This window comes from Corvus moneduloides, chromosome 5, assembly GCF_009650955.1.
Source record: "Corvus moneduloides isolate bCorMon1 chromosome 5, bCorMon1.pri, whole genome shotgun sequence".
In the NCBI taxonomy this organism is placed as follows: Eukaryota; Metazoa; Chordata; class Aves; order Passeriformes; family Corvidae; genus Corvus; species Corvus moneduloides.
The window spans coordinates 57,276,467-57,335,649 of NC_045480.1; the positions used below are offsets into that span (position 1 = coordinate 57,276,467).

The 59,183-nt window shown below is 42.2% G+C and overlaps 1 protein-coding gene across 4 annotated transcripts; it reads left to right on the forward strand.

The window, feature by feature from the left end:
* The first annotated feature begins 25,493 nt into the window (after positions 1-25,493).
* RASGEF1B (RasGEF domain family member 1B) lies at positions 25,494-52,457 on the forward strand. Of its 4 annotated transcripts, XM_032109504.1 has the most exons (15): positions 25,494-25,650; positions 32,101-32,259; positions 37,405-37,587; positions 39,069-39,191; positions 39,974-40,111; positions 42,733-42,951; positions 43,049-43,123; positions 44,423-44,518; positions 45,085-45,187; positions 45,883-45,962; positions 46,509-46,604; positions 48,061-48,156; positions 49,372-49,495; positions 50,135-50,207; positions 51,007-52,457. In XM_032109504.1, the coding sequence occupies exons 3-15, from the start codon at positions 37,411-37,413 to the stop codon at positions 51,029-51,031; spliced, it is 1,425 nt and encodes a 474-aa protein (XP_031965395.1). In that variant the 5' UTR covers positions 25,494-25,650; positions 32,101-32,259; positions 37,405-37,410; the 3' UTR covers positions 51,032-52,457. The 4 variants fall into 4 exon arrangements, with proteins under 4 accessions (XP_031965395.1, XP_031965394.1, XP_031965397.1 ...); XM_032109503.1 differs by lacking the exon at positions 32,101-32,259; XM_032109506.1 differs by lacking the exon at positions 32,101-32,259 and having other exon boundaries at positions 25,495-25,650; positions 42,736-42,951.
* Positions 52,458-59,183: the final 6,726 nt, after the last annotated feature.

A 59,183-nucleotide genomic window follows, 5' to 3' on the forward strand; every position in this document is an offset into this window, starting at 1 on the left:
GTTGGATTCAGGATTTTAGAGCCCCTTCACTCAGCACACTGAAATGACACGAGAAGATGCACAGAGTGGAGTGGTGGTGCTTGAGAAGGAGGAGATGAGGATTTGAGTGTGTTTGTTCTGCTACAGAAACAGGTCCCAGGGGACCTCTGGGTCTCAACCTGGATCGCTGTAAGAACTTGTAAGTGTCCCAATGAGTGCATGGCATCTAAATTTTAAGATGATCCCTGCTATAGACAGGGACATCACATGATGTTGAGGAAATATGTGAAATGCTGCAAACAGGCAGGGGCAGCCCAGCTTGTGCTGGAATAGCAACCAAGGGGATGTTAAGCTCCTAAGGCAAACTCCATATAGCAGATTGCATATTGTCAAAAATTCCTTTGGGCCTCAGGATTTCAGCATATCTCTGAAGACTTGGTTGCATGGCCCCTATGGAAGCATTTTTCTCAGCACTACTAGCTACCCACCAGGGCTGTGCTGTTGCCATGATGCCATGTCCAGTTTTTCCTTAACTGTCTGAAATACAGCATTTCAGGAGCTTTCAGACAGCCTAACACACAGATTTAATTCAGAGCCTTACCCTCCAGTGCTGTGTTGATGTCAGCAGTAACCTTGTAATGATCTCAATTCAAACTGGAACAAATACAACTCAAAAACACTCAGAAGTGTTTTCTGCCTTTACTTATGATCAGGAATATTGATTATGATAAGATTGGCTTGTTGAGTCCCTGTTTTCCATTTTAAACAAAAACAAACACTCAATTGCAAAACAGACATTTGTGGGTTTTTTCTTTCACATTAAAATACCCAAACAAGTACACAACCAAAAATACACAAACCCGAAGCTATGCTCCTTCAACATAATCCCTCAGCAGAAGGGTAGATGTTTGAGGCAGATCTGAGTTTTCACATACAAACTTGGAAAAAGAAGCATGAACACCAGAATAACAATAATTGCCACTTAGGAACACTTGAAGGGAAGTAGGAGCACAGTGTCAAATACTCCTGCTTCATTTCTCAGGGACTTAGTGGAGGTTTTATTTCTGGGTTTGCATCATGTGAATTCCCAGTAGCTGGGCTTCATTTTGCAAAACCTTTCAAAACAAAGCTCAGCTTAAACTGCTTATTTTCATCCATTTTGTGGTTTGATCATATGAAGTTAACATATTTCCCACGGTTTCTGGCCAAAGACATTAATCTAAGGTTCATCTGAAAATCAGTAAAAGTTCACATGTAATTGGGCTTGGATTTTGAGGTGATTTCATTGAATCTGTACTGAATTTCGAGGTTACAACAGAACTACAGCATGTAGTGGAAAACACCTGGGTTTTTGTTAAGTTCCCTGTCTACATCCTGCACATTTAACTCGACAATTTAACTGGAATTTTCTGCTTGTAAATAATAGTGAAATGCCATTGTGGTACCATCTCCTATCACCCCTTGAGTAAAAAGAAGCAAAGGGAAAACCAAAATCTTATTCCGCAAGTATATTATCCTTCTCTCTGAGTAGTGACAAAGACCATCTCAGTTTAACCACTCAACTCCCTCTGTGCTCCTTCTCTGCCTGATCCCATGGCTTTGGCTCTGGTGCTCATCCAATCCTTTAATGAGCTGATTCACCCTGCTTGGGCTCTCTGCCTTTCCTTAAAAAAAAAAAACAAAATAGAGGAGTTCCAGACAGAGAGTGAAAACAAGGCAGAAATTTCTAGGTAAGTAAACATTGTCAGCTTGCACTTGAACAGACTCAGTATAAATGTCTTAATTGAATAAATGCTTTTAGCTGAAGGCTGGCTTTTGACTGAAAACAAATGAAATTGGAACAGATTGCTTTAAGATGACAAAGGGTTTAAGAAGACTGACCCAACTCTAGTGATCTTCTCAGGATCTTGATTATCTCTAATTCAGGAATGCTTGCGGTGGTCATTTTACTTTTCACTTTTAATCAGACCCCTAAGACCAAAATGTGCCTTTAGTTCATTGTCAGTTGCATGCTTCTGGTAAGGAACTACTTCTGAAAAAAGAAAGTGAAAAAGTTTCTGGGATGATACATACTGCTGAAATTTTCCTCTGTGTGCAAATAAGCAGAATATATCTGTGATCTTCCTCTTCATAACACCTTTGCATCCTCCAAAATTACAGCTCTTCAATCCTGAGTCAGCATGTGCAGTGGAGTTGCCTGTAGAGACTTTTTGTGTATATTACACTCTCAGAATAAATTGATGATATGAAAGGTTTCTCAAATCACAGTTGTTTCTCAGTGGGAATGAACTTAGCAGTTCCTCATGACACAGCTTATGGTTTTGAGAGGAAAATCCTGGTCCTGTTGGAACTGTGTGCCATGCATGCAGTAGGAATTTAACAAAAGTGCTTTGATAAGCCTGGTACATTCAAGGAAAGCAAATCTGTGCTTTGAACAAATTCTGTTCACTTCATCCTGGGCCAGTGCATTTGTGCTGCCAAAACTCATCTTCTGCCAGTGTAACTGTGCCTAAATAAAGGTTTCTCCCTGGCTGAGTGGGGATGTCAGCAACACACAGCCTTGGCAATTTGGCTGTCCTGGCAGAGACATGTACAACAGCCATCTGTACCAGGGTGCTGGCCAGACATTAGGGAGATGGAAACAGCAGTTTGCAGCTTATGGGCTATCAAAGAGAACACACTCAGAACAGTTTGTCCCCACATCCATGACATTATTTGAAGTAGAACCCAATGCTTTTATTTTAAACCCACACTTTGGTGGCTACCTTAAATAAGTGTGGCTGTGCACCCTGCTGCTGGAAGGAATATAGCTCTGGAGCTGCCAGAGGCTCTGCCAGCTGAAGTGGCTTCAGGGTTGAGGAATACATGTAGTGCCAGTAGCTCAGGGAGAAGCTGCAGTGGGAGCTGCAGGTTGATCCTGGGTGGGGGGAATGGCTGGAGCCCCAGGCGAGGGTCCATGAGGTGGCACCAGCCCTTTCCACCACAAAGGGCACAGGGACCTGCAGCTCCAGCCAGCTGTTTGGACACTCAGGCCCAACAGGAGGTGATGGCTCTGCAGGAAGACCCCAGACTATGGTCACATTTAGACTGTGAGGGTACAAAAGCCCAGGGATTCCTTTTTTTCTGGGTCCCTCCTCAGAGGTACCAGCTGCAGCTGCTTCTGTTCAGCTGTTACTGCAGCACAATTAAATTGGGTGAAGGATGCAGACATCTGGGAGTCTGCTATGGGAAACCCGGGGTCCAGCCGGGACCAGAGTGAGGAAAACCTGTCTGACTGTGTGAGTGTGGGGTGTGTGGGGACTCAAACAGGGCACCCATCAGGTCACTGGAACCCCCCGCTGCCAAGGGGCTTCGGTCCCAGCAGCGACAGCCTGGGGCGGGGGGAGTGTGACTGACAGAGCGGTCAGACAGGAAACTTTCCTTAAAGCAGGCTAGATTTTCATCTTCAGTTGTGGCAGTAGTTAGTGAGATAAAAGCGTGACATGGATTGGGAGACTGACACAGAAGTTTTTCTGTCAGTTCTTTCCCATGTCCAAGCTCTACTGGTACAACTGCAGGCCAAGGATGAACTGTTAGGGGCAAAATCTCTTTAAGCCAGTGCTTGCACTGAGAAAATTGACCACAGCAGCAAGGCTCTTAGATATTTAATGAATTTCAAGTCAGCTTCTTTCTTTCTGTTCCATGTGGACAAATGCAAGGCTGCTTGTTACACTGTTTACAGCATTTCTGTGCTGACCTTGTCTGAATGAGTGTAGATTTGTTGTCATGTGTGCGAGTGCATGATCAAACATCGCAAATGTAATACCAAATGTCAAGAAGATTTAATCATATGAGCTGAAACATCTCCCACTAATGATACAACCTAATCACAGGATGCTGTTTTGCATGCATCACTGTCAAATGCTTTAAGAGTTTTAGTCAGAAGGTATTTCGGTGATTACAAGCTGCTTGTGATTAAAATTAGCACAATTATACTAATGGAATAGGATTTGTGTAGTTGCCCAAAGGCACATTTTGAAAAAGAGAACTAAATTTCTTGTGTAAATGATAAAACAAACCTAAAAGTTTATTTGAAGGATTATGTCAGCATTGGTCGTAGTGACCCAGGTGTTTTCTCTGCCGGTTTGTTTGCTTCTCTTTTACGTTGTCAAAGAAAATCTTTCCCTTTGAAATATAGACAAACTTCCAAACATAAAAATAGCATGTCTGCCAAAAGGGAAAAAATAAATTGTATTGGTGAAAATAACCAAAGAATGATACAGAGCAGAGATGTGCATTTTTTCCCACTCCATTAATAAGCATGTGTGTTTATGTTATTTTTTTCTGGGAAAAGCAGAAAAACTTCAATACTTTTCCCCAGCATCCACGCATGCTTCCTGAAAATTGGCAGATTAACCGGGTCTGAACTGATTCAGACTAAGGTCACAGAGTTTAAGGGACAGTGTGATTCTGTGTTAACTCCTACCTAGCTGACACTCTTCTGCCCAAATTCTGTTGGCTTTATTAGGTAGGAACCCCTGTCAGCAGCAATGGATTAATTTTTGTAAGCCTTGCCCACCTGAGGTGAGGCAAGAATCTTTATAAGAGCCTTGTCTGGTGTTTTTATTAGTGCCAGCTTCTCCTGTGTGTTCATCTGAGCACCAGAACAGTAGGACTGGGCAGGAGGACAGAGGGAATGTCTGTCCTCTGTGTCTGCTGAAGAGGTGGTTGGGGCAGATGCCAAGGGATGAGTCTCCTAAAGAGCCTGGCAGAACAGAGGAGAAGAGCTGCTGCTGCTGCTGCAGGAATGGGGACAGGGCAACTTGGGGCTGTCGGATGGAGCTGTTTGCAGAGCAGAGCTCTCAGAGCTCAGCTTTGCCCGAGTGCCTCTGTCTGGAGAAGGTTTGTCTGTAGGGCCTGCAAGATAAGCAAAATGAGCAGCCTGTATATTTTCACTCAGGGCAGCTGAAGGTGAGAGCTTCTTTGTCAAATAACTGGGGACATAAGAGAGAGAAACAGACTCTGACTCCCTGAGATTTCACTTGAAAAGGCAAAGCACACAGTTCCTGGCCGCAGTTCTTTGCCTTGATGTCAAGGCAATGCAGGTTCCCTTGACCTCAATTTGAATTTACTTTCCATGTTGGTTTTGTTTTTCTAAAGCAGGAAAGACATTTAAAGTCTCCAAACCATTAGCTAGAAAGACTCAAAACCACAAAGATGACTAGATACATCTTTTAAAAACTGATTAGTGAGTAAAAGAAATAAGACTTTTTTTTTTTCTCCAATCAGGTTCCAGCTTCTGCATCTTGGGAATCTTCATTACTATTTTTGACTTGTTAAAGGTATAAATGTTGTTTTAGTTCTAGCTTTCTTGTATTGAGGACCATTTAGTCTGTTTTTAGCTCTCTTTCTCTAAGGCACTTGGCATTGCTGTTTCACAGTTTATCAGAGGTTTCAACCCGTGATGCTTTTTCACTTACCAGAATCTGCTTTTCTTTTCAGTTTTGTTTTAATTCACTGGGGCTTCATCAGAACAGAGTCATACTTGCTTGCAAAATAGTTAGGAAATCAGCTGAAAGACCTCTGTCCCAAAAACATTTGGAGGCATGTAGGATTATGAGTTCTTTGATAGGAGAATCGGGGGTCCAAGCATGTTTTAGAGGCCAGGAGAAGGTGACTGGGAAGTTGAGATGCACAGCAGGGGTGTAGGCAATCATGTTTTGATTTATAAATAATCTTCTAAAACCTTTGCATTTTTGGTAAATCATACACATGGAATAGTAACTTAGAACTTTTCCATTGAATTCCACAAATTTCTGTGAATTTAAACTAGCTGAAGAAATGGTTCAATGACTGGAAAGTAAAATTGAGCTCATTTAGCTGCTGCAAATAGCTCTTGTATACTCACTTGTTGCATTAGCTACTTGGGGGTTTTGTGTTATTGTCTATTGTTTGGAGGGCTTGTTTGTTTGTTTGTTTGTTTTGACTATGAGTTCTCAAAAATATTTCATTCAAGTTATACCAGACATAAAGTTCAGTGCTCAGCTTATGCTAGTTGAGTGGGATATGTTTAGGGATAAACAGCATCCTCCTGAAAACCTTTCTGGTCCAATTGTGTATGAAATTTATGGCATCCTATTTGGTTAAAAGTCCTGACAGTGCAAGTGCTACCATGACATTCTGCAATTGCACTTTTCTTAGGGTAGCAGATGTCCTCAGCGTCCTGGGGCTTGGATGCTTGCATGTGCTGTCCCCACACGGGAAAAGGGATAATGCATTCTAATCCTCAAGCTGTGGATTTAGAGCAGAAGGTAAAGCAACCTGGAGATTGCTCTTACTTAAGGCAGTGACTCTGTTACAAGTAAATATTCACAACAAACACAGCGTATCTCACACTTTATCCAGGGCAGTTGTTTAGCAGGGAAAAGGCCTCTAGAGCATTCTGCTGCTAACACGGGAAGCATCTGCAGAAATTCAAGATTATGAGCAACCTATTGCAAAGGTTGTTATCAGCGTGGCCTAACCAGAGGGATTTCTTTAATACTTGATGACAGAATCAATAAGACAAGCAATGGTTTTCTTCCCCTAGGAAGATACACAATTACTCCATGGCATGGCAGCAGCTCTTCAGTGGAATGAGCACAGCATTCAAGATCCATCAACTATTTCAGCGGTTGTTCAAGAACCTTTTATTAGTATTTTGCCTAATATAGGGCAAAATCATAACTTTACTGCCTTATAATATGAAAAAATAGTGCTGCTTGGGTGTTTAGAAAGTTGCTGTAGTAAAAATACAGAACAAATCAGCAAATAGAAGTTTGATGGTTGAAGCAGTATGTCAGAAACCATTTAAATTTTGTCTTTGCTACATGACAGAATTGTCTATGACATGAGGCACATCCAGTTTTAGAAATTTTTAGCTGCTGGGCAGCCCATGGAACTCTTCATTTCCAGCCACACAGAAGCCTTCATTTCTTGTAATTTCTTGTATTGCTTTGGATTTCTCCAGGTAGAGCTGTTGTTATTGTTATTGTTATTAATCAGAACCTTATTTTTTGTTTTCTATGTATCACAGTTTGTGACATGATGGTGCTTAGCACCACATGAGCATAAAACAACAAAATTCTTGTATCATAAGGGAACTTATGATCTGAATCAATGAAGGATAAGCTGATGTTCCCAGAAAAGGAAGTATCAGGATTTGGAGCAACCAATACCAGTCAGTGCCAGCTGCGAGAGTCTGGGCACGTCAGTGGCTTGTTCACTTCAGAATTTCCTTTACTCATCACTACAAAGAAGAGTTTTGAGGTGGGTTTAAAGAAGGATCATATATTAGTTCCAAAGGAGCTTTTCCCATGCCTGAATTAAAGTTCAGGAAAGAACGTGTCTCTGTGTTAATAAAGGCAGAAGGAAAGAGATGGAAGTGGGCTGGGCACTGACTTGGAGAAACAGAATGGCACCAAGTAAGATTTCTTCAATGAAAATGGTTTTTGCCTATTTAGGAGTAAATAATTATAATGGTTTATCATTATTCCTTTTCATATTCTAAGTGATTATATTTTCAGTGCCTAACACAGAAATATTACTTCCTCTGCCTTACCTACATGAGGGAAAAAAAGATCCTGGGAATTTGTGGGAGTGTGACAGAGTCAATCTGCCAGTCTTCCCCATATTTATATTTCAGGCATCCCGCCATCAGAACACCTCCATGAGCTTGGTTGGGGAAAATGCATTAGCAATATCAGTCATGGCAATAAAAAAGGAGTGTCTCTCAGATTCAGGATTCAAGCAGCAGGACCTGCTCATGATCAGTATTATTGAGCTAATTTTAGCTTTTGATCCTCCAAGGATTTTCCAGACCTGGGGGTTTTTTTTGTAAACACTCTTATTCCTAAATTCTGGTCTCCAAAATCTCCCAAGCATGTCGGCTGTTGTAAAGCTGCTTACTTTTTGTCCACAAGCAATATTGTGAAACAACTGGAGAACTCTGCAGGCTGTTTAACTCAGTGCTACCTTTCCCTCATGCGTGCATGGGTGTGTGTATTCCAAGGACGTTGCTCTGAGCAGTCTGAGGATTGCTTGATAGAGGTCCTTTATCTCTTGCAGTACAGTTCTAGATGTTATCACATTCAAAACATATTTGAACTTTTTGGTAAACATTCAGCATCTCTTTGAAGCATGAAAACATATCATGGTCCTGTTTCATAAGAGCTGGCAACAGTGGTTTTAGCTGCCTGGGGGCAAATTCATGTGGGAACACTGATGCCTTTGGAATACTCTCCTTCATTTCAGCCATGGAAAAGGGCCTGCTAAATTCTATCCTTGGAGAATATAATTAATAAAATCCTATAAAGAAATTCAGTAACAGATATCCCAATAGTCATGTGGAGAGTTGTAACTATGGTGGTGCACTGAAAGGTAAAGGCTATACTATTAAACCAGGTGGGTGACTTCTTTTTCCATTTAAAAGTGTCAGAAATGTGAACAACTGACAAAACATTTCCAGTGCCTTGATTCTTAAATGTTCAGGTCTGAGGTTTCCCACCATCAGCATCAGGTTCAGTGGTTATGAAGTGAGGTGACTTACAAGACCTCAGCAAAATCTGAACACCAGACTTGACTGGAAGCAGAGAACATCACCCTTTTCCACGTGGCGGTCTTTTTCAGGGACACCCTTAAAACAGAACTTGTGAGTCTCATCTACCCCCAGACTGACTGGTTGACTGATTGATTGATCAACTCCATGTTTATGAAAAAGGATCAAAATGGCAAAAAATGGCTTTCAATTAATACCATTCTAAATGTTATCTTTGTTGATTTTCAGTGGCAGGACTGAAAGCAGAGTTTGAGTGATAGGAGTTCTTTATCCTGTCTGCAGCTACTTGCAGCAAAAGAGCAACATTTTTTCCTCTCCTGTGTTCAAGTTGTGACTCACAGTTCAGCAGCTAAGTGGGGCATACACTGCTAGAACTAGGCTATGAAATTACTTGCAAGTCTGACATTTACAAAGCAATGTCACTGAATGATCTTGTGCCAACTTGTGTCTTGGGGTGCATCAAGCACAACACATCACCAGCTGGTTGGAGGAGGTGACTGTCCTGCTCTACTTTGCACTGGTGCAGGCTCACCTCAAGCAGTGTGTGCAGTTTGGGCACCACAATACAAGAAAGATATAAAGGTGTTAGAGTGTCCAAAGGAGAGCTAGAAATAGGGTGAAGCCTTATGAGGAGTGGCTGAGGTCACTTGGTCTGTTCAGGCTGGAGGAGACTGAGGGCAGAACTCTGTGGTGGAGCCACATATTGGTAGACTGGGTCTGTCTCTTTCTTCCAATGTCCAGAAAGAAGAAAAAGAAAAAATTATCTCTGCTCCAGATTCACTTACCAACCATCCCAGGGCCATAAAGTATTATTGTGATTGTCCTTGGACTACTCTTCATAGCTTTATTACCACCTATATGGAAGAGAAATAATGGGTTATACTCCAAGGGCCCTTGGACTAAGAAGTTTCCTAGCAATGTCCTTAAACCCCAGGCCCCAAGGAGACAGCAGGCACTAAGAGGAGTGTCTGTCTGGCGTGTAGGACCCTCTGTTCCCCTCAGAAGGGAGTCACCTACAACTATAACTCATCTTTACTTCCTTGTGGAGGTGGTCTTGATACAAAGGGCAGGCCTCTCTGGCCTTCACAACACCTCTGGTGTAGATGGACCATCATCCACATCATCCGCTCAGTGGCCTTCCACCTCCAGAGCCTCATTCCTGTTGTACAGAGGCATCGAGGAAGCAAGGAAAGGCGAGGGGCTTCTCCTGCCACCTGTGACCTGTGAACACCAGCCCACAGTGACTCTATTTGCCAGCAGTTCTTTTCTTGGGAGGTTCTTCTTGACTTGCAGTTCCTTTACCCTTATGACTAAGGTGTTTTCATTCCAAGCTGTAATTGGGGATTTGAGCCACAGAGTTAAAGTTCTTTCAGTGCTGTTTTTTATGTGGTTGGTCAATGTACAGCAGATGACATAAAATGAAGAATGATTTCCTGGTGAGGACACTCAGACAGGACTTTTACCCCTGAAATTATCGTAGTGAACTCACTCTGATGAACTTGCTGATCATTGGACTGACCTGGATCTCAAGAAGGAAAATATGGGCAGCAAGGGACTGAATACATAGAAAAACTCTCTGATGACAGTGGTAATGGAAAGAATGTCAGCATATAAGGCACGAGAAAAAGACAAAAATACCCCTGTGGTTAAGGATGCAGGATGTAATTTTTTAAAGTTACATAACTTAGTTTATTTTGGAGTTTAGGCGTCTCAATTTAAGTTTAATCTTCTGACAAACTTTGCATTATTTACAACCTATTTTGCAAACAGATTTGCAAATCTAGGTCTCTGATTGGAGGCAAGAAAAAAAACCTCTCATCTCTTTTCTGAGGTACCTGCCTTTGGAATAACATACAGATGAAGAAACCTACCTGCCCAGCAGGTGAGCTAGGAAGGAGAGTCTGGGAACCACTAGCAGGTGTATAGCAGGAATGAGAACTAAAGTATAATCTTTCTAGGCTCAGTATTCTTAATTTTATCCCTGGATTTGCATGCCTGCAAGCTAGATGGATCTGCCAGGATCAGACAGTCTGCAGGCCTGAGTTTCATTCATCAGGTGGCTCTCTCCCAGTCCGAAATTCTTCCTTGGAAGGCAAGAATCCATACTCCAAGCGCCATCAGTTCACACCAGATTTAGATGCTTATGCACGCTTTTGCTAAATCCTGTTAGCTGTCGGAGTTGGACTCTGAAAAACCAGGTGAGGAGTAAAGGGTGTGGGAACTTGCTGTTGTACTTCAGTCCCAAACAGCATAGGAAAGTTTTGGATGTATGCAAAGCAGTTAACTTCTGAATTTAACCTTTGTGTAATAAACTCAAGAGTCTCAGGCATAGATGAGCCTACATCAACATCAAAATAGGAGCTCTAATCTGCACTGTGGTAGTTACTGTCACAACGGGAGGGGCAGCACAGAACAAAGGGAATTTGAGAGCTGGCACAGATGGGTTTCCCTACAGTGTCTGCCCAGACAGAGCCAGGAGAGTGAGATCTGAAAACCCTGCTGGATTTTCTCTGAAGTCCATATGTTACTTGAAAGGGCATTAGAAAGACACACCTGTTCCTAGCTGGAGAACTTGCTAAAACGCCTTAAGACTACGCATGGCAATCTGTGCCTGGCCCATATGTTGGCAGATGCAGCTTTAAGTTCACGGGGGGAAATGAGGTTGTTGGGATGGGAGAGTTTGTTCGTCCAGCAAAATGTTGAAAGTTGCATTTGTTCTATCCAGCACATTTTTCCATTGCTTTCTATGGACTAAATGCAATTTGTAATCAGTGTACCATTTCACTGCTTCCTCTTTTTGCTGTGCACAGCAGCAGCAGTTACTTGTGGTATGGGACTTACAGGGGTTACTGGGAGGCAATCACCGATGGAAGACTGAAGAGAAACTGAGTCAACACCTCAGGGGAAAGTACAGTTCAGCTGGGTGCTGACATATGTGCACTGTCACTAACAAAGCAGCTTGCCATGTCCAGCCCCAAGCAGGCCTGGAAGGTGTAAAGACTGAGCAAAACACAACCCCTCTGAGCTCACAGCTCTGGCCATGGCTACAAAAGCAGGTTCTTCTCCCAGATGTCTTCTCCTTTTCCTGCTTGTCCAGATTGGCCCTTTGGCACTACAGAAGAAATCAGCCTTAGCTACAGTATTAAGGCTGAGTGTAAAGTCTGGAAAGCATTAATTGACTTAGAGCCATTAAGCCTCGCCCTGTCTCACATCCTCAGAGCCAATCAAAGTTGCAGCATTGCTGTGGCAAAGAGAGGGTGCTGTTCAATCCAGACCTGGGTGGCAAGAGTAACCTTTGTGCCCAGAACACAGACAAAGTTTGGGAGTTAGTACACTGAAGGAAGTGAGCGATGGAAAGGGAGGCAGGCTTTCAAAGGAAGTGAGTGGTGGGGTGGTAAAACTCAAGCAGAGCAAGTATGTGATATCCAGAAGGGAAGAGGACACTTATTGGATCCACATGTCACAACAAAGAGCAATAGAAAGAAATCTCCTTAAATGTGGGCATTAGGGAGATCCAGCATGTCTTTCACACAGATCCTCAGCCCCCTGAAGCAGGAATTGAGCTCCATCTCTCCAGGAGCTCCCTCTGAGTGCTCTGAAGCCTTCATATAATTCCCTAACCAGAAGCCTCTGCCAGTGTGTTCTGAAGACTACAGGCCACTTTAGCTGGGGAAAGATAACTGATAACAGAATGTGACCTCACTTCTAGTCAGGATTTAGCTACTTCCTATGGTTGCTTCTCCTTGTTTTTTCCCTCTGGTTACTTTTACAGGGCTACACGTGGTCTTAGGAAATGGCTGGAGAGCATGATCCTGTTAGAAGCAGAGAAATCACCTTTTCTGTTCCATGGTTCAATTGCAAGCAGGAATTCCAGAGATCCCTCCTCTCACATTAGGTACAGTTGTATGTGAAGGATTCAGTGTCCTGTGGCAGAGTAACTTGCAGTTTTATAAGGTGATCTGACTTTCTGAGGAAGCTTCAGAACACTCATCCCCAATTTTCTGTGCTTAAGGAATGGTTTGTTTGTCAGCTTTGCAAAAGCAGTAACGGCCTTGCAAGGCATGAGGCAGAAAAGAGCTGAGACTCTGTTCTCCCTGTGGAGCTTTCTTAGAAAATGTTACCTGACTCACTTTGCTGATACTTCGTGGATCAGTGGCCAAATTATTAGGTTATGTTAATAAAAAATACATCCCAAAGAATACTTTGTTTTACAAGGCCCTGCACATCTCTCCGCCTCATTGCAGATGCCACAGGAAACCAGTTAGCTCTATTTGAAGCTACTGAAAAGTACCACAAAGGAAAAGACTGCAGTTTTGGAAGTTGCTTCTATTATTCTGGAGCAATCAGAATAGCACAATTTCTTCAAGTGCTGCTCAATTTTGAACTCAGAAGCATCTATGTAACTTGAAATGTCATTGTTCTTAATATCATTTTCACCAAGAAAAATTACTGCAAATGAAAGTGTTCATAGGTACAGCTAGTTAAAAAACCTTTGAGAAATCTGAGTGGGCAGGTAATTTTTAAAAAGCAATTTTTTAAAAAGTTAGTTTTGAATAAGCTATTGTGTTTCAATTAATAACTCCATAGGAACTACACAACGTTAGAGTTCTGTATATTTTCTGCAGAATAATGAGATTTTTCCTGTTTCTGAAACAGTAGCTGAGCAATAGCTATTCCACAGTTCTGCAGTACTAACACATAGTAGTGAAGGAAGGAGGGACAGGGAAGTGTATGCAGAGAATCCTATGATCCCAGGCAGTGTGGTAAACTCTCACACTGGACACAAGCCAGAAGGATGTGGAAGCCATGAGCTTCTTTCCTCCATGGATTATTAGTTTCTGACAGTGTTAATAGTGAGTTGTAATCTCTAAAGAGTGTTTGCAGAAGAGGTGGTCTGATCAATGTGCTGGATTAAATTTTAAATAAATTTTATCACCTCTCTTTCATTGTTTGAGTAGGGCAATTTGGGAAATTATGTCCCTCTGCTTCACACAGGTATTTTCACCTCTTCTTTAAAACAGATCAATTTGACAGCTTCAGAGGGGTATAAAAAGAAATGTTTGTAAGGCCTTGACCAGAAGGAAACTATTTGCATACCACTACAGGACATGATTTTTATATTTCCTGGTAAAGATTTGTGCTTTGTTAAGACATGAACATGAGCAGCAGTGCCCCTTTGGATGAATACAGCAAAACCCCTAACTCTTTCTGGGTTATTTCTGCTGGGTCTGATCATTGTGTTCAAAGCTCATTGTTGCCTGATCCTATGGAGAGTAGAGCAGACTGGAAAGATGCTCTTGAGCTGTAGGTGATGGAAAAGCCATCTCTGTAATGGGTGGTGATGGGAGCCTCTCCTTGTTCAATTTAGTTAAAATCAGGCACAGATCTTTCCTGAGATGTGGGGTACGGTTTTGGTTTCTCTGCCTTCCAAGGAAGAACACACAAGAAGTCTCATGGCAACTAGGACCAGCTGCTGGAGTCATGAATTTTTATGAAGGGATTTCTGGCAACCACATTAAACAGTGCCTTTAGCCGACTTGTTGGCTCTCTGAACTAATTTTTATATCATCAGCACTGCAGATGGGTGGTTTGTTGCAGCACTGGCTGACAGTTAAAGTTAGGAGTTCCTACAACAAAAGACTCTTCTACTTGTCAATGTTTTCAAGTTTGCAGTTTCTCTTCCACTCAGAGTGACAGTAGTACGTAGAACTATTGAAGGGAGACGAGGAGATAATATTCTTTCACCCCCCCAGGACCCAGTTGTTAAATCAGTTTTAACACCAGTTTAACTTCTTTACATCTTACTACTGGTTCTAGCTTATAAGAGATTGGAATTCTTCACACCTGTGGCTGCTTTGAAATGGCCTCTGGAAATAACAAGAGTTCACCCTTCAGTGACTGGTATCTCAGTCCTAATTAGCCCAAATTATGTCATTCAGCAATACTAGAAGAACAAGCTCTGTTTCCCTTTATATGCATCACCTGCAAGATTTCAAGACTGAGGATGGGAAAACTGTCAGTGTTATAGCAGAGGACATGTGCAGGTAGATGAAAACAGAATCTCTTCTGTAGAGTGCAGGAGAGACCTGCTGGTAAACACTTCCGAAAAGAAATGCCATAGAAATCAAGCCAGTAGGTTTGTTTTATTATAGTCAGTCTTCTCCATGATGTTCACTAAAATAGGAATTCTGTAATTTTCACCTCAAACTCCACGGCATTGAAGAATGTAAGTTCCTTCTTCAGCTTAACTAAAACTATCATGGTGCTTATTCACTGATGATAAAACCACCACCCCACTTTGCCAGCATTGTTTTTATTTCAAGAGCTTGTGTCCTACTGGTGCTTTGCAGCTCATTTGATGCTGTGAAGTGTGGTGGTTGCATTTGTAAAGGATGCTCATGAACGTTCTGCTAACTTAAAAACTGGCTCAGGAGGTGGTTTTCATTTCTTGTTCTGTATTTGAAAGCACACCAAACTCTGCGCGCATATGACGGCCCTTACTTTGGAATTGTAGTCTGACAGCTACATAGAAATAACCTGGTTTTGCACTGAAAGGCTTATCCTGCAGAAAACTGAAAAAGGGAAACATGCACAGAAGGGAAATGATGCACACAGAGCTACAGAAAGCATCGTGACCAGGGAGAGAACTTCCCGCCTTGCTCTGGTTCATCGGCAGGCGTTGGCAACACTGTTTCCACGGTTTCATGAAACATCCTTTCCTGTGACCATGTTTCCTCACACACACACACACCCACCATGTGGTTGTGGTTTTCTGCAGTTCTGTTTCAATACCTTCTGCAGGGTGGACAAAGCTTGTGAGGTTTATAAAACTGAAATCTGTTACATGCTCTTGGAAAACAGCATGTAATCATCTACCTGCCTGTGCTCTTGACGCTGCTCAGCATAGGCTTGGGCTTTTTCTGTGTGGGTGACCCAAAGAGTTTTAGCAGATTTTCACGCACATGGATTTCACACTGTTCCTTGCTGGTATTCCTCCTGTTGGATTACAGCACGGCTATACGGAGCCTAAACTGCAGTAAAACGGTTTAGTGAAAACTGTACATAGTGATCTCTGATTTCCTCTTAGGAACTACAATCCTCCTTAATTCTTTCCTGCATCCTGGAGTTTGGTTGTTACTTTTGTGGTTGGACTTCTCTTTCAGCCAGTCCCCCCTGTTTATCCAAATGCCCTCTCTCCTTCACTTTTTGGAAGCATAATATTTGAGGGCATTTCTTATGCAGTGGAAATCTCCTTAGAGCCTTGTGCTGCCTTAGTCAGAACACTTTTAAGGATAACCTCTAATCTGTGTGAGTAATTGAAGGCCCACATGTCCCAAGGGAAGGAAACCTTGGAAATGGGAGCCAGAGTCGAGTGTTCAGCAAATAACAAAACGCTTTTGGCTTTGTTCACATCAAACATTTGTGTTTGCCAAGAGAGGCAGAAACTTCTGCGTGACTATTTAGAATGCCACCTGCTCATTTAGCATTATGAATTGCATCTAAGCCTACTCTTAAATTAATCCTGTCCTCAAAGAATGGTTAGTAATTTTGCAGGAGGAAATACTCTCTTACAGAGATTATCCTCGGCAATCTGTACATATTTCTCAACTTCTTATTTCTCCCCTGTGCTGGAAAAGGGAAAGTATAGACCAGGCTCTAGATCAATGCAGTAAGTAATGCTTATTCTTCATAAATAGAAAGCTGTGCTGACATATAATTGATTATTTGACTGATGGGTAAAAAAATCAATGTTGTATTAAACCTCTCCAGCTGGAATCAAATGAAAATTGGTTGGCGAAAATATTTTGTTTACTTTAAAATATGAAACAGAAATTGCTTTAAAAAATAAAAAAAAATCTTTTTCCTACATGATCCAAAAATACCAGAGCAGATGTGTTTTGCCAACTGCACGTTCCTATGCCTGAAACACGGCCTAGTACATAGGTTGTGAGGAGGGTGAAGTGAATAATACCTCGAACCTCTGCCTCCCAATTCTCATGAACAATTGATAAATGAGCTGGAATACCTTGATGTAAAAATAGGGTTATTTTTATGTGCTTTTTTGAGCCTTAAATATATATTTTGGTCTTTTACACAGGCTTCTTCCAATAACCATGAAACTTAGGTAAAACCAAATGAAGGAAATGTTAGATTTTCTGCTTTATAAAACTTCTTTCAATGCAAGGAAGCAAAAATTTTCAAGCTGGAACTTTTCTGATAAAATCCTTGGGGCTGGGAAATTGAACTGAATTGCTGAAATATGGAAGGACAATTCTAGCTTTTGTTGCATTATTAAAGGTGAGTACAATGTTATCCCAGAACCCCAGTAAACTGGAAAATGTGGCACTGATTTCTGGAGGCTTGTTTTCATATGCTTTCATAAATGTTTTATGCATTTAACTATGGTTGTGTTTCTAAATTCTGACACTGTGGCTGTGTTATTGTATTGTATTGTATTGTACAAGAAAGAGGTAGGAATTGATTTAAAAAAACAACGTAATTAGATTCAGAGCCTCTCTTGTTTTAAAATTAGTCTTCTGATGAATTTGCCTTTTGTGCAGTGATGTTCATCCCAACACTGAAGTCAGAGGTGATGAGACACATCTTACTTGGCTGAGGTTCTGCTCTGATAAAGTAGCACAGCTCTGCTAAGTAGAGATGACAACAAAGCAATAATATTTAAACACTACTGTAAATCTGAGGAAGAAATGGCAGTCTTTAGTGTAAATGTCCTTCCTTTCAGCCTGTGTCCTACATACCTGTATTGATGGTCTCCATTTGAAGTACTGTGTAAATGTTTAGTGAGACTCTCTCTCAGGTCAGCTCTTATTAAAGTTGAGTGTGTGCAGAACAGCTTGCAGAATCTGAATCTTGGTTTCTGGCACAGTGCCCTTCCTTTCTATTATGCCAGAAGAGGGGGGGAAAGCAAACAGGGAAAACTAGTGAACTGACAGCAGAGAGCTGCAGCCTATCATGGGTGTAAAAGCATTCTAAACCATATTGAGACAAGAGCTGAAGCAGTCACTATTTATTCTGTTTCAAGAATGGCTGTTTTGGAGCCATTTCTGTTACATGAAATAACACGTGAACAGCTTTCAAATGACTGTTGCTTGCTTAATAGAATGAAACACTGAAGAGTCAAAGGGTGTCAGTGAAGATGCTCAGCCTGTGTTGTTTCCTTCCACACTTTTGCTGCCCATCAGAAGTATTGACTCAATGCAAGTCTTTGCAGTCACTGAGAATAACAGCCGAAAAAGCATCACTAATAACAGTTTCTGACTTCTCCCCCACCACTGCTGGGGTTTTTTTAGCAAAGGAAAGTCTGAGCAGATTTGTGCGGGACGAGATGCTTACCCAGACAGATCCACAGCCAGTGTTTCTTCCTGTAGCTGCAGAAGGTTCAGTTTTGCTTAGCTTTTGTTTTCTGCCTTGGATGTCCTGCCTGCTGGACAGTGACCCTTGCAGTCTATGAGCTCAGGAACTGCAGTTCCCAGCTTTCTGGGAGACAGACACAATGCTAAAAAAAGGGGATGGAAGGCTGAGTGCCAGCCATTTTTCTTGCTTTGGAGGTAGTAGCTGCTCTGTTGGGGGCAGGGGGGTGGCTCCAGGAAGGTTTTATTCTTCAGAGCTTTGTAATCCCCCTCTTCACTGCAAGCTGGAAGGGACAGCTGGGGACACAGCAGGCAACCTTTCAATTAAGTGGAAAGAGTAGGAAATTTTCCACTGACAGATTTTTCCCCTCTTGACCAGACAAATTCACAAAACTGAACACTGTTATTTAAAAAAAGAAAAAAAAAAGGTAGTTCTTGCAAAAACAAGCTGATAACCTTCTTCTGGGGAGAGAATTGAAAAAGATTTGAGCTTCTTCTAGTTAGTTATTTCTGAATATTAAAAAGTGGGGATTTTTTTCCAAGCCAACCTTTTTTTTTCACATGTTTAAGTAAGATCATAGATTAACACTAAATTTCAAATTTGAAATTTACACATTTAAAAACTATATAAATAAAAATTTCAGCCTGAAATACGTTCATGATTGTTAGCTCACGAACATGAGGGTTTTGGGGTGATTTCAAACTTATGGTCTGATTTGGGAGGGATTTTCAACATCTTACAAATACTTGGGGAATACAAAAGCCATTCCCCACACAGCTGCTGGATGCTGTGATGAGAGTTTGGAAAATATGGATTCATTCCCTGAACTTGACAGAGGTTACCCACCAAATTCCTTTCACTTAGACTGTCAAATTGCTTTCATTAGGAACATATCTTCCTTTTTCTGCACTGACCAGCAACTGAACTAACACCTTAAATGTAATAAAGTCTTAATTTTCTTTGTTTTTCTTCAACATCTTTTTTGTCGAAGTGTAAGAACCTATTTTGCAGCACATAAGGGTGAAAAACATCCCAGCTTCCTTCACCAAATAGCATGCCCAGGGAAATGTGTGAGCATACTTTATCCATACTTCAAAACAAAACTGTGGTTTACGAAGTCTTTAATCCTTTGTGCACTGGTTGTGGGTAGAGATGATTGAACTGTAGCCAAAGATTTTGAGAGGGCACTGCTAAGTTTATTAAACATCTGGGAGGCAGACCAGGTTTCCTGCAAGTCATTTGGTACAGAAGCTTCTTAATCTAACCAGGGCTTTGAAATTTGCAATTACAGTTCCTAAGAGACGTGGCTGTTGCAAGTTGAAAGGATTCATTTCCTCCATGACTTACTGTGACATGGCTGGGATGGCTGGAAGTGACAGAAGAGAATGTCTTTCAAACTAATAGATCATCCATAATAGCAGAGTCCCAGACTGGCTACATGCCAGGCAGCCACACAAGAGAAACAAACCCAGTGCTAGCAAAAACTTAGAGCAAACATAGTGGGATCCGTTTGATAATCCATTGAAATGGACACTATTTCGTCCTCATGACACTTGCAGCACCAGACTCTGCATGCCAAAGGCAGTTCAGAACCCTACAGTTCCAGAGCAGTTCAGGGAGGGTTTATGAACATTCCAAAATTCACAGAAAGGATTGGTTTTGGCTATGGGAGAAGGCGGTTTATTTGTTTTAATTTGGGGTTTGGATTTTGAGGGATGGGGGATGGGTTTTTTGAGAGGTTTTTTCTGCAGACATCCTTTTTTTCCTCTTTGCTCTTTCCTGTTATTTTCCTAAACCAGTGAGTCTGTTTCTTATAGCCCAGACCCCAATACTGCAGTGAGGGAAAGATGTTCGAAGCTTCACCGGCCAGAGATCAGGCCTGGAATAGCAAAGTGTGGCTGCTCATCCATGCAGGTAATCTGCTGCACTCCTCCAGCAAGCCTTTCCCAGTCCCCAGGATGGCAAAGTTTAGTGCAAAGGGGTTTTTCTTTTGACTGCCTGTGTGAGTGTAGTGAGCCTGCAGGACATTATTATTCACACCCTTGAACCTGTGTCAGATTGTTAATGTCTTAATGTTTATTCAAGGATCAGAGACTGCTGGCAGGTGTCACAGTAAATGGGAGGCTGTCAATAAGCAAATGACTTGCCATTCACAGTGTGATTGCTGTCAGCATGTGACAGGATGTCAGACGGAAAGAGGAGAGGATGGGGAGGCAGGAGAAACTGTAAATGTTTCCTCTTCTTGAGGAAGTGAGGGAGAAGCCTCCAGCAACAGCCATCGTAAATCAATATTCAAACAGAAGTAAAAATCCCAACATCCCGCTTTGGGATAATGCTACTAGAGGAGGGGTTTAGGTCTTTTAAAGCTTCGGGCAGATGGCATTGACACATATGGAAATTTGCACTTCTCCATCAGGAAAGAAAACAGATTATATTTACTGGTACTCCTGTTTCTCCTGTATTTGTACTCTGTGTGTATAAAAAGAGACAAGGTCCTAAATGAGTGATTTTACCCATAATTAAAGACAGTGAATGTGCAAAGTATGTTATTTCTTCTAGATAATCTGCTTTTAGGCATGATTCCCAGTCCATGAGGTTCTGACCTCCCAAGACACAGAGGACTTGGGCATCAGGATTCTGTTCTCAGTGTTAGGTGTTCACGTGCTGCATCATCTGCCTTTGAAAATGTCTCCATTTCTTCATCTGTAAGACAAGGTGGCATATTTTTCAAATTTGCAAAGACTTATTAATTAAAATACTTCGGGGAAGTCTTATATAAATAAAAGGGAGACTTACTTATTTCACCCTAGACAGTTTATTCCTTTGGGACAATTAAATAGAGGCCATTGGTAATGCAAGTGATTGCAATGAAAAAGCAGCACCTTTTAGCAATAAAAACTGGGATTAAGCCATACTGAGTCCGGATCAACTTTCCCCCTCCTTTTCACACTGTCTTGTTGCTAACATGGAGGGCACAGAGAACATAACACAGTCTCTCCATCTTCTCAGCTCTGGTGCCCACTGTTCTGAAGGGGATCACTGAAGTGGAAGTCCAACTCATCCCCTAAGGCTTGGGACAGATTTTGAAAATTGTGAGAAGATCTGTGACAATGATGCTGACAAATTCTCACATGTGCTCACAGGGCAGGCACAGAGTTTGTCTGAATTTGGGCAGTTCTTGCATTAAAGGCAAAACATTCAAGGCAAATTAGAGGGAGCATATCCTTTCAATTTTCAAGACCCTCTCCAAGGCTTTGCACAGAAGGTTTTCCTCCAGTAGGTAACAGGAAGAAATAAGAAAGCTACAGTCAACACAGGAATATGAGCAATAACAGTAGGTTTTTGTCCACCACCTTTTCAGAAGAGCATAAATAATGTTTTCTGAATTTTGTTCTAGCCTGAAGCAGGCACCTGCCACCAACACTTTGAGCTCCAATTGCTTAAATTCTGACAAAGCTGTAAACAGAGTCAGCTGTAAACAGCTGTAATCAAAGTCTCATTACAACAGATCTGCTACAGGAACTACTGTATGCCTACTATTCAAGTCCCCTGAGTGCTTTTATGTCTCTTAATGTCCACACACAACCCCTGCAGTGCCACACTACTGCACCCAAACACTGAAGGCTGTGCTTGAATCCCCCTGTCAAATCACTGAAGTATGCACTTCATCTCAAACTTGAAGCCAAGGCAGAGTTTCGGTGATCTGCTGGACTGAATCCTCTAACCTACAGGTTTACAGTATGAATTGAATTTGAAGCAGTTTTTTTGAAAATTCAGAGTGGTCAAGAGCTTTGGTATCTGGTTCTGCAATTAATTCAACAGATGTGTCAAATTCTGCAGGTGTCCCAGCGATTTCAGCAGGAGTGCTGTGAACAGGTTTAAAATGTATTGCCAGACTCTTGAATTTCAAACAATTGACTTCAGGTTCTAAATCCTTCCCTTCCATCCATTTGCACAAGAGTATTCTCTGTGTATGGAGCTCTTCCGCTGAGTGCTTTTTGAAATGCCAAATATGTTGTGCACATTTTAGGAACCATGACTTCTCTACAGTGACTTAAATACTACTTTTCATTTACTTTGCCTTGCATCTCATTTAAAACCACAGGCTAGTTTTGGCAACCATTAAGAGCTCTTAAATGGTTTGTAATCTGTTTTTAATATCATTCTAGTTCAAGTTCAAGCTGAATAAATATAGAGCTAAAATGAAACCTGATGTCTTTCTGCTTTATGCAGGGAATTGCTACAAACCACAGGGTAAGGGCTGATTTATTTGCACAGCAACAAGTACTAAAATGAAAAAAAAAAAAAAAAGGGTACTGACTGTTTTCTCTTAATTATTATTCTTTGGTGACCTTTTGGAGTTACAGGAGGCAGAAAGCAGCTAGTTTAGCCAATTGTTTCACACTGCTCTGATGGAGAACTGTCCAGACAGCTGGTTGCTGAAACAAGAGAGAATGTTCTCTCTTTATGTTTAAAATTCACCGTCATTTAACTGTTTTATCATGCTTGCATGACTAGCAAACGATTGCTGGATAAACTGAGGGAAATGGTTTCTGATTTATCACTTGGAAATGATAAGTATTAGGCTGGGGCATGTAGCACAAGCCATGCTGCACAGGATCAGGATAAACCTGGAGATGGGGAGGGTGTAGGTTGTTCTATCAGTACGCATATTTTCAACCAACGTAACAGAAGTTAGGCCACAACACAAGCTGCACAGAGTTAACAACTCTATTTTCACTATGCCCAAGCTTGGTGAGTTTTCTAAAGCTTCATTTCCTCAAGTTATCTGATACCATTAAATTTGCTTTCCCCCTACCCTCCATTCTTTATAACTTCTAATTCTTGTGTCTTAGAGAGATATGGAATAGTATGAATATGCTGATTTGAAGCATATTAGCTCACTTATTGGTCACCAGAAAAGTAAACCGAAACATCTTGAAAAAATGCATTTTCATTCCATGAAAGTATTGAAATTTCAAAGCTCTCACCTCTTCAGCAGTTGATATTGGCATTGCTGTTAAACTTGTCTTTTCTGGAGTGGGTCTGAAAACCCAGGAGCCTGGTTACAATTAGCAAGAATTGTAGTTTGTTTGCCATGGGATTTTCCATGTCTACTACACAGAAAAATACTCTTCTCGCCTAAAATACACTTTGTTTTGAAGTAACACATTCTGTTCTCACATGCTGATGTTTTAATGGAAATAATGGAGATAAGATGGGGCTGTGGATGAAATTTTCCACAACTCAAATACCAAGGCAAAGCAGAGGCAGACTGTTTTGCAGTCCAAGCCTGTAGCCTGTATTTCTGCCACAGTGGAGGGTCTCATGTTAAAGCCCAGCCTGGATGCTGGGTTTCATGCCAGCAGAGCCAGCCATGAGAACCAGCCCTGGATTTTAGGAGAACATTGCCTTCACAGAACTTGTTTAGCAAGAATTGGTTTAATCATACCCCACGTAGTTTTCTAGACTTTGTTTGTGCTTAATTCCCTTAATCTGCATTGCTGTTGTGAAGACTACCGTATCAAAATGGGAAGAATAAACAAGCAAAACATCTGAGCAAGGCAGACCAGGCATGTTCTGCGCTTGAAACGTTGACTCACAACTGTAATTCTTTACCTCCTTCCAAATCTTGATCTCCTCTCAACTCTCGCCAAGTGATTCATAACCACCTGCACTACTGCAAGGAGGCCTGAGCAGCAGCCCACAGAGTCGCTCAGCACATCACTCGTCACTTCCCTGGGATAGTCCTCCCTGCCAGGGAGCCCACAGGCTGCCTTCACTCTTGTCAGCCTGCACAAAAACAAACCAGGACAAATGTGCCTGTACTTGCAATTGCTTTAGTAAAATATTTCCCCTTTAATCAAAGATGTTGCCTGAGAACACAGGGGACAAGGGGAGGGAAAAGCAATGTTTGCCCTTGATTCTGAGAGGGGCAAAAAAAAAAAAAGAAAGGGAAACCCCTTTATTGGATGAAGTCTAAATCTTTTTTCCAGTAGATTTCTTGTATGTACAGTAACAAGGGTTGTCTGATGAAGGGAATTGTAGGCGTAAACAGGAATCAAGAAAGCCAGGTAGTTTACTGCATTGAGGAACCTGTCCCAGAGAGGAATTGGAGGAAGAACCACCACAGAGCAGAGCCTGAGGAAAAACGTAGCACCATCCTCTGACATATTCACCAAAATGGGAAAAGTACCAGGATATGTGTGCAAGTGCTGTGACCCCTGACTTGGTATTGTGTCATCTTCCTTCAGAAATAATCTTGCAATGTCATTTTGTTATATTTCACATTATATGTGACATTGTCTGAAGGGACAGAGCAGGCTTTTGTGTGAATACAGAACCTGAAGACTTGCAAATAATTTCTAGAATCCACAGTGAGACCACGTACGTGTTTAAGTCCTAATTCCAGAGAGAGAGTTGCATGCACAAAGGCCCTTTGTGTCAGGGTTCCTTTTACTCTTAGTTACATTGCCAGCACAATTACTTTAAAATTCATTTCTACAAGTATTTCTTTCTAGATCCTCTATTTAAAGAAATGGGAAGGCAAGTAGGCAGGATTGTGTGATTGCCTCCAAAATCATCTTTACCACAGGATTCAAGCTCCTTCTATGCTTGAATGCAGAAGTAGTAGCTAGAGGCACCTGTCTTTCAAGTTTTTAACTACCGGGGCAGTTTTTCTTCAATTAGTGAGAGATCTGATGCACGTAGTTAGCCTCTTGTAAAGTAAAGGCTCTGACCTGACTGCTGCCACTCCATAGGAAGACCTTGATTGGATTTGAGGGGTCAAAAAAAGAAATTGAGCATAGATCAGTAAATGTTAGGAGGGGGTGAAGAGCAGGGAAAGTTGGAGTATTGCTCCCTAAATCTGAGGTTCGATTGCACCTTGAACTGTGCGTATGCAGCTCCATTTCCCTCATGTCAGAAGGTTTAGAGGTACTGCAAAAAGGTTGGTGGAGGATAACAGCGATTGTCCCAGATTTGGACCCTGTTCATAGAGTGACTGGGTAAACCTGGACTTTTCAGCCTGGGACAGTGCTGACTGAAAGTGCTGTGCAAGAAGTGATGAAAACTCATAGTGCTCTGGAGAGTATAGAGCCAAAGTGTCACTTCATCCAAGAGCAATGGGGCACCAGATCCAAGCCAATAAACAGAGTTACAGAGAAAACGAAGAGCAGTGCGTGAGGAGTTGTAGTGGATCTGTGCAAGACCTTTTTGAAGATTATTGTGCATGAGCTGCAGGGGGAACTGGATGAGAATTGGGAAGAGAGAAGAAACAGCACCGGGCTGAGGAAATCCCCTGTGCTAGAAATACCACCTGGGAGACTCAGAGAAGGCATTGTGTGCGCGTGTGTCCCGTTCCTGCCCATCTCTAAGGATTCTCCTCCGACCGCTGCCAGCGGAATGGTGCCGGGCCAGTGGCACGCCAGCTGAGGCCAGGGCTGGCAGCAGCCCCGGCAGCACCTGCCCGGCGGTGGCTCCCGGGCCGCGCTCCGCAGGCGGGGCGGGCCCACCGCGCTCCGCCTCTGCCGCGGCACCGGCGCTGCGGCGCGGGCGGGGCGGGACGGGACGGGAGCCGCGCTTCCCGGCGCTCCGCCTGCCGCCGGCACTGTCCCGTGGGGAGCCGAACTGAGCTGAGCTCTGCTGTCCTGTCCTGTGGATGATGTGTGCGTGAGAGCCATAAAGCAGCGTCTGGGGCCGGGAGCGCCTGCGGCCACTTCCAGGTACAGTCCGCGAGTGTGCGGTGCGTCTTGTCGGTCCATCCGTCCATCCATTTATCCATCTGTGTCTTCTTCTCGCCAGCCCCGGCAGGACGGTCTCGTTCCTCCTGGTGTTTCATCTCCTTCCTGGCTACCCAGTTCTGTACAGACAGAGCTGCTCATTTTTGGGAATCAGCATATTGGGGAAGGGAGAGAGACTTCAACCCAGCAGAAGAAGCACTTGGCGGTGCAGTGATTGGGTCCTTTTCCTTGTCCCCTTCCCTGTAGTAAGATAGAACAGGGTCCTAAAACTGCACGATGTAATTTTTTTCCGTGGCTATAATCCTTGGAGAAGCTTTCCCTGCTTTTCTTTAAGCCCATCAGTTCAACTGATTGCTGTTTTTCTTGGATGGCAAGGATAAAAAAAGCACCGATTTACCTGATTGTGTTTGTAGGGCTGAGTAAAATGGGTGTGTGGGCGGGATGTGTGTGTGTCTTTTGCTGGGTATCTGATGAGTGTTAACTGTGGTAAAACTCCAGGTTCCTGCGCTGTGCGAAGTGGCAGCAGTTCAGGGGTACGAGGAGAGTAAGGACTGATAAATGACCCAAAATCAGTGTTAAATGACCCAAGACCAGCGTGTTGCTCGTCGTGCTCAGTCCAGACTGTAAACTAAGGCAGCCCTAACAAGCAGTGCCTCCCAGTCTGCCTGTGTGTAAAGCTAAATATAGCACAGAGGGGTGAGGAACTCTTTCAGGGGAGTTCCCCTGAACAGAGCAGAGCAGGGCTGACTCCTCTCAAAGGGCAAGAATGGCCTGAAAAATCAAAAGAGCCGGGAACAAAGAGGTGCTCTGTACCGCAGGCAGCTATGTTTAAGCGAGGAATGTTGAGGGGGTTGCTTTCAGTAAGATTACTGCCTTGGTGGGCTGAGATGACGTGCCATCTGTGGGAAATTGGGATTTGGGCAGGCAGGACTGGGTCCCTAGGCTGTCTCTTTATTTTGAAAGCTGAGAATAGCTTTTTGGGGTATGGCTTCCTCAGGCTTATCTTACAGCTTCCAAATGAGATGCCTTGGAGAGAAGCTGATAATCAGCTGAAAATCAATGCTAAATATACTCAAGACAAGTAGCTAACTGATGAGCTGTACTGGAGAGAACTGATAGGTGAGACCAAGCTCTGATTTTGGATAAGCAGTGGGGATATCACTTCTTTGAACAGCAGGACTGAAACAGGCCACTGTAGGATTTGTTAAATCGTTGTAAAAGAGGAAAGAAGTTATTGATTTAGCAGGGGTTAAGCTCACAGCTGTGCCAGACACTGAGTAAAAAGCTTTTTTTGTATGGTGCGCTGAATCCATGTTGGTTTATATTCTGCGTGGTTTCTTTCTGCTGAGGTTTTGGGGCACAGCACAGTGTGTTGTTGCCTGTGCTCCAGTTGTGTGGGTTATCTAAACAGCCCTTGGGGATTGCAGAGTCACGGCACCTGTTCATGGTCTGCGGGGTGAGCTACTGTCACACTGTGTCAGAAGTGACAGGCACAGTTCAAGCCAGGAGCAGCATCAATGAAGGAACGTGAACTGGAAAAGGTGACAGCGTGGGGCTGTACTTTTGTAACTGGATGGTTTAAAAGTGAGTTTTTCGTGGGGTGAAGGCAGGAAGGAGCTTTGTGTGGATCATATTGCCAGTCTGTGCTGTACATCACTGTAAGGGTCTGGGGTAATGACACGTACTGGGGCTGGTTGGGATAGATTGCCTGCATTTCAGAGGAGGAGGCAGAATTTGTGATTGCACATACTTAAGCATTTTTTCCAAATGTTAGTAAACACACAGGTGTACTCTGCAAGCACTGACAAGTGCCCTCTGCTTGGCATGGGTATGAGGGACTGAGCTACATCATCTAGTAAACACTGATAGAAAATGAGCTTGTAAACAAAACTTCCAGAGAGCATTTTGCAGCCGCAGCAAGACAATACGTAATTTACAAACAGGAGGCAAAGACTCCAGCTGAAAGCTGTAGCTAATTTCTCCTCTGTTCTAGCTGCTGTAAGAAGTAGTATTAAAAAACTAAATCACTACAGTGAGGAACCTGAATGGGGGGCATTTAGTATGGCTGTATTTCTAAATGGAATATGTGCAGGATCATGACAACAATCCAGCTCACTCTCCCTAGGCGGCTCCAGAATAGCACTGCATGACTCAGGTCCATGCATTCTGACTATTTTGATTTGATTCATTAAAATGCATCTTCTTCCCGGAATAAAATGTTCCCCAGATCACCTGCTCCTCCCATGGGGTCGGGTACTCAGCTTGCTTCTTGTCACATCTGGAAATAGGGCCAGAAATACCAGATAATACACCTGCAGAGAGGAGCCTGGGAGCTGTGAGGCGGCGTCATCCAGCACAGTGAGACATTTGGATTCATAAGGAGTAAGACAGAGGATAAATCAGCTTGAGTCAGATTGGGGAGTGGGGTATTCTCTGAGATAATTGCTCTCATTGATACAAGGCTAGGTGCTTTCTGCATGAATGTAGCGTGCTGAACTGACAGTACTTGTCCATCAGGACTAGAGTTGACCCTCCCTTAAACATCCTGCAGGGATTCAGACACTATTAGGCCATGTTGGCAATGATCTTTTCATGGCCCAGCGTGGTGTACATTTGCTCAATACCATACCTACTGGGTGGTGACTTAATAAGTGTAATTGTTCCAGGCAAGGAGCATTTGACCATCGATTGCAAAGCCCAAGGGTCCACCCTCAGTCGAGCACGGGAACTGCTGCTGTGTCTCAAAGGCTGACACAAACCAGCAGTGGCAGCGTGTGAGGGGAGGAGATTTCTGCTATGGCCCTGCCCAGACTGGGGAAAAAGCACTTTTCAGTCATTTTGGCTATAATGTGCTTCTCTTTGATTCCCCAAGGAATCAGTCAAGCTGATTGCAGACGACTGTTTTACAAGCCTTCTGTACCTCAGACCCAGCTCTGTTCTAGAAGCCACTGGCTGATACCCAGCCTAGATATAAATGAGTGTGAGTAAAGTCTAACTGATGCAGATACGGAGTTGTACTTCCTTTCTTAACTGCCGAAGTGGAACCATCCATTTTTATCTTCAATCTAGGCATTGGGAAGTGGTTTTTTTGTTGTTGTGTTGGTGGTTTTTTAACTGAAGTATTTCTGTTGCAGAAAATGTAAATATACTGCTTTCAACCTGCTGTATGTTGAAGTGTCAGTAAAAATTCTGTACTATTTATGGAAATATAAGGACTCAGCAACTGGGGAAAAAAAAGATTATATTAATTGTTTGCCTTAAAACCAGCATTTTTTCTGCATCATCTAAATGGCAAAGAGACATTTGGCAATGAGGTTTTAGGAAGAAACAGTTAAATGAAATTTAGTACTGTTATTTAACACCACTATAGCTTGCTGTTGTAAATTATAACTTGGCTGCCTATTATGATTACAAAAGGGAAAGGTGTTTTCTTTTGAAGTGTACTGTAGGTTGCACCAAAAGGCCAAGCATGGATATCTGCAAAGAGCAACAGTTTGGGGATTCAGATTTGATGAGGATTCAGATTTGAAGAAGGAACCATGTCAAGAGAGCTTCATGCTTAAGGCTAGTACTGTGCTCCTGGCAGTACTATATGATACACCTTCTGTACACCTTTTGAAAAAAGATCTTAGTGCGTAATGAAAGGAAATAACCCCATACTTATCCCTCTTTATACTGTCAAGCAGAGGAATGCAGTAATGAGAAACTGAGTGACTTGACTAAAGCCACGTGAGGAGCTTGTAGCAGAGTCAGAAGCAGATCCAAACTACCAGCTGCCAGGTCTAAGCACTGAAATAATGGTTTTTCTGTTGACTGTGGATGGATACATGACCAGCTCTTGATGAAGCTGGTTATCACTCTGAAGTGGCCCAGACCCACACTTAGCTACTGACCATGCAGATAGAGAAGGTGGGTCTTTCGGCTTTGATCACCTGGGGTGGGTTAGGATTACATCCCTGTCACATCCCAGGGTTCACATCCCTGCCACATAGAATGGATCACGCTCCCCAAGGTTAGTGAAAGTCGAATACCACAATGATACTCTTCTGGTGATAGTGTAGAGGAAACTTCTCCCATCTCTGTTGAAAACATCAACTTTCAGTTTCGTCACTTTGGAGTACGCAGGAGGCACAAAGCATGCTACAGAAATGATGCAGAGTGCAGAACTCTCTAGATACAGAGCTACAGGACTCATGTCAGAGTTCTGATTCATGGTGGGGGTAGCATAGCATGGATGGCATCACAGGCCTCATCTGTCCACCCCACCCCACGCCCCATTCCTGGACATCTCAGCTGCCCTGAATCAGCTGCTGAATCACTCGTTTTACAGTGGGATGTTTTGGAGTAAAACATCGCCGCTGTTCACTTGCCTTCAAACTCCTGAGCTCAGAACTACAGCAATCCATCAGCTGATTGAGGAGCTGCCACTCAGCAGTGTGGGAGCTGGGATGGTGAACTGCTCCAGGCTGTGGAGCTCTGCATCTTGCTGGTGGACGGCAGCCCTGACAAACCAGTCTGCAGCTGGCTGAGTAGAGAGGTGGGAATTTAGTCTTTTAAGGCTGTAATATTTAAGTACAAATAGAGCAAATGGCAAAACTGTTCTATGCTTCATTGAGTGCAATAAGTGGAATGCTTTGTGCTTCTCAAATCCCCACCCTGCTTCAGTAATGTAAAGAAGTGTAGGGCTTTAGTAGCATTCTTGTGTTTTCTTTGCATTTAATACACTTCTACTCTTATGCCAAAGCTATCAATTTTGCCATCAGCAGTTGCAGCCAAATTATTAACACTTTGCACTGGCCAGCCAGTAGATTGTCTGCCTTTCCTGATGGTGTTTGATTTGGGACAAAATTTAACACACAGGACTGAGGCTTGTGCATTAGTTTGATTTTAAACAAAGTGCTTGGAGGACAGTCCAAATTTGTGAATTTTTGTGAAAGAAATGGATTCTGCAGTGAGGGGAAGGAGAAGTTGTTTCTTAATATGATCCCTGTATTGGTTTCCTTGCTTTCAGTCCAGCTGCCTGCTCATAAATTTTGGTAGAAGAGAGTAGCTGTATGTGTTGTCTGTTGTTTAAGATGGGAGATATTTCATTGAATCCTTTGGCTGGCCTGAGACTCTTGTGCCTCTTTTTCCATTTCATTCGTTCTGTAAATCCCTCAAGTTTTGCAGGAGTCACTATGGAGTATGCAATGTACTGAACTTTTCTAGAATCTCTTGTGCCTTCTGACATTTAATTACTGCTGTGCTAATCCATCATGTCACTTATAATACATACTTATCCTGTTTATTCATGTTTTAAACTTCTCTTCTTAAACTGGGATTACCAAAATATGTACAAGGTTAAAAAACCCCACACTTTTATGAGAAAATACTTATTTTGCATTCAAATGCCAAAAGGACACCATCCAGATGAAGAAAATATCCCTAAAATTAAATTAAACTTACAAATTAAATTAACAAAAAGATTAATCAAGTGCATTGATTAAAAAGGTGATGAAACATGCTTCATATCTTTTTAAATAATTGTGGCCTCCTCAGTTTTAACCTACAGATAGAAATCTCAGCAGCGTTGTGGTCATGGGAAGAGACAAGTGCTTTAAGAAATAATATGTTATAGGTGTGGTAGCCTTCCAGTGTCATGTGGTTCGAGGCTGTTACTTTTGTGTGTCCAGCAACACAGACCGATTGTATCATGTGTTTTATTTGGGAGGAGCACATTCCCTGTCCTTGCCGCGGACTGAGTAATTTTCCTGCAGCTGGGATTTTTGCTGTGAGGCAGTCTGCCTGCATGTGCTTGTCTGGCACTGCAGCAGTGCTGTCACAGCCACCCTCAGCATCACTAGACTCACTCTTTCTGCCCCACTGAAGAGGATGAGAGAGGATAGAAGGGGAGCTGAGTTGTGGGGCTTAAGCAGGGAACGTGGATTTGCAGCACATCAGCAACAAAGAGGAACTTGTTTGTTCCCTTCCCTTTTACTAAGTTTGCAGATTTGGAGAAATTCAAGGCATTCTTAAACCCCCCACAACGTTCCTAATGCTCCCAAGTAAACACACAAATGTATTCATACCCATCATACCTTTGCAGTTCAGAATCCAAGGACTTTAATTTCGAGTCATTCAGGATTCACTTAATTACTGTGCCAAAGTTCTCATACGCGAATGATCAGTCAGCAGTGTTGCATCTGACCTTCCCACATCATTGGCTGGGTCTATTTATAGACCCAAGAAAGATGCACATTCAGGGGGAAAATGCCTCTACTTGAAATTCAGTTCCTGGTTTATTCTTTGCTTACTAGGGTTTTTAATTTTCCTTTGCAGGCTATTGTTGCTCAGGTGATTTTTGGAAAACTACAGAATTGCTCATCCTCTGCTGTTTTAGTGAGAACCAAAAAGTACTTTACGGCTCAGTCGGGTTTCTTATGTCTACCTCAGGTCTTTCCTTGCCCTACCAGCAACTGTGCAAGATGTATTTTCTACTGTTAAGCCACTGTCCAGCATGGATAATATTGGTCCTCTTGTTCCTCTGGGGTGGATTCCTTAGGAGAGGTTCCTAATCTTCCTCTTGATATCACTCCTCTTTTCATCTCCTGTGTGAGTATGAAATAATATTTTGTACTCTTGCCTCTTAAAAGATACAGTTATTATAAGAACTGTAAGATAAGAAGTAATAAGTAATATTAGAAGTAAGAAGTAATTCTAGGAAGGAATTGGTTGAAGTTGGTGCTGAAGTCACACTCAGAGAATTGTATAGCAAATTCTTCACGAAGAGTGGAAGCAAGAAGGCTTGAGCTGGGATAGTTCTGTGATCTTAATTTCTGCAAGTAAGGCACATGGAACACCCATCTTGGAGTTTTTCAGGTTTCTTATCTCCTCGGTGGCTTTGGTTCTGTAGAGTTTCCCTTTACCTTTCAGTGCAAAAAACCCGAAAGCTTTGTGAGCAGAGCGCACACAGGGCAGAGCTGTGTGGAATGCGGTGGGTGGCCTCTGTGTCTGGTACGCGTTTGTTTTGGGCAGCCTGGGTGAAAGGATCGCAGCTGCTCCGGCCAGCGAGGCAGCTTTATCGAGGGCCTGGCTCAGATGCCTCTACACAAACACGAGTAGTATGGGGAACAAACAGGAGGAATTAGAGACGTGCAGGTGCCTGCATGGGCGTGATTCCGCCGGCATCACGGAGACGTGGTGGGGTGGCTGCTCTGGCTGGAGTACTGGAATGGAAGGTTGTTGTAGGCTTTCCAGGAGAGGCAGGCCAGGGAGGGCAAGGAGCGGGGGCAGGCCCGGAGGAATACGGGGGAATTGTACAGACAGCTAGGGATGAGGTTAACAAAGCCAAGGGCCAGTTAGAATTGAGTCTGGCCAGAGATGTCAAAGACAACAGGAAGGGTTTCTGTAGGTATGTTGCTAACAAAAGAAAGAGTAGGGATAATGAGGGCCCTCTCTGGAACTCGGCTCCTGCAGGAAGTCAGTCTTTTGTTTTGCCCTGCCTCAGTTTTACGATGGCATCCTTAATAACAATGGTGGATGGTAATCACCAGCTAAATGTGGTTAAGGGTTTCTGATTGTATAGGGAACAGCTCTGAGGGGATGTAATTGCATTTCTGAAGTTTGCATCTTTTAAGGGAAGGTGTGGCTTGGGACTCCTACCACTCCTCTGCCTGAGGGATGTAGTGTGGGAGAAAACTGTAACAAACAGAGGAGCTGAAAACGTTTGGCAGTGGCTTTAAAGGCACCTTTTATGGCTAGTACTGAACTTCTCAGTGGGTGCTTCTATAGAGGATACAAGCTTTCCATATTGTTGGCTTTGTTGTATGAATCTCACGTGCAGCCTGAGCTCTTTAATAAAAATGAAAACAAACCAATGCAACCTTCCACTGTTTATAGTAGAAAACAGATTTTTTTTTTTTTTTCCTGTTGCTGAACATAAAGGTTTGGACAAGCACTTGGCAGCCTGGAAGCTACATCTGATTCCTTTAGTTCTGCCAAACTGAAACTTGACTCCTGCAGGAGATGGTGGGGGTTTGAGCACATCGTCTTTGGCTCTGACTTCCTATTTACAGTGCTGTTACTGGGAAGGTTGAGACTTCTTTCTTGTTAGAGGCTACTCAAAGCCAGAATATGGACCTCAATGCCCAAGGTGTCATGTTCTCCATAATGATATTAAATGCAGAAAAAATGTTGTATTCTTCTTTCCACAGTGCAGAGTTATTGACTTCTCTGTCACACAAGAGGATCACTGGTAAAGCCAGGAAATTATTTCATTGCTCTTTCCTTCAAGTCGGATCTTTAATGGAAAAAAAAATAGGCAAATAAAAAAAGAAAGCCACTCTTTTCATTCTTGGAAAAAAAAAAAAAAAAAGAAATAGGGAAGAGATAAGTGGGTTTCCATGTGATTGATAGCCAAATGTTTCCAAAGCCCAGTTAAAAAGTTCCAGTTTTTAACTGCCAGGATGTTTTTCACTGGGAGAATATTTCGTGTCTTTTTTTCCAATTCCTGCTCATCAGATCTTGCCCTGCTGTGCTTTATCAACAATATTTTTAGGTCCCAAGATTCCTCTGCTCTATATGCCATGGATTTGTGGACCATTATCTGCTCTGTAACCAAATTTCAGTTCCACTCAAGTTATTCTGAAGGCGGGGTTTGGCTGAAGCTTTAGCCAAAGAAGCTTCTAATTAGAATTAAGCATGCTGCTTTGTGTCTCCACCTCCAAATAAAATACAGCAGAGGAGTCAAGGTCAACATAATAAAGGAGTCATGCTGGAAAAGCACATGTGTTGTATGAATCATCCCGTTGGCTATGCTGTATTTATCTCTGTCACACTTCGATATCATCCCTTTTCATCACATGGAGAGCATGTCCTGTGTCATGTTCATTTCCAAGTGAAATCCAGTTCTGGCCATACAGAACATCACCACGACTTGGTGTCTCCCTAAAGCAGGACTGAGCCCTCTCTGTCAAGCAGCTTCCAGAAATACATAGCATACAAGTGAGACTATATGTACCCTTTGGGACAAACTTCTGAGAATTTTATTTTATGGTTACAAATCTGTACATCTGTTGATGGCCTGATGATTTTTTTTCCTTCCTGTTGATGAGTCAGTAGGTGATTCTGTGTCTCCAACATGTCTGATTTCTGTGGTGAGGGTTGCATGGAATCAAAATTTCTGGCTAGATCTGGCTAAATCCCCTGCAGATTCCAGTCTCACCCTGAATTGGGCTGTTTTGGTTAATACGAGATCTGGGTTGAAACAACTACTCTCCTTGGTTTTTCACAAGTGCTAATATTGATGTCAAGTTGTTTTGCAGATGCAGACCAGCCTTTCTCACTTCCCTGTGGAGCGTTACCTTGGAGCTACAGTGCTACAAATGTTTGGTGGATGGCAGTGTTTACACACTGTTCGCTGCCACTTGTGTTTTGACTGAATACACTGTAGCTGAAAAGAATTCTGAATTTTGGTGCAAACAGGACATCTCTCAGTGCCAGTGGACTGAAGAATATTTTGGAGTTGGTTCAAGTCTCTGGCTTTACATACACAGTATGAAAACCTAGGAAATGCTGCAGAAGGTTCCTGTCAGCTCCTCAGTAACGTTTTGTTCCTTAAGCTGAGTTAGCCTCGCAAGGAACCTGAAAGACCAGGAGTCTTTATGCATCAGAATACTTTATTGGTGCAGAGCATGGCCGTGGTAGGGTTGCACCTCACCTACCCAGTAATTTGAACTCTCTGGTACAGGAGCCTGTTAAATTCGGAGCTGCATTTCACACTCTTAGGGCTGTGGCACGTGTATTTACTTCATTCTTCTCCCAGATCACTGGGCTGAATGGAATTGAATCGCTGCTTGAACAGCTGCACAGAGTGTCTAATGTCACTTTTCAGACATGGAGACTTTTCAGTCTTTCCCACTTTGATGCAGGTATCTTTTGGCACCTCTCAAGGTGGGATTGGCACAGGTCGTGTAGTCTAGGAGGCTCTCTCCACTGTCCTCTGCCTTTGTTTTTGGCTTTCTGTTACTGTTTATTTACTGAACCACTCAGGCTTGTGCTGGTTTGAATGTCTCCATTGTCTGGACACACTGCCAGCAGCAGCAGCAGCAGCAAGTCTGTGTGGTGCTTCAGGTCCAAGCTAAGGAATCTGGCTAATAGCTTAATAGCTTCTCATCTCCACCGAGCTCACTCTGAAAAGTGCTTTATTATGGGTTGGGGAGCACACAGATGGCAGCGCGCTATTTATCTCCAGGCTGTCACATCACTAGCTGTTCTCAAAACGGGGTGCCTTCACAGGCTGGTGTTTGCTGAGGTCTGTGGCTTTAAAGAGCCTTTTCCCGAATAGGATTTGATACAATGGAGAGAAAAGAAACAGCATCTGCACTTACAATGATGGCTCAGCGGCGTTAATGCTTTTCTCATGCACATGTACATGCTCTGTCAACACATGAGCACGGCAGCGTGTGGATCATCCTCTCAGTTTGATCTCCCTTGCCTCTAAGTTGTAAGGAGGATTGGAAGCAAAGTTTTTCTGTCTCTCCCTGAGTGCCCATCAGCATCCACAGCCCAGTAACTGCTGCAGGAGAGTTAAAACCAGCACATTAGTGGTTAAAACTGGGCACAAACTTAGCTTGCCATCGAGGCTATAAAAACCTAAGTTCCTTAAACTGACAAGAACTGCTACTCCCAGAAAGCAGAGAAGGAGGGAGAATGAAGGCATTTATAACTCAACACTCAAGCAATCAGAGAGATTTTATCTTTTGGCCTTTTCAGATCCTGCATTACCAAAAGAGCTCTTGGGTGGTCATGGCCCCTTGCTGCCCACCCACTGCTCTGAATGACTGAACAGCCTGCAGCACTGACTGATCTTTTCCTTGGAAAGATATTTTGATTCCACAGGCACTGAGATGCAGACTGATGAGTAATTGCTTTATTTTTCCTAAAGCTAAAAAACACAGGGCTGGATTTTTCACATTTTCACAATATTTGGGGAGAAGATTTAACAAAACTCTTGAGTCTGGTCTCATCTTTTATATCATTGGTGAACTTGGACAACAGTGGTAAGCAACTGTACACAGGCAAGTTTTTCCAAAATTTCTGTAGAGCCACTCAGAGGGTAGGTGGAGGCTGATGCACTGAAGCATCAGGCTTTAGCCTGGATCACACCTGTCACAGTGTTACTGGGAAAACCAAGCACCAATTTACCAGGGTGGAGTTGGGAAATGGGAGGTGTGGGATTGCAGTTACATGGCTGTCGTGTTGCATAAAGGGGACTGTCCTCTCACATAACCCCTTCAGGGCTTCACTTCAGTCTGTCTCCTTCTGTACTGGCTGGGGGGGTGTCAGCCTGGGACAGCCTGAACACATTTCCCCATCAGAGTGCTGCTCTTTGGGAGCTATTGTCAGGATTTGCCCAAAGCTGTCAGTGACCATTATGCCACATCCCCAAAAGCTTTATGAAAGTCGGAGTTCCCAAAGCCTGTCAGGATTCTTGTACCTCCTTCTAACTCTTAGCCTGCATGTCTTATATGTCCTTTAATAAAGAAACAGCAAGATAGAAAAGAAGCACCTGGCAATTGTGACAGGCAGTGATGAAAGCCTGTGTTGGCACTTTCCAGGCTTGAAAACAGTCTGCAAGTAACCCATGGTGTGACACTGGCTTTTCTTCCTAGTGCAGTACTACCTCTGGAAGATAGAAAACCCCTTACACTGTACCTTCTGTGAATTATCCCTTATCTCTTTTGTGTGTCTCCTCAGGGAAAGATGCCACAGACACCTCCCTTTGCAGCGATGTTTGACAGCAGCGGCTGCAACAGGAACCTGTATCAGACAAAAGAGGACAACTGTGGAGGGCTCTATTACCACGACAACAATCTCCTGTCGGGATCTCTGGAAGCTCTGATCCAGCACTTAGTACCAAATGTGGATTATTATCCTGATGTAAGTTACACACCCAGCTAACTGTATGGCCAGGCCTGATGCATCTCCTAAAGGGGAACTTTCCCATGTGCAGCAAAAGCAGAATGTGTCACATCCAATGGCTAAGGAAAGGGTTCAAGTGGCTGCCCAGCAGTGATAAGATAACATGTGCTTTACCTGAGTGCAGCATGCAATAACTCACCTGACCTAGGAAGTCGAATGCGTTATTACTCCTGTTGTAAGGTGAGCAACCCTGGTGACTCATTTATAAAGCATGCACCTAGACTGGCTTGATGCTTGATGGATTGTGTGTACCACTGAGCCTCAAAAATCTGCCAGGCAAGCTGAAAAGAAAGGCATGACCACCGTTGTGACAGAATGAAAGTATTTATTGCAAAACCAAGCAATTTTTGATGCACATTTCCCATTGCTCATCTGAGGTCCACCTGTATTGTGCAATTAGCAACCAAAACATTGGACTAGTACCACACTATTTGGGATCAGCGGAGGCTGGATGTGAGGACATTTGTCATCTGAGAATTTTTGGCCTTTCTAGGCACGCCCATGCACTGAGACTTTTTCTATAATTCTTAGAAAAGAAGATAAAAAAGACTGATATCAAAAGGTGGCAGGAAAGGGCAGTTGGGGATAACTGGTGGGTGATGAAACTGGAGCTCTGCTTGTTGACATGCTCCTGCTGAAGACATAACTCTGCTTATATTCAGCTTCTGTTATTTCATAGATCTGTTCACATTTCCAAGACAGGATCTTTTTTAACTTGGATCAGAATTAACAGCAGCACAGGACTGTGCTTAAGCTAGAGCTTGTCCATTAATGCTTAGTGTAAACTTCAAATATGTAGGAATTTAGACACTGCTTGGTCAAACATGATGATTTATTCCAAGTTTCTAGAGCCATAACATTGTAGAGTCTTTCTAGAGTGGGTGCCATAGATACTTAACTACTGGCAAGGAGGAACGTGGAATGGATATTCTGAATATCCATCTCACACTGAGTTCAAATCATGATATATGGAAAAACAAAGCAAAATAAGGATCTGCTTCTTGTAACCTCAGAATGAGTTACTGATTTTTATTCTGTAAAATTAAGCTATGTAGTTCCCTCCACTTTCAACCAGGAGCTAAAGCTTTACTGTAGAGCAAGAGAAGAAGAGTTTAAATTTTATTCTGAGTAATTTCAGGTAATGAGCTTGCAATAAGGCTATGTGCAATAGGAGAGCTAAACCACCTCTGCCCTGCCTTGTTTTGGTTTAATCTTGCATAACTTGGCTCGAGCACAAACTTATAATACTGGTTCTGGAGCAATGATAAGTGTTAAATTAAATGCTTACCTCTGTAGTAATTGCTTTTGGCACAGCCACATGTAGAGTTTTGTTCTGCAGATAGGAAAGTATCAGGAGCAGATTTTTCAGGAAGGCATTTCGAGAAAATATAAAAAATGCTGGTAATTTATGCCTTTCTCTGTCTTCCTCTTGCTTGCAGAGGACGTACATCTTCACCTTCCTTCTCAGCTCCCGTCTCTTCATGCACCCGTACGAGCTCATGGCCAAAGTCTGCCACCTGTGCATTGAGCAGCAGAGACTCAGCGAGCCTGGCCTGGACAAGGTAAGATCCCACACCCTCAGGGGCTTCCCAGATCCCTGCCCAAACCAAAATGCTGCTATTCAAGAGAGTCCTCAGCAGGATTGAACAGATTGAAAACCCAACACAGGCAGCTAGAATTTGACTCTTTATTCGCTGAGATTCATGGGGAATTTCCACACTGCCCAGTCTGTCCTCCATGAGGGCTGCTGCTTCTGCTGCATTGTTTGTTTTGCCAAGACAGTCTCTGAACCAGTGTCCTGAGCAGGCCAAAATCTGCCCTTTGAAAGTCCAAGGCAGAGGTTTTATTGACCCCCCTCCTTACTTCACTGAGAATCAAAAATCATTTAGTGGTCACTATGCCCAAGGCAGCCTCCGACCACCACATCTCCCACCACCACTCCCTCTCTCTGTACAAAGGTTTCTCACTATAAGGTGTAGTGCATACGTAAGTCTTGGCACAAATGAAATTTAGCACTTTCTTTGTTGGTGGTTAGTCATAAATTGTGGAAACTCTAATCAATGCCTTGCGCTGAGACGCTCCTGATAATGACAGGAGTCACTTCCACCCGCCTGAGGCCTAATTTCCAGGTCAGCTCAGCCAATGAGAGTCTCTTCATTGGCTTCCATGACCATTGGCTCTGACCTGTAATCCAATGCTGAATTAAGTTAAGCTCAAAAATTTACCTGACATTCTTACCCTTATGCTCCACAGTGTCCTCCAGAACAGAATTCTAGTTCCTTTGAGTTAGATATTTCCTGCATTGCTGTTACATGTAACATTCCTCACTACTGTTTCCAAATAGAACTGGACACAAAAAATTGCACCAAAAATCCTACAGTTGTTGACTGAGTGGACAGAGACTTTTCCTTATGATTTCCGAGATGAAAGAATGATGAGGAACTTAAAGGAGTTGGCACAAAGAATAACCAGTGGGGATGAGGTAAGTTGTCTGCACACAAAGTTATTGGATAAAGAGGCTTTTGTCAAAGCTTTTACTGCTTTGACAGTGCTGTTAATAACATGGTGTGGCTCTGGGTGCTTAAGAAAATTTATTATGAAGGTGCTAGTAGGCAAAAAGTTCTGTCTGTACCTAAGCCTAGGACAAAACCATAAAGCATCAGCAGATCTTTTCCAAAGTAATGGGTAATGTTCTCTCCTTCCCTAAGCCCACAGCATAATCCCACATTGTGCAGACAGGCACAACTTGGTGGATGTTAGTGTTTGTCATTTTAGTGATGCTGCTTGGAAGAAGCTAGCTAGGACAATAGCTGAGAAATCCCTATCAATGTTGATCATTTCTTGAGTAAGGTGTATTAGAATTGGGCCTTTGACCTGTAGGTCAATGGAAAAGTTATAGCAGGTTTGGGGAGAAATTTCTAAAAGAGGACTGGACCAGAAAGAATTGTCTTGAGCTTAAAGTATCAACTCAGAGGAAGTCTGTCATATTCCTTCCTGTGGATGGACCACAAAAGGAAATCACCTGACCTTTTTCTAAATCCCACTTTTCAGATGGAAGTAAAGTTCCACGTGGATATTATGAAATATTTTGCTGCTTAACTGGTGCTTGTTTTTTAAGTACTGAAATAAACTCTGCCAAAAGGCAAGGGTTATATTTACTTAGTGGAAAGGCAATTAACGAGGTTTCAGTAAGCAGATCCTGTGTAGCTGGCATAATACTACGATTGCAAAAGACACTGGAGTGGCATTTGGAAGAACCATAAACACAAATAGCAATTGCTAAATGCCATTGTGTTTCCAGTGTTCCTCAGGGACCAGTATTCCTTATATAAGCCTTTGAGTAATGATGTGGATGAGGCAGCAAAGAGCGCATTAACAGGAGTGGAGGTAAGCTGGACTGGGAGGAGCTGAGAGTGCTGCCAAACACCTGGAAAGGTCTTGAGAGGCTGTACACAAGCGTGGAAAAGAGCAAACCCAAACTGAATTTGGAAGCTGAAATACATTTTGATGTTGTGAAAGTGGGGAGGGATGAAAAAAGATGGGACAAGAGAGTGAGAAGCAGTATGAAATACCAATGAAAAGGAGAACCAATTTGATGTGCAAGCTGAAGGTTGCAGGATAGCTCGAGGGAGCTTTGGACTGGGAAGAGGTAAGAGGTGTGCCCTCATTCCAGGGGTGCCAGGTTGCTTTGTTTGTAGATAGCCTTCATAGCAAGGTAAGAAACTGAAGTTCAGTTCAAGGCAAAGTAGTTAAGATTGAGGGCTCACACCCACTTGAAAAATACTCACTGGCTCACAAAAAAAGAACTGTCTAGCCCGGAGGAAGTTGAGTTGGTGGATGGAACAGTGAAATGAGAAGAGGGAAGGGTTGTCTGCAGGGAAGTTTCTGGCAATGCAGACAGTTTAAACAGTGAAATCATCTATTGAAGGGAAAGGCAGATACACAAAGCTGCTAGAAAATGTGCAAAAGGAGCAATTTTACTCTGCAGAGAACTATAAATCCTTTCTAGCTGTAGCTTTGAGGGTTTTTTGACTGAGTTTTCCTTTAGAAAGACAAAGTGAAAGCAAGTGCTGCAGTAAATTGACTTGTTCTATTGTGAACTGCTTGGAACAGTAAATGGCAACTTCCTTGACCTTGCTTTTCTACAGATCACTTGGATTTTTGTGAGTCATTACCGTAAAGGATACAAAAGAAGCAGCTTCCTACTCCTGTTCATTACAGTCCTACTTACAGCTTCTTATTCCACTTCCTGAATTATTGTACTCCAGTTCTTTTAAGAGCTGTCAGTAAGAGTCCAACAAAAAACCTCTCATCACACTAACATTGCTACTTCAAAACATCATATTTGGAAAAAGCTTTGGAGGAAAGGACAAATTCTTCAGAATAAAGGAAATATTTCTGCCTTGGACTGATCATACTATAGTGTGCAGACAATAGATTTTGTATAATCCTTTTTGAAGCCACTTAGGGTTTGCTTTAATGGCTTTAGGATGATATGTGGAATTTGGAAGCATAACCACCTTGGTTGCACAGATCTGTCTACTTAAGAGCTGAGTCCTGCTCCTACTTAAAATTGTCACTCCTGTTAACTTAAATCACTACATGGAAAGGCCTGCAAAGGTGAAAGAGAGAGATGGTTTTATTCTCCTTTTCCTCAGATTCACTGGAAGTTTTAACTCTGACTTCAGTGAAATTGGTCTTGATTTGGTGCAGAGAGAAGCAGGCCTTTTATTCATCACTGAATGGCCAAATACTTAGTTTTTTTTCTTTTTTTCTTTTTTAAGCAGGAGAAGATGGAGTATTTTCATTTCTTGTATTTCCTCCAGTGGTGGTTGGTACTTTTCAGGAAGTGGATTGAACACATCTTTTCTGCTGTTCCTTGAGCCAGCTGAGTTAATATTGAACCTGTGAGACAATCACTGTTTAAACCCTCAGCTGGATTCCTTTTGGCCTGATGAAACATTAATATTACAAATTCATATAATAGAGCATATAAGTTGACAGCAAATACAGGTATCAGCATCCATCTGTTGTGGTGTCATGCAGGCTTTAATGCTGTCTTCTCACATTTTGGAAGTGTTTTCTGATTGTGTGATGTTAAAGCAGGTATACCGGAAGAACGTGCAGCAGCTCCTCCAGAACCTGATTCGGAAGCTGGCCGCGGTTACCCAGTACGAGGAAGTACTTGCAAAAATTGATGCCACCACATCCACAGATCGCCTCACGCTCCTAAAGACCAAGCCCCAGTCCATCCAGAGGGACATAATCACAGTCTGCAATGATCCCTATGTGTTAGCTCAGCAGCTGACACACATAGAGCTTGTGAGTTACTATGTTCCCAAGGATGACTTCATCCTCCCCCTTTTTGAAGTGCAGGTAAACAGGGAATATGACTTGGCTGCTTCTCTGCTTTATTTAGGAGAGACTCAATTATATTGGACCAGAAGAATTTATCCAGGCGTTTGTGCAAAAGGATCCTTTGAGTAATGACAAGGTAATGGGGCAGATCTGGAGCAGCTCTGAAATGCAGCATTTACCATCAGGTGCACCATGAGCTGGAAGTGAGGTCCAGCAATAAATGAGGATCAGTAGAAAACAAGCTTTAGTATTCCCATTAAACATTTTGTTAATGTTTTTTTTTCTTTCTGGAGGACAATTCCTGAAGCTCCAGAGCTCAGCCAACATACTGACTTAAATGAACACATTTCCTGGGTTTTTGGCCTTAAGCTAAGGGAGAACTTAATCCTGTGAATGTTTTCCCCAGGCTGTGTATGCGGCCTACAGTTGGAAGAGGCTGAGTTTAACTTTGGCTTCTGCATTATTCATTTTCAACACCTGTTCTTCCTTTTAGTAAACTGAGCTCTTTGCAGCCAAGTGGCACATGGGGCAGTTTGCAGGTAGAGCAGACATAGCAAAAAGGGCGCAGAGGGCTCTAGATCTATGTGAGATGGAGGGCAAACATGCAGTGTTTTTAACCAGCCGTGATGGAGTTGTCATCTCCTTGAGTGCTGTTTTCAAAATTATTTAATTTTTATGTTTTTCAAGATGACTTAACCTCTGTAAATAAACTGTGACAAAGTCAGTCCATTAAAACTTGAATTAACTTAAAATGACACACAGAATAGAATGATGCAAGTTTACAGTTTGATGTTCAGTCAGATGGTCTCTGAAACTGATTTTGCAGACAGAGATAACTGAAACTCCTGTCCACCCGTTTTTATGCAGCCCTGAGATGTGGTGTGGGAATGATTCCAAGATGATACAGAATAGCACTGCTCAGGAAAGGGAGAATCCAATCAAAATGATATAGCTGATCTCCCAAAGTTAGGATGCAGTATGTCCATATGTCATCAACAGCCAAACATAATGTGCCTGGCCTCTGTTTTCCTGCTGCACTTGCAGAGACCTTAGTGTTGTATTTACACTATCAATGGGACAGGAGTAAGGACTGAAACAGTGTTCATATTCAAGGGAGCTTTATGCAGATACTTAGCCCTGATGGTTTGCTTAAGTCTTTCCTAGGTCCTTAAAGCATCCTGGTAGGACTTAAAGCACATGGTGGATTCCACATGCCTGCTCGGGTGCTTTACTGGGCCACCAGCTCAGAAGGAAGTTACACATGCTTGAATACTATCACTGCTGCTTCCCCTCTAAGCTTTTTGTCAGTTTGGGTAATTTGAGTTATTCCTGGTTACTTGACAGTGTTTGGGAATGGCAAGGCAGGAAGCCAAAAGGTCTCGTAGGGAAAAGACAAAAATTGTGCTAAAAGTTGCTATTTTTCTTCTGTCCATAGAGCTGCTATGGAGATCGAAAGAAGACTCGCAATCTTGAAGCCTATGTGGAGTGGTTTAACAGGCTCAGTTACTTGGTTGCAACAGAAATCTGTATGGTGAGCAAGGACTTTTTGTGCTGAAAGGTTTTGTTTAGTAATCTAAAACTGTGAAGCCTTTTCAGATTTGGTGCCTTTTGGACTTTTCATTCGCTCAGTTTGTGACTGTTCACATTTGGATGCCGTCAGAGCACATCTGAAGAGGAAATAAGTTCAGTGTTTTCAGCATTATACTGGTGCCTCAGCCTTGTTCATGTGACAGTGGTGATTTATTCTGGGTTAGCCCTTCTTGGTGCAGGAGTGTGTCTGGCCTGCTGTTCTCTCTTTTGAAAGCCCCTTGTGAATTGAGGCATGTTCTCTCCTCTGGCTGACCCTCTGCTCTGCTCTGCTCTTCTTCATATCCTTCTTCTTGGCAGAACCTCTTTGCCTGTTGTCCTTGCTCTCTGCCTGCCCAGGATCTGGTTTGTCTTTGCTGTCCTGAATGCTTTTGAGCACAGTGGTGTGGCTTCCTCTACACGTAAAGGACAGTGTGAAGCTGTGGTACATATGGAAAAGACTTTTAACAGGGGGATGTGTCTGAATGCTGTTTCCTGCTGAGCATAACCCTACAAATGCATCTCTTGCAGCCTGTGAAGAAGAAGCACAGAGCAAGAGTGATAGAATATTTCATCGATGTGGCACGGGAATGTTTTAACATTGGCAACTTCAATTCCTTAATGGCTATTATTTGTAAGTATGTGCACGGAGATATTATTTGATCCATGTTTGAATCTGGATAAAGGAAGCAGAGTGCTTCACACAAAAGTCTACTGCTTAGCTTGGTCAGCAGCATGAAGTTGCTCAACACTGTTGTAGCGCTATGTGTGTAGCATAAATTTGGTATAAACCAAAGTTTTCATTGCAACTCTTCAGAGACTTAAATCCCTAGTTATTTAAACCAACTTCTAAATTGCTGAATTGGAATAGTAACTTTCCCTGTAATATGGAGAACTGATGTCTTCCATTGTTTCTATCACATCTTACTACTTTAAAAATTCCACACCCCTTTAAATCTGATAGGAAAACATTGGGAATTTTTTATTTGTTCTTCATAGTTAATGTGTAGTTTTCAATGAAGTATGTAAGAGATGGTGTTCAGAATGCTCATTTGAGCTTTTCTACTGTATATATATGCTTTATCAAATCCACATTAAATAATGTCATAGCATTTTTTTAGAGCTTTCATTCTGTAAGAGATGTAAATTTTGTTTCCAACGTTGTTTTGGAACTTAAAGAAAACAATGACTCTGGTTTCTTGAGTAGGTCTGGTGAAAATATTTGTTATTGGTAATAGATTCTTTGCTTTAGAAATACTTACTAGTCCTAGCTACCTGAAAGATTTTTTTCTTTTAAATACTCCAACAATCTCTTTCTCTTATATCAAGCTGGCATGAACATGAGTCCTGTGTCTCGATTAAAGAAAACCTGGGCAAGAGTGAAGACAGCCAAATTTGATATTCTTGAGGTAAGTTTGGCTAATATTTGGACAGGATGCTGCTAATACCATTTTGCTTTTAACCGCTCTAAAATGCGGGTTTGGTTTTGTTATGACATTTCATTTAGTATCTTTGTGCTCTTAGTGGATATTCTAGGAGATACAGTAAGAATTGTCCAGCTGACTGCTGCTCTTTTGATTTGGAAGAAGAAAATTGAAGTTTGGTTGTTTGAGTTTTTTAATTCCCAAAGCCACCTCCTAAAAATAACAACAACAAAAAATTGATTGACAGTTACCTTCAGGTAGTAGAGACTTTGCTCAAAGATCATGCAAGTGCAGCATTGTAAGAGTTTATGATTTGTCCAAGAGACTCTGTGTTGGATCCCTTGTTGTGCTGAATGGACATTTTTAAAAATGAAGTTCTCTTCTGATCAAATGAGCAGATAGAGAGATGCTGCAGTCCTCTGCCAAGCTGTATTTGTGGGGCTGTTCAGAAGATCTTTTCCTATGTAAGAGTTGCTCAGTTGAAAAAGGATTGTGTGTATCTCATTATTTGTATTTTTTCATGCCTTGTAGCATCAGATGGACCCTTCTAGCAATTTCTATAATTACCGAACTGCTCTGCGTGGAGCCACTCAGAGGTCCCTGACAGCCCACAGCAACAGAGAGAAGGTGTGTTTGCACATGACTTGGCAGAGGGAAAAAGGGAAATGTGCTTGTTAAGTTGCGTGGTAAACCTTCATCCTGGAATTCTGATTCTCTGCAACTCTACCCCTGGTGGGCTTGTAAAAAGCTGCCAGATAGTTTGGTGCTGACTGGAAGTCCAAACATTAAATGATTGCTTTGATTATTAAATAAAATAAGCCTTAGCCTTTTTTTTTTTCTTTTTTCTTTTTTTTTTTTGACACAGACCTGTATCTCACAAACCCATAACACAAATGGAAAGGCTAAGGACTGACATGAGGTTGCTAGTAATTTGTTTTTATCGCTGCTACTTGTGCTAAACTTTCAGTAATTCATGGCTTAATGCTGAAAAACTTTAAAACTTACTCATAAAAGGTATTCTAAACCTCAAATCTAGACAGAGCTCTGGAATTGCCTTCCTGTGTACAGTCTTTAGATGCAGCATCTCAGTGGTAGTTCTTGTGGAAATGAATCAAATCGCTTCCTAGCTGCTCTCCACTTGGAAGCAGTTGCTCATCAACTCCTTATGATATTAGGACGTCATGTTGGGTTTAATAAACGTGATCTTGGAGTTCACGGAATACACTCCAGGCAGATGAAGCAAATCCACATGCAGTCTGCTAGTCTGTACTGTTGTTATACATGGAATGTCTTTCTGACTCCTAAGGATCTGTTCACATATCATTCAAAGTACCAGAAATTTAAATGTAAGAGGCTTACTTCTTTTCAGAGGAAAGTCAGTTTTAAGACTCCAAAGAAAGAACTTACAGGTATTGAAATGTGGTGCAGTGAAGTGTTCCATGGAAATAGTAAGTGGTATTTGTTTCATCCCCAGTTGCAACAAGGATGTGTAGCTGTGAAAACTTCCACAGGACAAAAAGTAAAATAGAACCATTTTAAGAAAGTAAGAATGTTCCATCATTCTCCAAAGAAAATACATTGTTCAGTTGGCAGGAAATGCTTCATTGCAAGCCAGTCAGTACCAAGTTTCCATGACTGGCATGAGCTCAGGGAAGTGTAGTTCAAAAACCATTTGTGCTGCTACCCCAATATTCCCTGCTCTACTTCAATGTGCATCTGCTTTCGTTTACTAAGCAAGTCCTGTCAAGAGAGAAAGCTACACTATGAGATACCCTACAGGAATTACATGTATGAAATAGGTTCCTCTGAGCATTTATCTCCTGGAATCCACAAGGAAGAAGAAAAAAATGAAAACAAGAGGGGCATGGCATAGAAATAAATGAAGGAAGGACTTTCTGGAGAGACCTGTATTTTAAAATGTAGTGAATGCACAGTTTTTGTGTAGTGAAAGAGAGTTGTAGAGACTTTAGTCCTTCAGTAGTTTGCTTAACTTTTGTATCACCTAACTTCCTTTCATTTTTCTCTGTAGACCATTGTGTCTTGATTCAGGACCAGACTGATAATAAAGCTGTTCTTTTCCTAGATCGTGATTCCTTTCTTCAGCCTGTTGATCAAAGATATTTACTTCCTCAATGAGGGTGGTGCCAATCGCCTTCCAAATGGTCATGTCAATTTTGAGGTAAGTAGAGCACCGAGTGGGGTTTTAATACAGGGTCAGCCCCTTTAACAGAAAACTGAGGCAGATCACAGTCCAACTTCTGCTGAAATCTGGGAGAGCAAACACAGCCTGGAATTTGAGTATATCTGTTACTTCTCAGAGGAGGTGGGAGGTAGTTAGGAAAAAGCAGTTTTATCAAAGATGAAGTGTTTATAGAAACTTTCAATATTCAAAATTTTTTTAGTGGGGAAAAAAAAGCCAGAACTTCTTCCCAGTTCTGAAATTCATCTCAACATTTCAATTCACAGGTTTGTTGCAGTTAATGACAAAATCATTTAAATTAGTATTTTAGGGCTTATCTTTTATTTCCTCAGATAAAATGTTCCTCCTTTGTCAAGATACATAGGCAGTATTTTCATGCATGTAAGTCTCAGATTGTCTCTGAAGAGAAACGTGATAGAGCAGCAGTGAGGGAGTTTTGACTCTCTTGTCTTCCAGTAGGTCTTCTGCCCCATATTTCATGCTTGTTATCTGATTTGTTTCCTGGTGCTTTCAGTTTTCAAGAAGCCTGGGTCATTCACACGAATGTGCAGTACATTTCAGTTGTAGTCATAGGCCTGAATTAGCCTAAAGGTTCTAAAACTAGGCTGCGCAATGAGCTGGCATGTCCTTTTGCTCAAGGAATCCATGTGCACTTGAGGCATGTTAAACTTTTATTGAAAGAGTTTATCAATTAATGACATCAGCACACTACATGGGGAGTGTTTATTTTTGGCATAAATTTCCAGCAAGAAAATAGAGCATTTCAGATTTGCTGACTGACAGGAAACATCTGGATTTTGAAATGTCAGTATTAAGCATCTGATGTGAAAATCACGATGTATGTCACTGCAAAACAAGAAGCATGAGCATCATCAAAATTTAAATTTGGGCATAAGGAGTGTTACCAGCTCCTTGAAAAAAACTAAGTGCACTTCATGATCTACTGTATTTGTATTCCCAAATAACAGCAGTTTTAAGAAGGTGAAGGAGTGGGAAGTTACCGCAGTTTGAAACAGGAACACAAAAGTTAGAAACTGAGTTGTTGAGTTAGATCATGTTCAATTCTATTGTAAAAGTCAAGGGCAATTGAAGCCTTGGTCTCCAAACCAAGATCTCTTCCTCTTTAAAAAAAAATATTCAGGGTAAGCAATGCTGTTCAATATATAGCACCTCTTCTGTTTCATCTTCTGACAGAAATTTTGGGAATTGGCAAAACAAGTCAGTGAATTTATGACATGGAAGCAAGTGGAGTGTCCTTTTGAAAGAGATTGGAAGATTCTGCAGTACTTGCTCACTGTCCCAGTCTTCAGTGATGATGGTAAGGAACTCTGGGCTCCTGCAGGGATGGTGTCACTGGCTGCTGCTTAATCTGTTTCCATGTTAAATTGTGGCTTCCTCACAGTGAGAAAAGACTGTCCTGAGACATCTCTGTCTGGCAAGAAAAAATGCTCCTCCCTTACAAATGACAGAGAAGATAAGATTTTTCTTTTACGTGCATATAATCTGTGAGAATCAACATTGATTCTGAAATAGAATGAACTAAATTGGTGTGGTGCCTCTAAATGTCATATGAAATGTATTTATATGGACTTTCAGGATACTTTGCACTAAAGGGTGCTGCTTAAAGGAAGAAAACAGGGACTTCACTGGCTACTTACACAGCACCATGTCCCTGGGCTCATTTTATTTTCTCTTGAGTGCTTTCTTCTCCTTGTGCTTTTGAGTTTCTGCTGGTTGGTTTTTCCCCCCTCAGGGCAGTCTTTGTTCTCATGCACAGTTTGTTAGCATTGTCTGGGTGCAATTATAAGCAATGCTATACTTCCTAATGGGATTCTGAAGCCCTAATCTGAGGGATGGATAATGCATGCCTGCTTCATTTAACTCAGTCTGCTTTGCAGGGAGAGCAAATTTTAAAATGCCAGTGGGCCTAACATAATGTATTTGCTTCTGATTGCAGCACTTTACTTGGCTTCTTATGAAAGCGAAAGTCCCGAGAACCACGTTGAAAAGGACAGATGGAAGACACTAAGGTTTGTGTCAGAGGTTACCCAGATCAATAAATAAATAGAATGGGATACACAGCAAGCATCCAGCAGTTAAAACCAAATGGCATGTTACGTGTTTCAACAGATGGGGCACAGCATGGTTGTAAATCCCCCTTCCAATCTGGGACTCTTGGAAAAAATAGAACAATCAGTCTTTATCTTAAACCCTCTCAGTCCTTCTTTTCCCTAGGAAATGGGAATTAGAATAAGTAATTTTGTATTTTAGATTCTTGTGTTACTCAGTGAAGGAAGAAAATACTTTCTAAACTCCAAGAAATCCCCACTTCCTCACAAGTACTATGCAGAGATGCCTCACAGATGTTTTCACAGCTACTGCATCCGTTTCTGCACCAGCCTTTCAGACAGGGCTGACATTTGCATAAAGATCACTCTGGGGCAAATGCATTAATGAAACCAGTTAACAACTTAGAGTTCAGGCTGGGGAAAAAATATTCAGCAAAATCATATTTTTGGCTTTTCTTCTGCTATTGGAATGCAGCCTCATCAACTCTTTGATTTTACTAATTGTGGAAGGATGCATGAGCCATTAAGGCAGGGGGATGTAACAATTCCATCTGATTGATTTCACTCATTTTGAGGAGAAGACAGGAAGAGAGTTACATCAGGGCACAGACACTCCACATTACGTAGGGTGACAAGATGAGAATCTGTAGTAACACGAATCTCAGTTTCATGGCTTCCTTATTGTAGCCACTCCGTCTGAGAGGATTTACATCATTCTAATGATTGTCCTTACCCGTTTGCATTTCCCTCTGCCTTCCAGGTCAGCGCTTCTGGGCAGAGTCTAGAGCACACCACGTCTGCTGTTGCTGTGTTACATGGATTGCCAGGGGGCACGGCTTGGTTTATTTTTCTGTGCACTGAGTGGCACTCAGAACGATGAAAGATGTGCAGTCAGTTGCAATATCACTGCAGCAAAGATGAAAGAAGTTAATTCAAGAACAAACAGGCAGCTTCTCCCATCTAACAGATGAGATAAAATCACAGCCCACTCAGCTGGGATTCAGGCTGAAGTATTGATTGAGAATCATCTGAAGATCTCAGATGCTGCCTGTGAATCATTTCACAGCTGGATGGAATATTATTTCCTTTCATTTGGCTGCAGCTTGCTGCTACAAGGACTGCAGAGCTGCTGCAAAGACTCACAGGAGATTACAGAGGTGAAGTATTCACCATTCCTTTCGGTGAAACCCAAGTCTGCATTGAAGAGCTCCCATTCCTAATAAGCTGAATATATCCCAGAAGTTTGGGATTGCTAAGAAGGGAAAGGACTGGACACAACAGATTGGCTGCTGAGGAGAATTTCTCCCTACCACTGCAATGGTGGCTGGGTGTTTTTTCTTTTTCCAATGTGTTTTTGAGTTGGCTGCTGGCAGGCAAACTCATTATTATTCTAAGTTATTTTAAAAATATAAAGTAATAAAAATCAAGGCTGTGGTAGAAAATACACGTTCTATAAAAAGTAGCTATGTAGCTCTACAACTTCTAGGGAGGCTTTTTCTTTTTTTCACTTCTTTACAGCTAACCACTACATGCTACAGACATTCTTATTTTTACTGTGCAGTTTTGTTACTCTTAATACTTTACCTTCTTCTTATATTAGGTTGAACAAGCTGACTTTTCAAGAACAGTCTTTGAGAAACTGGCATACAAACTATGTTGAAATATGAGAGTATGTTTTTACTGAGTAATTTTTATACCTGCTTTTTTTTGAAAAGGTAACAGTGGAGAACGCAATCTCTACTTTCTATTGACTGAAATAGCAAGATGCCAAAAAGAAAAAATGAGGCTTTTTCTGAACTCTAGCTATGAACAAAACAGTCTTCCTGTGTGTTTGCTTTAGGGATTATGTTTATGACTGTGAAGTAGTTCACTGTGTTACACACCTAATAAGTTTTTAGTATCTCTGAGTACTTAGTCACTCTATCTATCCGAGAGGAACCTGATTAAAAAAATATAAAACAAAGCTGTAGCTGTAGATCACCTTGGATGCAAGTATCAATAAGCAAGTACACACTTGACCAAAAAAAAAAAAAACCCTAGTTGCAATTATTCTGCTACTGTTATTAAAAAAAAGAAAAATGTAAGAATAAATTTATTTATTTGTTGCACTGCATCTCTTGAATTTTCAGGTAGGGTGGTTTTTATGTTCTGTCTATGCCTTTTCAGGCAAATATTTTAATTTTGAATTCTGTAGTAACATGCTGAAGCAGCCTTCATGAGTAGGGATACTGTCCTTAACTACAGCTTGTTTGCTGGTACAAGGTGCTGGAAGTCACTGAGTTACATATTTCACAAGGACTAGCACCAGGGCCTCAAGCCCTGACAAAGGTTTCTTCTCCTCCTTTCCCATTCCCTGAGTTGGGGTGAAGGGGAAAGAAGAGGCCAACTCTTGGAAAGGAGAAGACTGCTTCTGCTGTGCACAGACTTGCCTCTCAGCTTTCATCAGGTGAGATCTTTCCCATCCTCCCCTCTACATCCTTCCCCTGTTGTTGAGGCTTATGCCTGGTGCTTGAAAGGGGAATGCAAATTCCTAACCTCTGGCAAGCCAGAGCTACTCCTTCAGCCATTGTTTAAGTCAGTGTTTCATGCTAGAGCCTTACCATGCTCTGTGCCCTCTGCTCCATCACTTGGTGCAGCCACCGTGCTGGGCTTTAATTCTCATCATCCCGAGCTCCTGTCAGGCTGTTGAACCAGTGGCTTGGAAACAACCATTCACACCTGTCCATAGCAAATGGGAGAGAAAAGGACTGATTCTCCCACGGTTGAGCAGCTTGCAAAGGAAACATCACAGACTCTCAGAAATGAGGAGTTACAAGAACTCATTAACTCTACGGGCTAAGTGTTCAGGCAGGGCTGAAAATCCCAGCTCAGTGCTGACAGATGCTCAGTGCTTAATGGAGGCAGAGGCAACACCGAAGTGTCCTGTACAAATGGGTCAAACATTGTGTATTTCTTTGTGGTGCACTTTCTTCTCATGGTACAGAGACAAAAACTCTGCCTCTTACAGACACATGTGAACCAACTTCTTCAAAAGAGTCTATAGATGTCTGGCTAAGCCCGCAAGATCAATACCTGTCCTTACCATCCAGGTGTTTCCCTGACCTCCTATTTGGAAAAATCTCCATACCATCATCATGAACAGTCAGATGAATGCAAAAGTGTGCAAGAGCCTATTTACAACTGTCATGTCTAAAAGAACAAGTAAGAACCTTTACATCCACACGGGTATTTTGCATTTGTGTTGTTTTTTTGTCAACCTGCCCAGACAGACTGTTCTTGACAGAGCTAAAACTGGTACTTGATTGTTTCAGTTTGGCCAAATTTAGAAATATATCCTCTGAGAGAAGGCACAACCACCCCTTCCCCCCCCCCCAGGTTCGGGAAAAAATAAATCTTCCTCGAAGGAAAGTGAAGGAGATAAAACTATTTATTTACCAAACACACGGGAAAAGGAAAATAATGCTCAATAATAAAATCTCTCGCTGTGGAGGAAAAACCTGGGAAAGTGTTCGAGTCCTCCCTTTGGTCTCCTTGGAGCTGGGGCTTGGCCCAGGGCCAGGCCCTCTGTGCCCGATGGAAAGTCATCCCGATGTGCTCTGAGGTTGAAAGCAGCCCAGTAGAAAAGGGAGAAAATCCGGAGTTCCAGGGAAGGAAAAACAAAGTCCAACTCTCAGTATCTCTCCGGAGAACAAGAAACTGAAACAACTGGCCAAAAGCTGACTGGAAAGCAGCATGCTGGGTGCTTCCTCGCTCCCCTGCCGCAGCTGGGGAAAAAAAAACCTGCTATCTCTGTGTGACCTTGAACAAGCTGCAAACTGCTTTGAAAAAGTTTTGCTCAGTTTTTTCCTTCCCCCTCTCAGGCTCAGTTTAGAGGCATAGAAAGACACAGAAATTAATTTCTGGGCATAGGCAGCGATATGGGATACACATCATAAGGTCACCCCAAGACATTGATCCAGCACTAAAATACACAAATAAGCTAGTGGGCAAAACACTATTCATTTTCCAAGACTTCTGTTATTCTAGGGAATAGTCCCTGTCATTCCTTACTAGTTGTGTGTAGTATGCTCTTTTGTGGGCTTCCTGCAGTATTTTTGCTGGAAGAATAGTAAGAATAATCCTTTTGTAGTGCACCAATGTCTGGTTTTTCTCTCAGCTCCTCTGTCTAATCTCGGTAGCAGATTTTTCCTGCATAAAGGGAAGGTATGTGCTAAGCTGACATTTCAACACTCAAAGAACTGATCAAGTTCAGTAAACTTAGAAGTGAGAGTTTCATGCCAACAAGGGCATCATTTGATGGCCACTGACACTTCATTGTCATTACACTGTTCTGCATAAAGCTCTTGTGGAATATGACTTTTTTCCTTCTCCTTTATTAGAAAGTCTTAGCTACAGTGTGACCCAAAAGGATGTCCCACTATAAGCCAAGTAAATATGGTGTCATCCTTTCATGGAGATTACTTTTCAGGAAGAAAAATGCAAAAGATAATGTGAATAAAGCAGCTGTTTTTCATCAGTTATTTATATAGCCAAAGGAGTCTGAGTGCCAAGGACCCCATGAGGCTGGATTATCTCCTTTCTTTTAGTGCTTTTCTCCCCTGCATTGTGAAGTCCAGAGCCTGGAAGGGGAAATAGTTTTTAGGTGGACTTCCAGCTTCAGGGGAAAGCATCATCTGGAGCCAGTGTATTCCAGAGACCAATAAACCAAGCAAAATATCTGTTGGTATTACAGCAGGATCCTCTGCAGGCCCCCAAGTCTGGCCTAGTGGTCAAAAGATTAAATAACTTTCCTAGCATTAACCAGTCCTTATTATCTGACAACTCAGTAGCATTTAAATGTGGGATGCCTCACTGCTTTTTAAATGAGTTTTTTTTGGGAGAAGGTTGTATGTAGGAAGTCAGAAATAATTAGGGCTGGGAGAAAGCTATTTCAGAAGGAGTTAGACTTTCCCTTGTCCTTTTCTTCTCCAGACTATTCAGAGAGTTGAATTCTGCTTTTTCCATTAAAAAAGTTAGAAGAGGATCTATGGAGTAACAGAAAAGAGAATCTGGTAAGAAATTGGTTGGCACCCCTTTCCTGAGGCATATCATGTAACTGTGGCCAGCAGTATTGGATAGGAAGAAGTGCAAGCAATAAAAGTTACAGTAGTTTGTTTGACATGCATATGTTGAATTTCAGGTTTGCTGCCTGAAAAGCTCCACTCAGAAAAACCATGGTGACTCTCTTGTAAAGGGAGTCAGAAGTGTGCTGTATCTGCTACCAGGCTTAAGAGAAGATAACATCCAATGTCAACAAGAGTAACCTAGTAGTATGACAGCAGAAGTTTATGTAAAATTTGAGCAATTAGTAAGAAAAGTTTAGAAAAACTGCATGTGAAACATGAGGTAAAAGTAGTATTGGGCTATATACAACGTGTTTCTTCCTACTGCTGTTGCTAAGGTAACAATCTACTCTGATGTTTTTCCTTAATTTCTGTTTGAGCAAACATGTACTACTTTCTGTTTAGCAGTTCAGGATCAGGCCTAGAGGAAGTAGCAGGTGATGCTCCTTGATCCCTGTGTGACTCCGTTTGATAACAAGCAGAGTTAGTATTCAGAGGCTGTTTGTCCCCCATAAAAAAGTACTTACAGCATTACATACTCAAGCAACCTCACAGAGAACAAGTCTCATTTGAAGATCCAATCTGAATTTGAAGGACTGAGCATTAAGGAGGCCTGATCTGTGAATGTTTCAACAGGTTCAGTGAAAATTTAAAACTGCAGTACATGTTGAGCTGTATTTCACAAAAGATTAATGAAAATATATTCTAGAGCAACATTCACAGGGTATGTCATTATTAGATTAAGTTTCAAGAAACAGGTTAAGTATATGAGAACAGTGCATCACAGTGTTCATTTTGTAACAGATACAGAATTTTCCTTTCCTCCTACAAAATCAAATTCACATTCATCCCAAGTGGTTGATTTCATAATGCAGATTTTTAGGACACAGTACAACCTCTGTTGATGTGCTGTTAGGTTCTTGTTATATTTAAGAAACAGTCAGTCACCACCTTTAGAAGTGAAGTGGGAATTTATTTAAGTCTATTTATTCGTCTATACAAATTTCATTTCGTATAATAGTAGCATACTTGATTGGATTATTTAAATGCTGCTTTTCTTCTCAGAGAAGAAAACTCTTTCGTTTTTATTAACTGCCTTGGGAAGTCATAGTTACACAATGTCTTGTGAAGAGTATCAGTTGGTATATCAGTATATAGCTGGTTTTCAGTAAAAAGAAGGGAAGAAGGCACTTCAGTTATCTCCAGCACTACTGAGAGAGTATTTTCAGTCAAATGTTACGTGGTTATTTTGTTTAAAGCCCTTATTTGTAGTCTGCTACTTTTGAATTCAGTTTTTAAAATTGCAGGGGTCCTCTTCCTAGTGGAGGAGAGGAGAGTGAGTGTTTATCCCTCCCACCCAAAGAGAGGACACTGACACTGCAGGTGCAACTGCTGTTCCCTGGTGGCTCTTTCTGCAGTGCCCCTCTCCCCGAAAGCCCATTTCAGTCCAAGGACTTTCCTGGCTTCAGCTTTTGCCTTTCAAGATGTGGATGGGAAACTTCAGTCTGACTCAGGGTGCCCTCTTGTGATACAAATGGAACAAATCCGGAGATACCAGTGGGATGGGATGAGGAAATTCAGAGTGAAGGTTCCCAAGAAGAAATGTGTTTAGATTATGACCATAGGCAGCAACCAGCAACTGCTTTTTCTGCGTACTCTTCAACTTCTGCTGGCATGGGGTGTGAAGCCAATGGGAATTAAGCATCATAATGAATTTTACTGGGGCATATTTCCTACACAACCTCATTTCTCTGAGTTTTTTCCTTGGAATAGGTACATTTTAATTGGAATAACACTAAAAGCAAGCAGCAATTCAGGTAGGGCACTGCATCCTGTTTTGCACCACCTGGAAAGCTGGTTTCTTTGGAGTAAAGGAAATGAGATTCAGCACAGATGTTATCTTGCTTAATGCCCGACTGAAAAGTGTTCAGTTATTTTGAGATGGGGGCAAAGTAAAATGTGAAATGAAAAAAAAAAAAAAAGCATCAAGACTGTGATCAGTTTCCCCCCAGTAATTTTGCACTCATTGAAATTGCACTCATTGAAATGTTTCTCTTGGGATTGGCCATATGTGGTATATATACATAAATTTTCTCTTGTAATTCCTTTTTTTTCCTGTAACTGCAGGAGAGATGCAAACCCAAAAAGAGCTCTAGGTTTTTTTAAAGAAAAAAGCAGCAAGCCTGCCATTATCCACATATTTACTTTTTGGAAACAAATGTTCAAGTACTTGGAGAATGAACCCAATGAGCATATTAAAATGGTTTTGGATAAATTTATTCTCCCTCTCTCCCCTTTCTCCCAACCTTGTCATTGGTCAAATGCAAAAACATCAGTTCTAAGTGCTGTCTCTCACCATGTTAATCTGAATCACATTCTTGCTGCTTTCACATTCATGTATCAGTGTGATATCGCATTGCTTCCACAGCCTCCTGTAAGCAGATGAGTCATCTAGTTTACAATTTGGAATTTACTTGATTGTAGAACAAATTATATGATGTAAACAAGCTCATGGCAACAGGCTGGCTCCTGCCTTTCCAGCTACAAACATCTGAAAACAAAATGTCATGAAAATAATCATCTGAAGTTGAGGAAATGACTTGTCTTGGAAACACATTAAGTTTCAAAGAAACACTGAACAGAGATAGAGACAGACCAGAGCCAGAGGTAGGGAGTATCTTCTCATTCTTGAGATCAGTCTTTTGTATCAAGTTACATTTGCCTTGGACTCTTTGGGCAAAAGAGCTTTGTATAGTGAGACTCACCCGATGTCACACTTAGAAGCCAGGGTGTTGCACATGTAGTTTAAGGCACTGGAAAGAACCAGGCACCTCCCGCACTTTGTTCATCTCCTCTCAGGTGAAGTGATCTCACTCTTTGCTGTGCTTCCTGGAAAAGGTAAGATTAGGGTTGATCCCACCTTTAGCAGATGCAGTATGGAGTAGTCCTTGACCCTACATATTTCTTTCAATTTACAGAATACTCTCCATATGTGTCCTACCTGCACAGTATCTCAGTGGGAGAGCTTGAATACCCTTCCAGATGCGTCGTACACTGAAGGATCTGTGTCTTGCATAAGCAGTTCTTCAGCACATAGTAAAACAAAGCGATGTGTAACTCTTTCCCCTTTTGGGCTGCACAGCCAAAGCATACACAAAATGTATCTAAGAAGAAGAAAGACAGGAGGCTGCAGGCAGATGGAGGTGGTCCAGGAAGGACCACACACATTGTCTGGAAATACTCCTGCTGCCAACTGCTCCTGGCTGTCTCAGGGAGGAGTGAGGTGCCGTTATCTGCAGTTGGCAGGACTGGCTGAAGCCATTCTTTGCCCTGTGGAGCATCTGGGTACCAGATATTGCTTGAGAGGTGTCACTTGCACTGCTGGAAAAGCCTCCTTTCCAGCTCTGAGCACACTTGCATTGCAGGAGTGACTTGCAATCTGTTGGGCACAGTCTGCCCTTTCTTCTAAACACCCAGGTGCAGCAAGTCCTGAGGCTTGATGAGGGGAGAAAATGAGTGGCAAGGTAGAAGGGGAACAAAACTGAAAGTAAATCTCTGCTGCATATCAGAACTTGTTTTTCTTATCACTAGGCCACAGCGTAAGAAAAAAAAGACCCTGCACCCCTCATTTTTTTGGCTTCCCTTGTTCAGCTGCCATCACCAGCTCAACCACCAGATGTCTGCACCCAACAGAAAACTGAAATGCAGCACTGAGATGAGCAGCTGGAAAAAGAAATGCAAAGAGACCAAAGTGGCAGGGAGGGAAAGTCCAAAGGGAGCTGAAAGGGTTTATTTCCAGGCCTAGACACCCTCGAGGCAGGGATGATCCTCAGGC

What these genes read in the sequence shown, in the direction of transcription:
- RASGEF1B (XM_032109504.1), top strand. Translation starts at nt 37,411, where the DNA reads ATGCCACAGACACCTCCCTTTGCAGCGATGTTTGACAGCAGCGGCTGC. An exon ending in GCGAGCCTGGCCTGGACAAG is followed by an intron (nt 39,192 to 39,973) that starts GTAAGATCCCAC and finishes GTTTCCAAATAG; the next exon opens with AACTGGACACAAAAAATTGC. An exon ending in TTCCTTAATGGCTATTATTT is followed by an intron (nt 45,188 to 45,882) that starts GTAAGTATGTGC and finishes TCTTATATCAAG; the next exon opens with CTGGCATGAACATGAGTCCT.